The sequence below is a fragment of the Lolium rigidum genome, chromosome 2, assembly GCF_022539505.1.
Source record: "Lolium rigidum isolate FL_2022 chromosome 2, APGP_CSIRO_Lrig_0.1, whole genome shotgun sequence".
In the NCBI taxonomy this organism is placed as follows: Eukaryota; Viridiplantae; Streptophyta; class Magnoliopsida; order Poales; family Poaceae; genus Lolium; species Lolium rigidum.
In genome coordinates this window covers 154,282,225-154,354,313 of record NC_061509.1, presented here as the reverse complement: position 1 = coordinate 154,354,313, position 72,089 = coordinate 154,282,225, and the positions used below count along the sequence as shown (strand labels likewise).

The window sequence follows — 72,089 nt, the reverse complement described above, 5'->3', positions numbered from 1 at the left end:
TGCGTAGCATCTTTTGAGCAGAAAATTTCATGTCGATGCTCACAATCGTGGGCTTAGCATAGGGATCTTTCCGACGGTGCTGACGCTTTTTGGCGAACGCCAGTGCAGGCACTTTAAAAAACAAGAATAAGAAAAAGAGAAATTGGAAGTTGTTCTGGCATCACATCTGGAGATGCTCAAAATAATATAAATTGATGATTCAACCTCCTGGCTTCATCAAAATTTGACAATCATAAAAAATATTGATTATATTTATTTTCACTAAAAAGTTATGGGGGCTGCGCATTTAGGTTACATGTCTTGTTGTGGGTGAGGAAAAATACGATCAATTTTTTTTTAGTGAATTCAAATGTCATTATCAAAATATTCTTAACAAATCTTCCTCTTGTGTCTACATAATTGTGGTTAAAATGATATAGATTTACTTTGAAAACATATAAGGTGACCCAATCAAAAATAGGTTAGAAATATGACTTAAACAATCAATTGCATAACGTTATGGGTCCTATCGTAAGGGTATTTAAAATTATCAAAAAAGTACATGCTGTTGTGGATAAGGTAAAATTTAATAGATGGTAAACAAAAATAGAATACCAAAACTTCGTACATTGGGTTTCTTTGTACAAAAATTGAAGCAAATAAAAAATACTAATAATTTTCATGCATGCAAACAAAATTTACACATTTATCAATGGGAACATGCAGCTGCTTGTATTAGATTGTAAAGATCGAGTTCCGCAAATAAAATATATCAATATTATCATACGGCCAGATTTTTTTTTACAGATTTAATTTGCCAACACATATGGTGACCAAAAACACAAACAGGTTGGAAATATCACTGAGACCAGGATCTAAAAAAATGCACAGTCTAAGGTCACGTGTTTTCGAATCAAAGTAGCACGAAAGTGTAAATAATAGAAAGCAACGAAAAAATAGAACCACCATTGATGAAAAAAACTAAGATATTATACTGGTGAACAAAAGAAACCATGCACCGGAAAAATAGGGGTTAACTCATTTACTAATCGCAAACCCTAATTTTTATATAATGCAGTACTTATGTTATATATCAATCTATAAAACTTTGTACTTTGAAGAATATAAAAAATCCAAATCCCAGAAAATAAATTGTAGTAAAGTACTATTAATATTGCAACATTGTATGCTTCGGTCTGAAAAATATTTAGCAATATAGTTAGGAATAAATACAGGTCATCGCTGTCGGCGCTGGATCACCATAAAGACCAGCTATCGAACTTGTCGACCTCCTCCTGGAGGTAAATAATCCTCCTTTGGTGCAGGCAACTTAGATGATCCAGCACGGTCAACATAGTTGGCGCCGTGTTCCCTGGCAAAACAAACCCCGCCTGCCGCTTGCCGATAGTATTCGTCGACGCAACGAGCGAGGATGAAGTTCTGATCGGGGATCTCGTATGCATATAGATGAGTAGCTACCTACCAAAATATATTTGAAAAACATAAAAAAGGGGGGATTTTTTAAAAATTAAAATAGCTAAAAGTGAAGTGAGGACTACTGCCTATGTGCATGAAATTTGTACCGGAGAAAAACTTGATAAATCAGGAGTATCTTTTGTACTACCCTACACTGAGCTGATATGACGACATGCAGGTCGCCTGTTCTTGAGTTAGTAGACAGCGTAAATTCAAAGTTGAAAACTTGGTGCAACTCCGCAGGTTGGCAATTTATGGTCCTTCGGTCTTGTCTTGTCAACACTACTTTGCTTAGTCACATGGAAGTAGAATGCATGCACATGCTCAAGAAAGTAAGTCCAAGACTGAACGGAGGTCGGCTGCTGCGCGTCGGCTGCTGCCAGGCGAAGGAGTCATTGACCGTGGAAGAGTCTTAGAGCGGGCTAGGAAATAATTCTTTGCAGACCTTACGTTTAATTTAATTTTACAAAAAAGCTATACCTATAAGAGCACAAACAAATGGTATATAGCACAGCCAATAATAGTATATCGCACAAAATGGTATATTGCAGAAGAAGCTAAAAAAAATCACCAGCGGGGCCAACGATAGCGGTCGCGGGGTAGCATTTTGTGTGCCGGGAGTGAAAATGGGATCGATCCAGTGTGCCAACAAATGGCGCGAGCTATTTTTAGAGCCCAATAGAATCGCCTAAAAGGGCGCGAATGGAGCGCGCTAGTGCCTCGCGGAAACAACAAGGTTTCCGTGTAGAACATGAGGAGTAGTTTGCTCGCAGAACTTCATCCTCGGCCAGTAAGTGGGCAAAGAGTACCGGCACATGACAACGGACCCGCGGCAGGCGGCAATGCGATCCGGCAGGGATAATGGAACCAACTACGTCGACCTCGCGGGATCATCTAAGTTGTCAGCACCAAAGAAGGAGAAGGCTGATGAGGTGGAGGAAGACAAGTTCAACAGCTAGTGCCTTGCGTGATCCAAAGGCAGCGACGACAACCCGGACTTCACTATGTTCAACTCCCAACGCCAATATTTTTTTTAGTATTTTAGTTTGAAAACAAATAAAATTTGTACAAATCTCATTCGAACTTCGTATGAATATCGGGAACGCTGTTTTAGAGGAGCAGGTGTGGGAGGACCATCCCTAATAGATGATGACGTAAGGACGACACTCATATGCAAATGCAGCGGCTCTGCTGACCCCTATTTGGGGACACTGGTGGAAATGGTCTAAATCTGGTAAAAATATGATGAGTGGATTATTTACCTCCTTTAATTTAGCTTTCACAACCCTGTGGTGAGCTTAAATTATAAACTGAAAAAGTGGTACTACATTGTTGATTAAGTGTGTGATGTGGCTCAAAGAGTATGACATTAAAAACAATACATAATAATATAAAATTACATAAATTCAAACATAGAGGATAAAAAATATTAGATAGCCAGGTATTATAGATTTTCCTAATTTAGCATACGAATGACTCGCAGTGGCGTGATTGCAGATAACAGTATATATAAAACTATATATGAATAGTAGTGCTAAGTTTCGATAAAATTATGTTGTACTTTACCTAAGAAAAAACATATTTAAAGTTGTCTCCAAGGATACATTCAAGATAATTTTATGTGTGTCCAGATTTTACCTGTATTTTTTTAGAATCTAAGAAATTTGTTTTTAAAAAAACAAGTAACATTGGTGCAATTGTTGCAAATTAATTTTTTCAAAAAAAGGCAACCAACCGATGAGTATTTAAATCTTGGATAAAAATGAAATTGCTATCACTTAATTTGTTCCTTTCCTTGATCACATAGTTAAGAAGAGAATAATTAGTTATTAAAAATATTAAAAATGTGGTTACTCTCTTGTCATTTTTGCAGATAAAAAACTACATATATTATAAATAATTATGAATGTTGTTGACTTGTTTCATTATTTCTTGACGTCTCCATTTGTTTTAAATGGGGGTTCAGCCTAAACTGTGCGTCAGTTGTTGCACACAACCGTTTAACAAAGAACTTTAATATTCTTACTTTTTTGAAAACCATGGATCAAAGGAGGATTGATGCAACAAATAAACCACCAACAAAAGCAAGAAGCTTGCTAAGCAGTCTAAGCATCTTTCTAGTCTGTTAATAGGCCGCTAACTAGCCAGGTACGGAAAATCCTGGGTAACAATTAGAAGACGATTGCGCCAAGAGCGGGATATAGAGGACCATACTGTAAATGACCTACAAAAAATAGTAGAGTCCTTTAAAAAAATTATTTCTACAATTCCATATTAACCAAAACAAAAAAGCCGAAACACCGATTCGAATGGTAGAATTATCTTTTTCTGTTAATTCCACCGACGACGACAACCTGGACTTCACCGTCTTCAAGTATAGACGGAACAAAATTTTGTTCAAAATTCATATGAATATCATTTACGTAGTTTGAAAAATCAATTTCTAAATCCTATCGGGACGACCGGTTTGGAGAAGCCGGTGTGGCAGCAGCGTCCATAATACAAGGATGATGTACGGACAACCATCATATGCATTTCAGACGCCCCTGCAGACGCCTATTTGGTGCCGCGGGTGGAGATGGTCTAAAGATGGTCATAATATAACGAGTGGATTATTTACCTCATTTATTTTAGCTTTCAAAACCTTGTGATGAGCTAAAATTATAAACTGAAAAGTGGTACTACAGTGTTAATTAAGTGCGCGATGTAGCTCTAAGAGTATGATTTAAAAAACAATAAATAATAATAGAAAAGAACATAAATTCAAAAAATACTTGGGATTTAGCTGCTACATTTTGAGGCTAAACTGGAGGATAAAATATTAAATCGCAAGGTATTATTGATTGTCCTAATTTAGGATGCAAACAAGTCGCAGTGGCATAAAATGTAGGATAACATTATGTATATAAACTATATATGAATACTAGTGCTAAGTTTGGGTAAAAATTATGTTGTATTTTAGCTAAGAAAAGAAAAGAATTTTATAGTTGTCTATAAGGATACATTAAAGATATTTTTATTTGTGTCCAGATTTTACCTGTATTTTTTTATAATATAAGAAATTTGTTTTTAAAAAACAAGTAACATTGGTGCTCATCGGGCAAAATTCATTTTTTCAGGCCATATCCAACCAGTCGATGAGTATTTTAACCTTCAATAAAAATAAAAATGGTATCACTTAATTTGTTTTCTGCTTTGATAACATAGTTAAGAAGAGAATAATTTTTTCTTATATTATATTAAAATACCATTTCTTTTCGCTGCTTGGATCATATTGCTTGGATCATATATCCAACTCCCAACGCCAATTTTTTTTTTAGTATTTTAGTTTGAAAACGAATAAAATTTGTACAAATCTCATTCGAACTTCGTAAGAATATCATTAACATAATTCGAAATTCACTTTGTAAACCCTATCGAGAACGCCGATTTGGAGAAGCAGGTGTGGGAGGACCATCCCTAATAGAGGATGACGTAAGGAGGACACTCATATGCAAATGCGGCGGCCCTGCGGACCCCTATTTTGGGGACGCGGGTGGAAATGGTCTAAATCTGGTAAAAATATGACGAGTGGATTATTTACCTCCTTTAATTAAGCTTTCACAACCCTGTGGTGAGCTTAAATTATAAACTGAAAAGTGGTACTACATTGTTGATTATGGCTCAAAGAGTATGATTTTAAAAACAATACATAATAATATAAAATTACATAAATTCAAAAATGGAGGATAAAAATATTAGATAGCCAAGTATTATAGATTTTCCTAATTTAGCATACGAATGACTCGCAGTGCAGTGAATGCAGATAACAGTATATATAAAAATATATATGAATAGTAGTGCTAAGTTTCGAAAATATTATGTTGTACTTTAGCTAAGAAAAAACAAATTTAAAGTTGTCTCCAAGGATACATTCAAGATAGTTTTATGTGTGTCCAGATTTTACCTGTATTTTTTTAGAATCTAAGAAATTTGTTTTTTAAAAACAAGTAACATTGGTGCAATTGTTGCAAATTAATTTTTTCAGACCAAAGGCAACCTACCGATGAGTATTTAAATCTTGAATAACAATGAAATTGGTATCACTTAATTTGTTTCCTTCTTTGATCACATGGTTAGGAAGAGAATAATTAGTTATTAGAATATATTAAAAATGTGGTTACTCTAGTGTAATTTATGCAGATAAAAAACTACATATATTATAAATAATTATCAATGCTATTGACTTGTTTCATTATTTCTTCACATCTCCATTTGTTTTAAATGGGGTACCGCCTAAACCGTGCGTCGGTTGTTGCACACAACCGTTTAATAAAAGAACTTGAATATTCTTGGTTTTTTGAAAATCATGGATCAAAGGAGGATTGATGCAACAAATAAACCACCAAAAAAGCAAGAAGCTTGCTAAGCAGTCTAAGCATCTTTCTAGTATGTTAATAGGCCCCTAACTAGCCTAGTACGAAAAAACCTGGGTAACAATTAGAAGACGATTGCGCCAAGAGCGGGATCCAGTGAACCATACTGTGAATGACCTACAAAAAAATAGTAGAGACGCGGGTGGAAATGGTCTAAATCTGGTAAAAATATGACGAGTGGATTATTTACCTCCTTTAATTAAGCTTTCACAACCCTGTGGTGAGCTTAAATTATAAACTGAAAAGTGGTACTACATTGTTGATTATGGCTCAAAGAGTATGATTTTAAAAACAATACATAATAATATAAAATTACATAAATTCAAAAATGGAGGATAAAAATATTAGATAGCCAAGTATTATAGATTTTCTTAATTTAGCATACGAATGACTCGCAGTGCAGTGAATGCAGATAACAGTATATATAAAAATATATATGAATAGTAGTGCTAAGTTTCGAAAAAATTATGTTGTACTTTAGCTAAGAAAAAAAAAATTTTAAGTTTTCTCCAAGGATACATTCAAGATAATTTTATGTGTGTCCAGATTTTACCTGTATTTTTTTAGAATCTAAGAAATTTGTTTTTTAAAAACAAGTAACATTGTTGCAAATTAATTTTTTCAGACCAAAGGCAACCTACCGATGAGTATTTAAATCTTGAATAACAATGAAATTGGTATCACTTAATTTGTTTCCTTCTTTGATCACATGGTTAGGAAGAGAATAATTAGTTATTAAAATATATTAAAAATGTGGTTACTCTAGTGTAATTTATGCAGATAAAAAACTACATATATTATAAATAATTATCAATGCTGTTGACTTGTTTCATTATTTCTTCACGTCTCCATTTGTTTTAAATGGGGTACCGCCTAAACCGTGCGTCGGTTGTTGCACACAACCATTTAATAAAAGAACTTGAATATTCTTGGTTTTTTGAAAATCATGGATCAAAGGAGGATTGATGCAACAAATAAACCACCAAAAAAGCAAGAAGCTTGCTAAGCAGTCTAAGCATCTTTCTAGTATGTTAATAGGCCGCTAACTAGCCTGGTACGAAGAAACCTGGGTAACAATTAGAAGACGATTGCGCCAAGAGCGGGATCCAGTGAACCATACTGTGAATGACCTACAAAAAAATAGTAGAGACGCGGGTGGAAATGGTCTAAATCTGGTAAAAATATGACGAGTGGATTATTTACCTCCTATTAAGCTTTCACAACCCTGTGGTGAGCTTAAATTATAAACTGAAAAGTGGTACTACATTGTTGATTATGGCTCAAAGAGAATGATTTTAAAAACAATACATAATAATATAAAATTACATAAATTCAAAAATGGAGGATAAAAATATTAGATAGCCAGGTATTATAGATTTTCCTAATTTAGCATACGAATGACTCGCAGTGGCGTGAATGCAGATAACGGTATATATAAAACTATATATGAATAGTAGTGCTAAGTTTCGAAAAAATTATGTTGTACTTTAGCTAAGAAAAAACAAATTTAAAGTTGTCTCCAAGGATACATTCAAGATAATTTTATGTGTGTCCAGATTTTACCTGTATTTTTTTAGAATCTAAGAAATTTGTTTTTTAAAAACAAGTAACATTGTTGCAAATTAATTTTTTCAGACCAAAGGCAACCTACCGATGAGTATTTAAATCTTGAATAACAATGAAATTGGTATCACTTAATTTGTTTCCTTCTTTGATCACATGGTTAGGAAGAGAATAATTAGTTATTAAAATATATTAAAAATGTGGTTACTCTAGTGTAATTTATGCAGATAAAAAACTACATATATTATAAATAATTATCAATGATGTTGACTTGTTTCATTATTTCTTCACGTCTCCATTTGTTTTAAATGGGGTACCGCCTAAACCGTGCGTCGGTTGTTGCACACAACCGTTTAACAAAAGAACTTGAATATTCTTGGTTTTTTGAAAATCATGGATCAAAGGAGGATTGATGCAACAAATAAACCACCAAAAAAGCAAGAAGCTTGCTAAGCAGTCTAAGCATCTTTCTAGTATGTTAATAGGCCGCTAACTAGCCTGGTACGAAAAAACCTGGGTAACAATTAGAAGACGATTGCGCCAAGAGCGGGATCCAGTGAACCATACTGTGAATGACCTACAAAAAAATAGTAGAGTCCTTTTAAAAAAATTATTTCTACAATTCCATATTAACGAAAACAAAAAAGCAGAAACAGCGATTCGAAAGGGAGAGTTATCTTTTTCTGTTAAAATCCACCGACGATGACAAACTGGACTTCACCGTCTTCAAGTACAGATGGCACAAAATTTTGTTCAAAATTCGTATGAATATCATTTACGTAATTTGAAAATCAATTTCTAAATCCTATCGGGACGACCGGTTTGGAGGAGCAGGTGTGGCAGCAAGGTCCACAAGAAAGGAAGTTTCATATTTCCATTGCAAAATCCTCTTTGCTAAATTAACATGAGTGGAAAATGACTTTTTTTTAATAAGGAAACACGTAAAGAGATTTTAATTTTAAGTGGTATTTTTAGTTTCCATAGATATTGTGTGTCCATTTAACATATCAGCATACATATATTTGCCGGTAAATTAAAACTAAAATATGTTAGAACCCAAACGAACTTGTCTTGATCATCATTTAAGGATTAACTCCATTAACTTTGGACGTAAGTATAACACCGGTGGAATTTATCACACTGACCAATTTTTGATTTGAGAGCTCCGTTCTTGTATCTGGGAAACGATGCAGTTGAAAAAACAGAGATTGCACTGCCCTCTAACCCGCGACAACTCTTCATAAGTTTTGTACAGCCAAGGACAGGTGCATGGCGAGCAGCAATGAATCAAATCACAAGCAAAAGATATGTTGACTGACGAGTTCAAGAGAGTCCAAGCACAAGAAAACCCTCTCTCCAGCCATGCACGATGCAGGACATGCAGTGAAGGTGTGCCGCGTGTCATCCGCATCCTGAGTGAAATGGACTTTCTCGCGCCCGGACCACCTCTTCATAAGTTTCTCTGCTGTGTACAACTCATCTTTCCATACAAGAGAAACTTGCTAAAGAATCTGCTTAGACAAAACAGAGTGAGCTCAGTGAGACAGAAGAAACGACCGGAGAAGAACACTGCAAAGAAGAAGGCGAGTAGAGGGAGAGCGCTGAGAAGAAACAGAAAAGAGAGATTAGGAAGACGAGTTCACTGCATCTATCAGGTACATCTCTGTGCGCTGCTTGGATCATATTGCTTGTGAAAATAAATACATCTCGGCATGCGAATGATCCCCTTCTTTATGATGATAGGTTCTTCACAAAGGAACAGATGCAAGGTAGAAGAAGGAGTGTTGCTCCGGCTCGTTCCACGTCCTTGCGCCCTGCTAGAGTAGCAAGTTTGCTAGCTGGGGAGACGAGGATGCGGCGTGGGGCGGCGATAACCGACAGTATCAACATCAGTGGCGCTTTTGCACCCCATGTGTTGCCTGGAGCTATAGCTCGTTGGTCAGATAAACTCCGAGAGCTACCAGTCTCCCTAGGTTTTGCAGGATTAGCACACACGCGTCCCATTGGTAAGGTAGATAGACAGTTTTCAGTTTGGTTGATGAACAACCTAGATGCAGATAAAATGGAGTTTAGGCTAGCCAATGGGGTAGTTCATCTAGTCGGTGAGCTTGAAGTAGCAAAAATCCTTGGAATAAAAACAGGAGGAGTCAATATAAGATTAGAAAGACCTCAAAATGTCCAAGAACTGTTAATTCAAGTTAATAGAATATTAGGAAATGAAGAGAAGCCTCAACTAAAGATAAAGATTGAAGATCTAAGGAGAACTTTAGAGGAACCTGAGCCTGAGTTACTGATCAGATAGCTACATTGATAAGATTAGAGTAGCATACACATTGCTAGCCTTTTCCACATTCCTGGCACCTAGAGGTGTGAATCAAAAAGTATCAGATGAGCTATTGCCCTGCGTTGTAGAACCACGGAGAATATGTGAGTACAATTGGGCAGGGTACATTCTTGATGTGATCAAAGAAGGAGCCAGACAGCTACAATGGTCTTTGAAACATAAGACTGGTGCAGTTTTGCTCTGTGGTTGTTTACTGTTTCTCCAGGTGAGTTGATAAATTCTGCTATTTCCATCCTATTAGTGTGTTATCCATTATATACAAACACATATCTTTTTCCATGCACACAGATTTGTTACCTGCAAAGTCTAGAATTCCATGGTGAGGATGAAGTACATGCCAACGGAGAGCCGTCCATTGCAAATTACGGAGCATCCAGATTGTCAAAGCTAATAAGCATGGACACCTTTGAGACACCATATGGCAAAGATTACGGGAAAATGCAGGTATGAATATATGATAGTTATTCGTACATTTCATGAGTGTTCATTTCGTATGCTGATGTATGATAAACTTGCAGGTTGATGCAGAGGAAGATAAAATGCTTGATATAGAACAACCTACAACCCCATGTAGAGGGAGCTAGTAATTTAATGGTAACCACTATAGAAATCTTAGAAGTTATACTGTACATATAATTTATAGTGCATATGTATACAAAAATGACATTACAACTATTCGATTTATGCTGACATAAATTAAAAATTTATACTACAAGAATCATAATTGGCATGTAATATGCATGGGGAAAAACATGAAAACTTTAGTGAAAGATAATTAGTTGTTTTACCGGTTTCGTACCAGAAAGACATATTGATTCAATGCATTGGGATTTTTTGCAGTTTGACGAGCTGGCAAAGGGAATACTTGATGAGCTTGTTCAAGAATCAAGCAAGTGGGATTTGCATGATCTGGTGGAGGTCCATTCATTGCAGAAGGGTAAAAAGGATATCCGCAAGAGGAAGATAGAAGAATTACTGAAACAGAAAGAGAAAAGGCACGTAAAGCAGATGGTCGACTGTCTTACCAAGTATATTAGTACAGTTAAGTAGACAACCAACAGTGGTATTCAGAAAGAGACTGCGGACCAACGTGAAAAGCAAACCAAAACTAGAAATTTGGATTTCAGTGATCCAGCTTATCTGTCAGCAATGCAGGGTGAGTTGGGTTCTGAATTAGCTATATGTTTAAAACTATGTATTTCAGTGATCCATCGTATCTGTCAGCAATGCAAACATATGTAAACATGAATATAGAATTATAACGGGTAGCATATATTAAAAACACATAAAAAAGGGTAGCATGTATTAGATTCATTTGAATTGTCCACGATTCTAACTTGTTGAATGGATTGTAAAGTTGATATTGAGTTGGGTAAGCTTGATTATACGATACATGTTTTCGCTAATAGCAGAACAAAATGTACAAAAAATGCAGGCATTACAAGGCAAAACATGTTCTACCCAGGTACATCATTAGTGGACAATGCAGCGAATATTGGAATTGGGATGCATCCTAATTTAGAGGCTATGGCTATAGAAAATGAACGGATGAGAAGTGGTCGTGGTAAGATAAAATTACATCGCATGGTAGTAGTGAGAAAACTAAATTATATATATGTGTATTTAACACTGAACCATGTTCTCTACCAGGTATTCTTATACGTGAAAACACACTAGGGGATAATAGGACTCTGCGTATTGAGATGGATAAGAGCAAGGGGAAAAGTGTGGACATGACTGAAAATGTGAAGAACAGCAGCAAGAAAGGTTTGACATATAAAACTGTTGATAGAATATCAATTTAGAAAATAAATTAACATCTCGGATATGTATATTTGTTATCACCAGATTTTGGCTAAATCAGGAGGTGGGCCGCGATCAAGATGGGCTTGGAAGATTACATATGAAAAAACTATGAAGCGGCCTTGCACGGAGAATTTGGGCTGGTTAGCCCGTGTATCTTAGTATAATAGATTGTGTATCGATTTAGAAGTTAGAGTTTATATCGTGCACGGTTTAGTGCACGCCCTCATTAGAAAGTCCCCTGGACTATAAATATGTACCTAGGGTTTATGGAATAAACAACAACTCACGTTCAACCCCAAAAACAAACCAATCTCGGCGCATCGCCAACTCCTTCGTCTCGAGGGTTTCTATCGGGTAAGCGACATGCTGCCTAGATCGCATCTTGCGATCTAGGCAGCACAAGCCCCACGTTGTTCATGCGTTGCTCGTACTCGAAGCGTTTTTGATGGCGAGCAACGTAGTTATCATTAGATGTGTTAGGGTTAGCATTGTTCTTCGTTTAAGCATGCTTACGTAGTGCAACCCTTGCATATCTAGCCGCCCTCACGCCTATCTCAGGTGTGGGGCGGCACCCGCTTGATCATTATTTAGTAGATCTGATCCGTTACGATTGCTCCTTGTTCTACAAGGATTAGTTTAATATCTGCAATAGTTAGGCCTTACAAAGGGGGAGGATCCGAGTGGCACGTAGGGTGGCGTTCGCAAGTCCTAAACGGGATGTTCCTAGGATCAACTTCATGTTGGTTTTTTGGCCTTGTTTAGGATCGGCTTACGAGCACCGTGCGTGGCCGCAAGGCCCAACTCTGGAGTAGGATGATCCGATTATGCGGTGAAAACCCTAAATCGTCGTAGATCTCATTAGCTTCATCTTGATCAAGCAGGACCACCAAGTATTCGTGCACCCCGTACGGATCATGGGTGGATCGGCTCTTTGAGCCGATTCACGGGATAACCCGAGAGCCGATCGAGGCTCGTATTTAACGTTTACATGTATGCCCTGGCAGAAACTAAGCGAGGCATCTTCATCACCTTCCTGACCGGGTATAGGTCAGGTGGCACGCCCTTGCACTTCGCAACGCCGCGTGTGACCAGAAGAGCATTGCGGGCCGTTGCTCGGAGGGGTCTCAGCCAGCCGCAGCTCTAGGCTCTTCCCGGCTCTACAGTGTTGACAAGGCCGCTGCCCGCCGGTGGGTTTTGGCAGTCAACACATTCACGGCACGCTCGGTGGGACAATCGTCTACATCAACCACATCGCCATCTACATCCGAGATGGCGGACGGCACGCCAGTCACATGCGACGAGATCAAAGCCATCCTCGAAGCCGCACTCTTCGGCTCTTCCCACCGAACCCACTCCCATGGCGTCAGGGGGAGGGGTTCCACGCCCGAAGGCGCACTTGATGGGAGAGATCTCTCCACCCCGTTGGAGGAGCGCACCAGGTCTCTGAAGCATGGGGATCTGCCCAAGGAGCTCAGAAGGAAACATGACGGGATCAAGGCAACCCTTGGAACCGAACTCATCGGCTCCGCTGAGAAGACCCGGCCGCACGATATCGGGCCCGGTAGAAACCCACGTCCGGGTCCCGGTGTTGACACGGTGGATCTCAGCCACCCCATAGATCAGCCAAAGTTTTCCTTTGGTGTCAATATGGCAGGATCTGCAAGCCGCCATGACAAAGAGGAAACAGAAAGCAGCCACTCCCGTGGCAAGGATGAAGAGGGAGCCGATCCGCGCGACCAACCCCGAGGTGAGGACAGGCGGTACACGGCGGGAGAGGGAGTAAGAAGCATGCGGTATCAACGCCCACACTCCAAGCACCCTCTCGACAAATACGAGCAACCCCACGACCGACGTCGGCGCTATGACGCGGACGATGAAAGGAATTTCCGGTCTGATGCCGAGGTCGGAAGGTACCGCCAACATGGTAGAAGCAGCTACGGGTACGACCGTCGCGCCGAAGGAAGGCCAAGGGGGCAGAGTGACGTGGATAAGCACTGGGACTGCCCGTTCTTCAAACATTGCTGGGACTCAGGGATGAGCCGATTGCCAACAATCGAGGACCGCCGTGAATGCAAACCAAGGAAGAAGGGTGCCGCTAACGTGTCCGTGTTCGGCCGGCTAGGGCCTTTCCCGCATCGAAACAAGCATGCTCGAGTCCCCTCAGATGGAAGATCTCGAGGAGCTAGAGGACGGTGGTGAAGAATGCAAATATCATCATCCCAGATGGGGCCCTGATGGGCTCAGCCGTTCCCAGAAGCAAAGAGTCCAGCGTCTGCGAGGGTTGGAAGAAACTGAAAGATTATACTCGCGCACGCTAAGGAAGGCACGGCCTGATCCGGCCGCCAAAATTCTGCGAACCCCGGACGAGGAAGGTCAGCCACAAAGAAAAGAGTGGCGCCCCGAACGAGAGAAAAGCCGATGATGAAACATCGGCTGGCACAAATATGGTGTTTATCCTCCCTTCGGAGTTCAATGCCCCAGGATTAGACGAGACCTCCGTGGCACAACTTGACTGCGGCCCACGGCCGGTTATCTTTGAGAAGCCACGAGACAGGAGCTACAGGCATCTGAAGGCCCTGTACTTACGAGGGTATATTGATGGGAGGCCTGTAAACAGGATGCTGGTGGACACCGGAGCGGCAGTTAACATCATGCCATACTCTATGCTACGTCGGCTGGGACGCTCGAGTTCGGATTTAATCAAGACCAACGTAACGTTGAGCGATTTCAATGGCCAAGCGTCTGAGGCACAAGGAGTTCTGAACGTGGATCTGACCGTAGGAAGAAAAACCATCCCTACGGCGTTCTTTATCGTTGATAGCACGAGCGATTATGCTCGTTTTGCTGGGAAGAGATTGGATCCACGCCAACCGCTGCATTCCCTCCACGATGCACCAATGCATAATACGGTGGGATGGTGATGAGGTAGAGGTCGTCCAAGCCGACGACTCGGCTGAAGTCTCAACGGCCGGCATGAACGCATGGGAAGCAGCAGGCCAAGAACCCCTCTCAGGCATCAAATTGGACGACTGCGAGCGCATCGATGTGACAAAGGGAAGGGTTAAGCTAGTTTTATCCACTGGCCTGACCATGTAGTTGAAGCCAAGCGATGTGCAAGTCGGCGAGGCTGATCCTTGTGATCGGCCCCAAGGATCTGTGAAGGAGCATTACAAAACCTTCACTGAGCAAACAACGTGGAGGCCGATTCCGATGACCGGCCGTGAATATCCTCACCCACCATTCTGCCCGGGTTCAACATGTTATCCAACGTAGCCGATACCATCAATTCTCTTGACAGAATCGGCTCGGGGGGCACCCAGTGTAGATAAAATACGAGGATATGCAACGGAAGCATCTCATCTTCGTTGATGGGTATTGGAATATGGGGGCCGATACACAAGTCGGCCGAAAAATTCGAAAAATTTCAAGCTTAGCCGATGCACGTACATCGACTTAAGAATCCGGAGGGCGTCAGAAATGCGAAGACGTTCTCACCGGAAGTTGCTTTAGCCTGCCGAAGATGATGAGCTGATCTGATTAGCAAGGCGCAAGGTTTGGACTGAAGAAGCTCGGGGGAGGGCGGCTCGCCCAGAAATCCCCTCACTCTAAAGAGCCGATTTTTCTGAATCGGTTGATACGGCGTTGCAAGTTGGAAACCAAGGGTGATGGACGTGATCAGCTCGCCGCTATGCTCACCTTGAAGGCCCGGGGGGCAGCTCACCTTGAAGGTTCTCTGCTCCGGGGAGCCGATTTCGTTGGATCGGCCGAACTCTGCACCACAAGTTACTCGAAGAATGGGGCTTATGTTGCAAATTTATCATAGCCTCGTCGGATCGGCTTGTATGGTCCCTCGACGGAAGGGAGGTGATCGGCTGGTGGCCCTGCAGGATAGCTCTCTTGGACAAGGTTGAGCCCGCCCCGAAATCTCAATGATGATGATCCGTCCTTTATCTTCGCCTTGGCTGAGGCTCGGGGGGCAGCTCGCCCTCGAGGTTTAACCAACTCGTCGAAGTGGGCTCACTCTTCGTGACGGCTCGTTCAAAAGACAAGTGATTATTGTAGAAGGAAGCCGCCGGAGCGGAGCAAGCGGAATTCGGAGAGGATAAGGAGACCCGACATTTTTTCGGGAGTTCTGCCGCTAGGTTCAGCATGCCATCTTGAGAGATCTCGCGGATTTGCGCGAGTAGGGCTTGGCCTTGTTTGGCAAGGAGTTTGGGTCGGGGTGGATCTATCTCGAAATTTAGTGTGGGAGACCGATGCGATGCCATCGGCTTGTTGGGCATTGTCCAGTTTGGCAATCGGCAGAATCAGAAGGAAAGACAATCGGCTAAATTATCATAAAGAGAATCGGCAAAATCGAGTTGGGGAATTTCTTCATTGATAAGCCAGATTTCTTACATAGAAGAGCTGATTGCTCTCAAAAGGAAATACCATGGGGATACATTGCCCCGTCTGCTATCGCTAGCCCTATGCTAAGACCCTATCTAGGGGCCGCTGCTGCCCTCGTCGTCGTCGCCGCCGTCGTCGCCACCGCCGGCGCTGCTCCCTCGCCGGCTCGTCATCGCTGCTCCAGCCGGCCGCCGATGGGACCTTCGTCGTCTTCATCTTCTTCGTCGGCGTCGTCATCACCGTCGACGTCGCCGAGGTTCCCGGCCGAGGTGGCGGCGTTTGGCCGGCGGCTCGTCGGAGGAGCTCGTCTTCATCCTCCTCCTCCTCTCCTCCTCCTTCACCTCCTCGGAGGTGGTGAAGTCCGCCCAGAGAGGCGGTCGTCTTCGCTCTCCTCTACCGCTTCCTCGTCAGCAAGGAAGCGGAGGTCGCTCTCCCCGTCGGTTTGGGATTTGTCATCCTCGGACCAGACGTAGGAGTCGTGGTCCTCTTTGTCCCACTTTGTCGGGGCAAGGATGTCGTACGCCGCTTGCGTACCCCATGAGGGCGTCGACTCTCGGATGGGAGAGGACACGTGGGAAAGATCCGACGAAGAAGAAGAGGAAGAGGAAGAGGACATGGTTGCAGGGGAGGGTTTTTGGAGTGCTACTGCGGAAGGGGTAAAGAAGAGAACTGTTCGTTGCGGCTAAATAAAAGGAGGTGGGGGTTTTTAATTTCCGAGCAGTTCTCGAGGACATGGTGCCAAAACTGTCAAATCGTGCAGAGAAGTTGGGAAGGCAAGTCGTCATGATGAGACATGCTGCGACACTTCGCTCTCGCCGTGACACGACCCCTCTGAGGAAAAAACAGAGTGGTTTTGAAATTATCATTACCAAAACCAGGGGGGCATGTGTTATCACCAGATTTTGGCCAAATCAGGAGGTGGGCCGCGATCAAGATGGGCTTGGAAGATTACATATGAAAAAACTATGAAGCGGCCTTGCACGGAGAATTTGGGCTGGTTAGCCCGTGTATCTTAGTATAATAGATTGTGTATCGATTTAGACGTTAGAGTTTATATCGTGCACGGTTTAGTGCACGCCCTCATTAGAAAGTCCCCTGGACTATAAATATGTACCTAGGGTTTATGGAATAAACAACAACTCACGTTCAACCCCAAAAACAAACCAATCTCGGTGCATCGCCAACTCCTTCGTCTCGAGGGTTTCTATCAGGTAAGCGACATGCTGCCTAGATCGCATCTTGCGATCTAGGCAGCACAAGCCCCACGTTGTTCATGCGTTGCTCGTCATCGAAGCGTTTTTGATGGCGAGCAACGTAGTTATCATTAGATGTGTTAGGGTTAGCATTGTTCTTCGTTTAAGCATGCTTACGTAGTGCAACCCTTGCATATCTAGCCGCCCTCACGCCTATCTCAGGTGTGGGGGCGGCACCCCGCTTGATCATTATTTAGTAGATCTGATCCGTTACGATTGCTCCTTGTTCTACAAGGATTAGTTTAATATCTCGCAATAGTTAGGCCTTACAAAGGGGGGAGGATCCGAGTGGCACGTAGGGTGGCGTTCGCAAGTCCTAAACGGGATGTTCCTAGGATCAACTTCATGTTGGTTTTTTGGCCTTGTTTAGGATCGGCTTACGAGCACCGTGCGTGGCCGCAAGGCCCAACCTGGAGTAGGATGATCCGATTATGCGGTGAAAACCCTAAATCGTCGTAGATCTCATTAGCTTCATCTTGATCAAGCAGGACCACCAAGTATTCGTGCACCCCGTACGGATCATGGGTGGATCGGCTCTTTGAGCCGATTCACGAGATAACTCGAGAGCCGATCGAGGCTCGTATTTAACGTTTACATGTATGCCCCGCAGGAAACTAAGCGAGGCATCTTCATCACCTTCCTGACCAGGTATAGGTCAGGTGGCACGCCCTTGCACTTCGCAACGCCGCGTGTGACCAGAAGAGCATTGCGGGCCGTTGCTCGGAGGGGTCTCAGCCAGCCGCAGCTCTAGGCTCTTCCCGGCTCTACGGTGTTGACAAGGCCGCTGCCCGCCGGTGGGTTTTGGCAGTCAACAATATTTAAAATGAATGTGAAAATGAGATGTGTTTCATCCTTGTAGTTCTCTTCAAGGATACGCCGATGCAAGGACCCCTAGTAGAGATGATGAATTGGCAGTGTGGTGCTGGGTCAAGCAGCGGCAGAAGCAGGTTTGAAAACTTTTTATTCTGAAAACTATATGAGAGAAGTATGTACAAATAAAAAATGATAAATTTGTAACAAAAATCTTAGGTTCAAATGATGAAGGAGATGACGACGTAACTGTATTGGGATCCACCTACCCTTATATGGTTGCACCCATGGATGAAAATAGTAGGACATGTATGCGTAGGTTGTTCAATACAATGGCAATATGAAGAAAATTGTGTGATGGTTACAATAGATGAAAATTATGACTATACATTTACAAATCCTATTTTTGTGGGCAGGTGGCATTGAATCAGAAAATAGAGAGGATGTACCGATAAATATTGTGGCGTCGGAGACACCTATTAATTCACCTATCGATGCGACAAAATTTGACATCAATGCAACAAGTGGTGCTATCGGTACCAATGAACATGAAATTGAAGTAAATGAAGGTATGATGATGCTTACAAGGTTTGTTTATACACAAATTATATGCAGAAGGAAAAAACTAGCATTTAGACGAACACAAATTATTTGCTATTTTGCGTGAATAAAATCCGGTTTATTATCTGCGTGTAACAATGAAAAAGAAATTATTTACAGCATATATACCATTCTTATTGACAATGATGATGGGTAAATTTGTTCTACACGACTGAATTTACAACCATTTTGCTACTTTTCTTAGCTTACATTGAATGTGTGAGCTATGTGTGATGTTAAGCATATCTCATTCAACAATGTAAATATGGATTTTATTTGTGACATTGGTAAATAGAAAGTATAAAGTGTATCTTATTAATTGGACAGGTGCGGTTACTTCCGACAAGACAATACAGCCACAGTTAAATCCTGCCATGGAGGAAACCAACATTACATCGGGTATTAGTGCAACCAAGAGTCGCATCAATGTTGGTCATGGTGTGAACACTGAGAATGAACCTATGGTCCCTTTAGATGGAGGTATGCTGGCATGATTTATTAAGAAAAAACTATTGTGCATGGATGCACTTAAACAAAGATATGATATAGTTCTCAGTAAAGGTGTCCGGACAAAAAAAATAAGAACAGAAATGATATAAGGTACAAGAATTCATTGTTACATCGGATCTGAAGAAGACATCGGAGAAACACATGATTACAGTTAAATTCATTGTTACATGTCTACAGATGGATCTGAGTTAGAGCAAACAACACACACAACATCTACTGTTGTACCTACAGAAGCAACTACAGTTTCTGAGAGTAGAGAGAGGATGAATGAAAATGAAATTGTTGCTGACGAAGCTGAAGAAGAGCGTACTGGTAAGATTTCATACATTTAATAATTTATTGGTGCAGTCATTCTACATGGGCATATTCAACTCACTGGGGCTTAAAAACCCTGTTGATTCTGAAATATGGTTATGAACTCTATTTTGCTGATATTACTGTAGTGATAATTTGTTTATGAAAATATTATTATAGTTCAAAACTAAGAATGCTTGTCGGTTATCTAATTAACTATGATAATTATTATCTTAAGAAAATGAAGTGCGGTTGGCATCCTAATTTAACTAACAATTAATGATATAGGGAAAAAAAATGTAAGTGCAGGTTTGGATCGAAATAAAAACACAAATCATATACAGTAGAAGAAAATGTATGTGCATATGATTGATCATATACATGTCTAATAGATGAAAACCTTATAGATAGATCCGATACAAGTCTTTCCCCAGGTCGTCCCGGGAAGAACTTCTTTAATTATTTGCAAAAATGAACTTTAATTTACTCTGCTCTTCAGCAGGCAAACCAGAAATTCATTACAACCTGACAATTTTATTAGTGAAAGAAATAATCGAATAAAAATGCATACTACCAGAGAAAACCCTAAAAGTGAAGAGCACGTCGGAGAACACATAATTACAGTTAACTACACTACTACATGTCACAGATGGATCTGTGTTAGAGCAAACAACACATACAACCCCTCGTGCTGTAACTACAGAAGCAACTAGAGTTCCTGAGAATAGAGAGAGGATCAATGAAAATGAAATTGTTCCTGGAGAAGGTGAAGAAAAGCGTACTGGTACGATTTCATACATTTAATAACTTATTGGTGCAGTTATTCTACATGGGAATATTCATCTCAGTTGGACTTAAAACCTGTTGATTCTGAAATATGGTTTTGAACTCTATTTTGCTGATATTGTTGTAGTGATACTTTGTTCTATGATAATATTGGTATAGTTCAAAAGTAAGAATGCTTGACTTGTTATTTAATTAAACATGATAATTATTATCTTAAACAAATTAAGTGTGTATGGCATCCTAAATTAAACTAAGAAAAATAATATACGGTAAAATAAAATGGAAGTACAGGTTTCGATCCAAATAATAACACAAATCATATAGAGTAGATAAAATGTAGGTACATGTGATTGATCATGTAAATGTCTAAAAAGATGAAAACACTATATAGATAGATCCGGTACAAGTCTCTCCCCACGTCATCCCGGAAAGAACTTCTTTAATTATTTGCAAATTCGAACTTTAATTTACTCTGCTCTTCAGCAGGCAAACCAAAACTTGCATACTACCTGACAAATCTATAAGGGAAAAATAAATCGAAGAACACTTAATTACAGTTAACTTCATTGTTGCATGTGTACAGATGGATCTGAGTTAGAGGAAACAACACACACAAACCCTCCTGCTGTAATTGCAGAAGCAACTACAGTTTCTGAGAATAGAGATAGGATCAATGAAAATGAAATTCTTGGTGAGGCAGCTGCAGAAGAGCTTATAGTACAAGTTCATACATTTAATAACTTATTGTTGCAGTAATTCTCCATGGGCATATTCATCTAAAGGGGGTTTTAAACCCTGTTGATTCTGAAAAAATGATTTTGGAATATATTTTGCTAGTATTACTGTAGTGATACTTTGTTCTCTGATAATAATATTATACTTGAAAACTAAGATTGCTTGCCTGTTATTCAATTAAAATATCATAACTATTATTCTAAACAAATGAAGTGTCGTTCGCATCCTAATTTAGACTGACAAAAACAAGTTTCGCACATTGCAGGGATTCAAAATTATACTTTGGACTCGATAAATGATTATGAGATATTCAAAGCACAACAGTACTATGGTGCAGAAGGTGAGTATAGATGACATAACAAATATTTTAGTACCGTACATGTATGATAAACAGTAAAAATATTATACAGTATAAATTCTAATAATGAATATGTTTGTACAAAGCTGGAATTCTTACATATATTGAAATTTCATCATGCAGGAGACTCAGGATCTCATGAAGTGAATCATGATTCACTTAATAATGATAATGATAACAACATAAGTACTCCATCAGGACATGTCACACCAAACATAAACACACCTGGAAGCAGTTCACAAGCAAAATTACTCATCAGGTTGTCTGGGTCATCACGGAGGATTGCAGCCACACGCATTGGTAAGATTAGGACTTGATTTATCATGACTATGATATTCATAAACAAAAAGACAAAAGAAATAGAACATAACTTATGTATAATGCTAGAACAATTTACGTGCTAATAAATGTATAGCTTTAAGATTAATAATCTGTGTTCAACGGGTGTTTGCTTATAGTTCTCTAGCAACTTATATAAATTTCTACTCTTGTAACAGAATCAAGCCAAGTGAGAACAACACCTGTACCGCCAGTACCTTTGTATGGAAGGTCACCATGTGACCTAGGCCTCAGACACCGCCTACCAGCCAGAGAAGTTAGAGATGAATTCTACGAACAAGTTATGTACTGCCAGGGGTCAGAGCTTAAAAAGTAAGCTTATGAATTTTTGTATTTAGTGGTTCATAGACTTAGAAACAGGTAACACTAAAAATCTTTTTTCCTTACTGGAATTGGTACAAAAGTTTGGAACCATATTTGTTGATGCTTACTGGAAGGAAACTGAAATATCAATTTGGTTTGATCCGTGAGTTCGAATACAACACAATGAATGCTGGTGTGAGGACATTGACAAAAAAAGATCTTAGGATGATGGAAGGGACTGGAGAGTTACACTGGAGGTTCATTGGTTCGCCAGACATATCGGTAAAGACAAACAATCAAAACTTTCAAACATTTGCTTTGGCTATAATTTAAATTTGACATTTCACTGATGTATTGTCATGGCAACTAACAGCTGCATTTCCTAGTGGATCCATTCTGTATTGATATGGATTCAATAAGTGACCTGCTGAACAAAGAAATGCTAGGATACAGCGTAAACAAATGCCGCATGGTAAATATCTATATTATTTGGGAAAAATCTCGTAATGTTAGAATGATTAGATGACTAATGAATTTTTTTATGATATCTGACAGATAGAGCTACCTGTAATGGTACGAAATGGATGGTGTGTGTACGCATTTGATATGTTGTCCAAAAGGCTGACAGTTTTGGATCCTACATACACAATGTGCTCTGAAGAGAAGTACAAGGACAAGCATGAATGTACAGCGAAGTACATGCTTATAGGGCTGCGGACATGCGGTCATGCACTGGATGAAGGGTGGGATATGAATTGGGAAGAATGGAGAGTAGTTTACAACAAGGGCATGCACGAACCTTGCATCATGTAAGCTTGAGTAAGTTAGTTGTAACCATAAAAAAGGCGTTCCATATTTTACTGAAGAGAAATATTAAAATTGCTGCAGGGAGGATTCTGGAGTTTACGCCCTTCATTATCTAAGGGAGTTTGATGGTGTAGAACTTCAGACAGCACTGCCAGCGGTAAGAAAATTTGTTTTGTAAATAAATCATGTACATTAAATAAAAATAAACAGATGAAAAAAGTTGACAAATCATTTCGGAAATAAATGCAGGTACGTGTACCAGTCCTTAGGAAACTGTTTCTGTATGAGATTGTTTCAATGGAAGGTAATATTGGGGATAAGCCAGGATTTATGCTCAATGAAATAGAGTGAAGACACAATGTCCCTCAGACTGAGCTGCTGCACTACCAACTGTTTTGAGAGCTTCATTTCCAAAAAGGGCAGCATGTTGGGATGTTGGGTAACAGAAAGTGAATTCTAAAATGGCTGATTTCATACCATGCCGTTCATGAACTTGCTCTTCTACCTTTTAATTTGCAGCATAATTTATGTAAGACTTATTTGTGCTAAGATGTAAGTTAACATTATGTTAATGTGTGAGACTAAACCAGAGTGTAATAGGTTTGTGACAGACAATGAATTTGTGTTTTACGTATTCATAGCCTCGTCTATAACATTTATATCAACTCGTATGATGCTAATTGGCGATGCAGGCCTAGATTCTGGAAAAAATTATGAAATAGTGTTAACTGTTGCAAGGTAAAGAATCTGGACAAATATATTTCTCCTGGAAAAATAATATGTACTTGCTTACATTCGTGTGGTCTTTGCTACCTGGTCTTCCAAGGGGTGAAGAAATAAGGAGAGGGGTACATCATCCTGGCAAAGATAAGAAACATGGGTTCATAGAGTCAAGCTTTGAGCGCAATTAATTGAATAATAATGCAATACGACAATCGTACTGGATTATCACAACAGTCAGTTGAAGAAAAGCAAGAAGTAAGAAATGATTGAATGCAAGATAATGATCAATTCGTAAACAAAAAGTAGCATAGGATTGAGGAGTTGTGCAGCAGTCTTCCCAAAAACAACTGTGTGCACAATCTATAATCATAACCTGAGTTGAGGGGTAAGAATTAATAGGGTCATATTTTAATTTGAACAAAAATGAACTCCAAATAGGTGGTCGTGAAGTCAGCTGTTCTTGCAAAAAGGAAACAACTAAATTACACATAAATTCATTTTGTGGTTTGGATACTAACCATGGTGTTACTTATGTCACAAATAATTTAATGGTTCATTAACATCAAAGTGAGGCAAAACAAGCAGCAAGTAATAAAAACGGTTCGTATATTGTAGGATGTGGAGAATTGGGAAGTCAAATAGTAATAGAATGTCTTGATCTACTGAACCAATTGTGGACGGGTGCAGAGCAAAATCTAGGTCGATCATCATTGCGTGGAATGTAAATCGATGATTGTGCCGCATTCCAATAAAAAGAGAATAACTCAAGTAGGACTTTGTGTTGAAAATATAAAAAAATTATTGAAGTTGTGACCATAAAAAGAAAATATGATGCGAAAAAAGAACATATGAAATTGTCTTGATCTACTGTATTAAAAATATGACAATAAAACAATTATATAAAAAATGATGACAAATTGTACGAATTACAAAATATAACTACATAAGTCTCCGATAAAAAATAGCGAATGCTAACATATGTAGGTACAATAGTGTCCAGATTGCATGAAAAAACCAGCAGATGATTGGAATATGTTTAAAATTTATGATGACGACAGAAAGGATGTTTCAATCATCTCTAGAGCAGAGGAAGTAAAGCTTGATAAATTCCCTTCAATCTTCAGCAACTCGTAAATCATGTGGACATTGTGACTCTTGAAATGGTCCTGATAGAAAAACAATGCTACAGTTTAATAATTGAATAAATAACATATATCTTTTTGGCCCATGGATACATACCTTGTCAAGAGGTTGGCGTAGCTTCTCGCCATCATAATGCTTAGCAAACAAAGTGACACAAAGCCCGGATTGTTCACTGAAAAAAGGAATGAGTAGAAGTTAACGTATAAACAACGGAGAAAAACTAAATCCGGATAAATAAATAGAGAAATTTTAGATACAAACCTTACAACTTTGTCTGTCATAATTACTGGAAATTTGAGTGACCACCCAGTGTTGGAACAATGCCATGAAGAATAGAATTTGTTTATGCATCTAAAAAGTGCCTTATGAAGCTTTAGGGTAACCACATCATGCAGTAGGACGCGTGAATTGTTGAAACCATATGGTCCAGCCAGAGGATCAAGCACGTGAATGGACTTATGAAGCATGTCCCACATATAGAGACAGCACCCGTCAGGCAAGAAGACCGGCACAGAGAACTGTCGAGGAATTTACTGGTTAGCATGGAATTTCAATTGGAGAAACTATAACTATTGAAAACAACTTAAAAAATAGCATGTAGCTGTGCTTACCATTCTACATGTTGCAATATTGTAACCGAGTGACTTAGAGTCAAATTGATTCATTATCGATTCAATGGTACTATACGCATCACCTGCGAGAACGTGTGCCTGTGGAAACAAAAGATTGTTAATGATTAATTAACAGCGGATAACAAATAGTGCAACTTAATTACATAAAAATATAAAAGAGATAATTAACATACCGCAAAATCAGGCTCAAATAGTTTATTCCATCGCATGTATGATGCATCATTGTTAGCGGGAGAAATAATTTGAGATAGACGACGAAACAAAATAGACAATAGCTCATGGTCCATTGCATAAGATCCAATCATACACTGCCTAATTTGTTTCCCCCGTACATGCACGACACGAGGTTATCATGCACAATCCAAGAACTGCATAACACGGAAGAAAAAATATGGGGCCACTGTCAGTTTTTTATAAGTATAGTAGTACAATCCATGAGAGAGGTATAAAAATGTATGCAGTTTGTTCATGTGAGAAACATACCGGTCGATCATGTCAGTAGGTGCTCTTGCAATCCATTCCTTCGCATGCAATGCCTCATCATATGGGGCATCAACATAAACTGAACCAGTTGTGGACGGATGCAGTGCAAAACTAGGTAGATCATCATTGCATGGAATGGAATGGATGATTGTGGTCTTACCGAAAAAAGTAGAGTCATCGGGAATAGGAATATTCTCATAATATGATTTTATGGTAGAGCAAATGCTAATAGCATGTTTGTAAATGTTTTCAGCGAGCTGTACACGTTTAGCTATCTTATCAGTTGTGTCGTTAACTTCAGGTGATAGTAGTGGCCGGTTTGCATTAGAAGAAAACGGGTCAACGGTGTGAGATGTGTTCTAATTTGGCGATGGCAAAGAAAGGCCTTTCCGTTTCCGACCTTGAAATAGACATACAAAGAAATTCAGGGGAAAAACAATGAAAAGGAGGCATAAATGTGTATGAGTACTGGTCAAAACGTGAGTACCAATTGGTGTAGTTTCATCCGAGCTAGTCTTGGAAAGTGTTTTGAACGTAACAGTGTTCTGCTTGCTGTTTCCAGTGGAGCTTTCTTGACCTATAACAAACAGCAAACAGAGAGATGCAGTTGCTTGAATTTCGTTGCACACTTATGTGGAATATCAAAAGAAATAAAATAATACATTAGACCGACATTCATTTTCAGATTGATCAACGCAGCGTCGAATGATTTTAGAGCTACTTGGAGAATCATATATGCCATCTGCAATACACATATAGGGAAAAAGGTTTAAAAAGGGAAATGCTGAATAACAGTTTCAGCAGATAATACTAATTGTAATAACCAGTTCAGCAGATACAGCAAGGATTAAAAAATATATAGCAGTTGTACTGACCATTGCTATAGTTCTCTGAAACATCGTTCATGAAGTTCGATCGTAAAGATGAAAAGCAGTTGCATCTTTTAGATATGTGATACGTCCAATTTGCATCACTATTTTATATCATAATTTGCTGTTATTCATTGATATATTTCATATTGGGACACAATACTTATGTTATTTCATCTATTTTGCATGTTTCATGATTATTTGGAGATCGCGCACCGGAGCCGGGATTCTCGCTGGAAAAAGCACCGTCAGGATGCAATATTTCGGAAGATCAACTGTGGAAGGAAATTTTACCAAAAATCCTATTTTTTCAGATGACGAAGGAAGCCAGAAGGGGGAGCCAGCTGGACCCAAGGTGGGCCCACACCATAGGGCGGCGCGGCCCATGGCCTGGCCGCGCCACCATGTGGTGTGGGGCCCCCTCGGCCCCTTTCGCCTCCTTTTCTTCGCGAAACCCTTCGTCCCGAAGACCTAAGCCACAGAGGAATCCTCACGAAGGGTTGCAGCCGCCTCTGCGGGGCGGAGAACACCAGAGAGAAAAGAGCTCTCCGGCGGGCAGGAATCCGCCGTGGAAATTCCCTCCCGGAGGGGGAAATCGACGCCATCGTCACCGTCATCGAGCTGGACATCATCTCCATCACCATCATCATCATCTCCACCATCATCACCGCCATCTCCACCGCTGGACATCGTCACCGCTGTAGCAATTTGGGTTTGATCTTGATTGTTTGATAGGGGAAACTCTCCCGGTATCGATTTCTACTTGTTATTGATGCTATTGAGTGAAACCATTGAACCAAGGTTTATGTTCAGATTGTTATTCATCATCATATCACCTCTGATCATGTTCCATATGATGTCTCGTGAGTAGTTCGTTTAGTTCTTGAGGACATGGGTGAAGTCTAAATGTTAGTAGTGAATTATGGTTGAGTAATATTCAATGTTATGATATTTAAGTTGTGGTGTTATTCTTCTAGTGGTGTCGTGTGAACGTCGACTACACGACACTTCACCATTTATGGGCCTAGGGGAATGCATCTTGTACTCGTTTGCCAATTGCGGGGTTGCCGGAGTGACGAAACCTAAACCCCCGTTGGTATATCGATGCAGGAGGGATCGCAGGATCTCGAGTTTAAGGCTGTGGTTAGATTTATCTTAATTACTTTCTTGTAGTTGCCGATACTTGCAAGGGGTATAATCACAAGTATGTATTAGTCCTAGGAAGGGCGGTACATTAGCATAGGTTCACCCACACAACACTTATCAAAACAATGAAGATTAATCAGCTGTATGTAGCGAAAGCACTAGACTAAAATCCCGTGTGTCCTCGAGAACGTTTGGTCATTATAAGTAAACAAACCGGCTTGTCCTTTGTGCTAAAAAGGATTGGTCCACTCGCTGCAATTATTTCTCTCGCACTTTACTTACTTGTACTTATTTCATCTGCTATATCAAAACCCCCTGAATACTTGTCTGTGAGCATTTACAGTGAATCCTTCATCGAAACTACTTGTCAACACCTTCTGCTCCTCGTTGGGATCGACATTCTTACTTATCGAAGATACTACGATACACCCCCTATACTTGTGGGTCATCAAGACTATTTTCTGGCGCCGTTGCCGGGGAGTGAAGCGCTATTGGTAAGTGGAATTGGTAAGGGAAACCTTTACTATTTGTGCTGATTTTATTTCTTCCTGCTGCTATAAGTCATTATGGAGAGATCTTCTCTTCAATTTCTATTTCGGAAATCTACTACTACTGCAATGGTAGTGGATGAGGCGCCAGGTGAGGAAGTAATACCATATAAAATACCTATGAAAATTATTGAACATGTTATGGATAACCGCTATGAAGGGGATGGAATTGTCCATCCTGGTGATCATTTACTGTTTTTGCATGAATTATGCGGGTTATTCAAATGTGCAGGTATTGCTATGAATGAAGTTAGAAAGAAACTATTCTCTATATCGCTGTCTGGTAAAGCGGCGCATTGGTATAAATTGCTAAAGAATGGTGATTCTCTTGATTGGGAGGACATTGTGCCTTTATTTTATTCCAAATTTTATCCTCCAAGTGAAATTCACAAAGATCGGAACCGCATATATAATTTCTGGCCTCATGATGGAGAGAGTATTGCCCAAGCTTGGGGAGATTGAAGTCTTTAATGCTCAAATGCCCCATTCATGAGCTTCCTGGTAATGTTATTATTGATAATTTCTATGCAAGACTTTCTTTTCAAGACAAGACCTTGCTGGATACTTCTTGTTCTAGATCATTTACACGCAACAAAGAAGAGTTTAAAAGAGACCTTCTTGATCGGATCCAAGAAAATACTGAAGGTTGGGAGAACGACAAGGATAGAGAATCAGGTATAATTTATGATTATAAATGCATTGAAGCTTTTATGGATACTGATGAATTTCGTAATATGAGTGCTACATATGGTCTTGATTCTCAAGTTGCTGCAAATCTTTATAAAGCTTTTGCCTCTCATTATGAATTGCCTAAGAAGAATTTTGACAAGTATCATGAACCATATAAAGATAAAATTGATTCATCTATTAATAAATGTGTTGTAGTTGAAACTGCTGATCATGTTATTCCTGAAGCTTATATTGAAAAAACTCCTTTTCCTGCTAAAATGAAGGAGTACTCTGTTATAAATAGTGCGGTTCATAAAAGTGAAAAGAAACCTATAGAACCCGAAGAACAAATAAAAGTTGAACCTGCTCGTTGCAATAGTTAAAGATCTTGTGACTCGAAAATGTGGAGGATGGTCATATTATTTTCTCGTGAAGATGCTTCTAATATTGTTTCACATCCTAATAAACCCAAACAAGCTAGTGTTCCTATGCTATCTCGTTAGAATTGGTGATCATTGCTATTATGGTTTATGTGATATTGGTGCAAGTGTTAGTGCTATACCTTATGAGCTTTACACGGAGATTATGCACGAAATTGATTCTTGTGAACTTGAAGATATTGATGTGGTTATTCAGCTGGCTAATAGAGAAACTATTTCTCCAATTGGTATTGTTCGAGATGTGGAAGTTCTATGTGGTAAGATTAAATATCCTGCTGACTTTTTGGTACTTGGTTCTGCTGCTAGTGATTATTGTCCTATCATTTTTGGTAGACCTTTTCTAAATACTTGTGGAGCTATTATAGATTGCAAGAAAGAGAAAATTTTGACTAAATTTGTCTGGTGAATCTTATGAGTTTAACTTCTCTAAATTTACCAAAACTCCTTATAAAGCTGATTTGCCTAGTAATGATTTTAAAATGGAGCAGTGTGCATCTATTGTTCTTGTTCCTAATAATCCTTTGCAGCAACATTTGGAGAATAGCGAGAGTGAAGTTTTTAGGAAAGAAAGAGATGAACTTGAGGAGATTTTTCTTCGCCAACCTATTCTCAAGCATGATTTACCGGTGGAAGATTTGGGTACAACACCGCCACCAAAGGAAGATCCTGTTTTTGATTTAAAGCCTTTGCCTGATAATCTTAAATATGCTCATATTGATGATAAGAAAATATATCATGTTATTATTAGTTCTAAGCTTACATAGTTTGAAGAAGAAAGATTATTGCAAATATTGAAGAAACACCGAGGTGCTATTGGCTATACTCTTGATGACTTGAAGGGGATTTCTCCCTCTATTTGCCAACATGCCATTAATATGGAAGATGATGCGAAGCTAGTTGTTGAACCTCAGCGTCGTCTAATTCCTAAGATGAAGGATGTGGTAAGAAATGAGGTATTACGACTTCTTGAAGCTGGTATTATATATCCTATTGCCGATAGTAGATGGGTTAGTCCCGTGCATTGCGTTCCTAAGAAAGGAGGAATGACTCGTTGTGCCTAATGATAATGATGAGCTCATACCTCAAAGAGTAGTTGTAGGGTATAGAATGTGCATTGATTATCGAAAAGTTAATAAAGTTACTAAGAAAGATCATTACCCTTTACCATTTATTGATCAAATGCTAGAAAGGTTATCTAAAAATACTCATTTTTGCTTTCTTGATGGTTATTCTGGGTTTTCGCAAATAACTGTTAAAACTAAAGATCAAGAGAAAACCACCTTTACTTGTCCCTATGGAACTTATGCTTATAGGAGTATGCCTTTTGGTTTATGTAATGCTCCTGCTACTTTTCAAAGATGCATGTCTGCTATTTTTCATGGCTTTTGTGAGAGTATTGTGGAAGTATTCATGGATGATTTTTCCGTCTATGGGAATTCTTTTGATAGTTGCTTGCGAAACCTTGATAAAGTTTTGCAGAGATGTGAAGAAACTAACCTTGTTCTTAATTGGGAGAAATGCCACTTTATGGTTAATGAAGGAACTCGTATTGGGACATAAAATTTCGAGAGAGGTATTGAAGTTGATAGAGCTAAAGTTGAAGCTATTGAGAAGATGCCCTATCCGAGGGATGTTAAAGGTATTCGTAGTGTTCTTGGTCATGTTGGGTTTTATAGGAGATTTATTAAAGATTTCTCCAAGATTTCAAAGCCTCTTACTAATCTTCTTCAAAAAGATGTACCTTTTGTTTTTGATGATGATTGTAAGGAAGCTTTTGAAACTCTAAAGAAAGCCTTAACAACTGCTCCTATAGTTGAACCTCCCGATTGGAATTTACCTTTTGAAATTATGTGTGATGCTAGTGATTTCGCTGTAGGCGCTGTTCTTGGACAGCGAGTAGATAAAAAATTAAATGTTATTCATTATGCTAGTAAAACTCTTGATGCTGCTCAAAGAAATTATGCTACTACTGAAAAAGAAAATTGTTAGCTCTAGTCTTTGCTTGTGATAAATTTAGATCTTATATTGTTGATTCAAAAGTTACGATTCATACTGATCATGCTGCAATTAGATACCTTATGACAAAGAAAGATGCTAAGCCGAGGCTTATTAGATGGGTACTTCTTTTGCAAGAATTTGATTTACATATTGTAGATAGGAAAGGTGCTGATAATCCTGTTGCTGATAATTTGTCTAGATTGGAAAATATTGCTTATAATCATGTTCTTGTTAATGATAGTTTTCCAAATGAATAATTGGCTGTAATAAAGGTGAGTTCGCGAGACAGTCCTTGGTATGTTGATTATGCTAACTTTATTGTTTCCAAGTACTTGCCTCCAACCTTTTCAGCTCAGCAGAGGAGGAAATTCTTTTATGACTTGAGGCATTATTTCTGGGATGACCCACACTTATATAAAGAAGGAGTGGATGGTATTCTGCGAAGGTGTGTTCCCGAATATGAACAACAAGAGATATTGAGTAAATGTCATGGTAGTGCTTATGGAGGACATCACGCCGGAGATAGAACCGCGCAAAAGGTTCTACAATCAGGTTTTTATTGGCCAACTCTCTTCAAAGATGCAAGGAAGTTTATTTTATCTTGTGATGAATGTCAAAGGGTTGGTAATATCTCCGGACGCAATGAAATGCCTATGAATTATACTCTTGTTATTGAACCGTTTGATTGTTGGGGATTTGACTTCATGGGACCTTTTCCCTCTTCGAAGGTAACACTCATATACTTGTTGCTGTTGATTATGTTACTAAATGGGTGGAAGCCATACCTACAAAAAGTGCTCGACGGTGAGACCTCTTTAAAAATGCTTTTAGATATTATTTTTCCTAGATTTGGAGTACCTAGATATATTATGACTGATGGAGGTTCTCATTTTATTCATGGAGGTTTTAGAAAAACTCTTGCTAGGTATGGTATTAATCATAGAATTGCTTCCGCTTATCACCCTCAAACTAGTGGTCAAGTAGAATTATCAAATAGAGAGATTAAATCTATTTTGGGAAAGACCGTTAATAAATCTAGAAAGAATTGGGCTAGTAAATTGAAAGAAGCACTATGGGCTTATAGAACTGCTTATAAAAATCCCATGGGAATGTCACCTTATAAGATGGTTTACGGAAAAGCTTGTCATTTACCTTTAGAACTAGAACACAAAGCTTATTGGGTCGTTAGAGAATTAAATAAAGATCCTAAACTTGCCGGTAATAAGAGGTTGCTACAATTAAGTTCTTTAGATGAATGGAGAAGTGAAGCTTATGAAAATGCTAAACTCTTTAAAGAAAAAGTTAAGAAATGGCATGATAGAAGGATCATCAAAAGAGAGTTTAATATTGGGGATAAAGTCCTATTGTATCGGTCTCGTCTCAGATTCTTTGCAGGGAAATTACTCTCGAAATGGGAAGGACCATATGTTGTTGAGGAGGTGTATCGTTCAGGAGCAATTAAAATTAGCTCTCTCCAAGGCAATGCTACGCAAGTGGTGAATGGACAAAGACTCAAGCATTATATCTCAGGTGATTCCTATAATGTTGATGTTGATATTATTCAAGTGGAAACACCGGAGGCTTTCATCAAAGGACAAATTGACAGTCCGCCAGAACTCGACTTTGAATAGGTAACAAGATCGGTAATGAAAAGTTCGCAATTTACTTTCCGAACAATATTTTTGCTATTTTTGGAAAATATAAAAAATTACGAGATCGAAACGGAGTGGAAAAGACGCACGAGGGCGTGCCACCACGGCCGGCGCGGCCCGGCCCGGGCCCGCGCCGCCCTATGGTGGCACCGCCTCGTCGCCCCTTTCCGACTCGGTTCGACCCGGTACTTTCCGTTTGTTCTGAATTTTTTATTATATAATCCCCCGGACCCCTAGAGGTCCGTATATCGTTTTCTCGACGTGTTTTGTTTCAAGCTGTTTCTGCCAGGATTTGTTTCGGATCTAGAGCCATCATGTCTTCGTCGGGAACTCCGAAGGACAGCTCCTGCAAGGATGTTGGCAACTTGTACATAGAGGAGCTGAAGATGCACCCAAAGGAGTTGATGCTCGTCGAGGGAAAACTGCAGATCAAAGATGTTCAGGGTCCCAAAGGAGAAGGAAGCTTGGAAGACAGGATGGAGAAGCTAGAACAAGAGGTCTTCAATTACAAGAAGATGGCCGAGCGTGAAGTGGATATCTTTCACAAGATTGTGTCCGAACTCATTGCTGAACACGAGAAGGAAACTGCAAAGCTATGGGGCGACATCCTCTCACTTCACGACACCACCAACAAACTCCAGGCTCAACTCTATGACATTCATAATCAGAAATGTGAGTATGAAAATAGGTTTAAACATATAAGCCGTGCTGCTAGTTTCAGGATTCCCGAGACCAAGATGTCATTTGTTGATGGAGAGCCTCTATCTTGGAAGTCTGAAGACGGGAATTCATCACCACCATCACCAAAGGATTGATTCATCATCGGTATTGGCATCCCCTTGGTTTGTTCCAAGCTTGGGGGAGTGCCGCGGTATCATATTATCACTACCTTTTACTTTTTACTATCAAGTAGTGTCATATCATGAGTAGGGAAGTTATCGTATAAGATGGGTTGCAGTGTGGAAGTATCTCTCCTTTAGTTTGTCTATGTATCCCTTGGTGTGAGTTATCGTTATGGAATATTAATGAGAAGTCTTATCATTTACATATTGCACACCTTATTTTAGTTTGCAATTTCTACTATATGATTGATCTTGATTTTAGTATTGGTACCACTTTGGGAGCATTAAGTAAATCTATTTGGTTTTGGCAAACTTAGCAATGGTCAATAGCAACAACACTTTGAGTTCAAGAAGAATAGAGGAAATACGTGTAGAAGATATTATTATCTTCCTTATCAGTTCTTAGCTTAGTATTCTAGAGTTAAAACTGTTTGTGCTTACAAGTAAGATGCATGATTGTTTCTATCACATGTATATTTGTTTGTTTCCCTCAACTCCTATGCTTGCTAATTAACCTTGCTAGCCAAAGACCTGTACTGAGAGGGAATACTTCTCGTGCATCCAAACCTGAGCCCAAACCTATGCCATTTGTGTCCACCATATCTACCTACTGCATGGTATTTTCTGCCACTCCAAGTAAATACTTCATGTGCTACCTTTAAACAATTCAAAACTTATTACTCCTTATTTGTGTCAATGTTTTATAGCTCATGAGGAAGTATGTGGTGTTTTATCTTTCAGTCTTGTTGGGCAGCCTCCACTAATGGACTAGTGGCTTCATCCACTTATCCTATAATTTTGCAATAAGAGCTGGCAACGGGGTTCCCAGCCCCAATTAATCAACTTTCATTAATAATTCTCTTCACGTGTTTTGCTCGATTCATCGGTAAGCAACTTAATTTTGCAATAGACACTCCTCCATGGTATGAGATTGTTGGAAGGCACCCGAGGATTCGGTTAGCCATGGCTTGTGTAAGCAAAGGTTGGGGGGAGTGTCATCCTTAAATAAACTAAAATACATGTGTAAACAAAAGAGAAGAGGGATGATCTACCTTGCTGGTAGAGATAACGTCCTTCATGGGAGCCGCTCTTTGGAGGTCTGTTTGGCAAGGGGGTTAGAGTACCCGCTACCAGTCGTTGACAACGACAAACACCTCTCAAAGGAATCCTCACGAAGGGTTACAGCTGCCTCTGCGGGGCGGAGAACACCAGAGAGAAAAGAGCTCTCCGGCGGGCAGGAATCCGCCGGGGAAATTCCCTCCCGGAGGGGGAAATCGACGCCATCGTCACCGCCATCGAGCTGGACATCATCTCCATCACCATCATCATCATCTCCACCATCATCACCGCCATCTCCACCGCTGGACATCGTCACCGCTGTAGCAATTTGGGTTTGATCTTGATTGTTTGATAGGGGAAACTCTCCCGATACTGATTTCTACTTGTTGTTGATGCTATTGAGTGAAACCATTGAACCAAGGTTTATGTTCAGATTGTTATTCATCATCATATCACCTCTGATCATGTTCCATATGATGTCTCGTGAGTAGTTCGTTTAGTTCTTGAGGACATGGGTGAAGTCTAAATGTTAGTAGTGAACTATGGTTGAGTAATATTCAATGTTATGATATTTAAGTTGTGGTGTTATTCTTCTAGTGGTGTCGTGTGAACGTCGACTACACGACACTTCACCATTTATGGGCCTAGGGGAATGCATCTTGTACTCGTTTGCCAATTGCGGGGTTGCCGGAGTGACGGAAACGTAAACCCCGTTGGTATATCGATGCGAGGAGGGATCACGGGATCTCGGAGTTTAAGGCTGTGGTTAGATTTATCTTAATTACTTTCTTGTAGTTGCGGATGCTTGCAAGGGGTATAATCACAAGTATGTATTAGTCCTAGGAAGGGCGGTACATTAGCATAGGTTCACCCACACAACACTTATCAAAACAATGAAGATTAATCAGTTGTATGTAGCGAAAGCACTAGACTAAAATCCCGTGTGTCCTCGAGAACGTTTGGTCATTATAAGTAAACAAACCGGCTTGTCCTTTGTGCTAAAAAGGATTGGGCCACTCGCTGCAATTATTTCTCTCGCACTTTACTTATTTGTACTTATTTCATCTGCTATATCAAAACCCCCTGAATACTTGTCTGTGAGCATTTACAGTGAATCCTTCATCGAAACTACTTGTCAACACCTTCTGCTCCTCGTTGGGATCGACATTCTTACTTACCGAAGATACTACGATACACCCCCTATACTTGTGGGTCATCAATATGGAAGCAAGAATTTTGTCAGCAAATTTCATCATATCTAGCTCAAAGTTGTTACGGAGTGCAGACATGCTTAGGATAGCGCGACAGTTGTGTTCTTTCAGAAGCATGGTAAGTTCATCAGCAACCTGATTATAACAAAAAAAGAGGTGGAAAAAGGATTTTTCAAAAAGCCAAGAGAGGATTAGAACCGAGAAATAATACAAGAATGATATACATACGTTAGAAACGAACATACCAAATGAGGATAGTTTGCACGTAGATGGTTCGCAAAATCAGTTGGTCCTAATGTCCTGGTCACACTCTGTTGGGCACTGATTTGGAAACCTTGGTTTACATTAATATTGGTAGATTTCTTTGTAACTTTATTGCTATTTGTCTCAGCATTTGATGAAAACTGAGCTTTGCAATTAACTTTTTCATTTAACCCACCACGGGGGTAGCAAACATACTTGCTGCTGCGCAACTGTTAAAAACAAATTCAATTAGATGACCAACAAACATATATAATAAAAGGAAGAACTTACAACAAAGGATATATAGTCCAAAAAATGTAGTGACTAAAATGAAATACTTACAGTCCCCATAACAAAGTCATCAGGCTCTGACTGTGATGTAAGCCGAAGGATAAGTGTTTTGATTCTGTTTTGATCAAAATCCGCAATGCGAGGTAGTATAGTATGCAAAGTAGAGAATTTGCCAGCGTATATGTTGTCAAGATAAAAAATCTACAAAACAGTAGGTAGATTAATAATCAAAGAAGCTTAGTGAAATTTACAGAGACAAAAATATGAGCGGAGAAATTTTATTGTTACAGACCTGAAGGAATAGTTGACAACCTACTAAATGGATAACAGGGTTGGATTGAGCTGAATCAGACTGGTACGTGCGAACCCCTTGAAGAACTGATTGCAACACATATTCACACCAATCAAATTCAGATATGCGTTCAGCATCTTTGATAGCAGACCAGAAATCCAAGGTTGTGTACTCATGTTTTGTAGACGGATCAAGCAGATGACCCATTACAAAAATAACATATGCAATTTGGAAACAAGATTTCTCAATGGAACTAGATTTGTCATTCAACTCTCTAAGCAGATATTTCTCAACTGCCTTAAGGCTGTGTCTGCCACCTTCACTCATACCAATTGAATTTCTAATGAATTTAATGGTTTCAGCACAAATGTATGATGGGTTACGACTTATCGAAATGCCACCAGTAGGTAGACCAAAGACTTTTTGAACATCTGATGAACTGAAGAAAAGTTTCTCATTGTTTGCAGCAGGGATAGATGTAGCCTCTGCATCAACAAGACCCATCAGCCAAGCACTGAATTTAAGATTCAGGTTGCCACAATTTCCAATTTTGAGTGTACCGCCGAATCCAGATTGGTTGATTAAGCTTTTCTTGAAATCATCAAATACAGCAATAACACTTAAACATTTATTAATGGAAATCCTAGATGTCACAGTTTACCTGATAACTTCATCACCCTCAACAGAACCAGCAAAAGGATGCTCTCCAGTGACAGAGGCACGTACTGAACTTTCGGGTCTAGATTCAACCTCAACTACTGCAAAAACCAGATATTGATTAAGAAGGATAGAACTGGCATTAGCTTGTGACGGGTGTGGAAATGGATAAGAAACTTACAAGATCTGCAACGCGACTTCGCCGGTGTTGTAAATCAAACTGAATGCCTGAATGCAAGGCTTCCTTGTAGATCTAAAGGGAGACGCAAGAGTGAATGGGAGGATCTGGATGGAGAGAGATTCACTGCGAAGCAATGGTGTGTGGTAGATATGGAGGGTGCAGATTGTGGGGTGCAGCTAATGTACAGGGAGAAGAGTAAATGTAGGGTTGACTGGTCAAAACACAACAAAAGGACACACTGCTGTCGGCGAGCGATAACAGAGTGCAGGAAGAGAGATCAAAGCTGTGGAGGACACACTGAAAATTTAACTGCAACATCACGAAAACAAAGTGCTTACACACAAAGTGCTTACAACTGCAAAATTAAGATAATAATAAAATACATGACTGATACTCAACATGACACAGACACTAGACACACATACCCTAACAGCACTAGTAAGCTTCATTTGAGATAACTAGGAGGACCGACGTGCTTCATTCCCTTAACCGCTGCTTGCAATCTTGCCTGCAACTTGCTTCAGTTCATGTTGATGAGGATCAGCAGGGTGGCAATCAAGTTAATGCCGCACATGATTGCCATGATCGTCAGCAAACCCTGGTCAGATCCAAAGTGAGATGGAGAGGGAGCAGATGGAATGAGTGGTGCTGCAGAACGAACGACATAGCCTTCACATACCACTCCTCTCTGAAATTGCATGCGGTTGAGGAGGATAGCGTACTGCTCGTGCCACTCCCAGAAGTTGCAACCGCCAACGCCCTGACAAAAATAATTGAAGAAAAAAAAGGATAAGACTACTGACACGATGCGCACGGAAGGTTCAAGATAACTGAAGAACAAATGGAAACTAACCGAATTGGGGCACTTGTAGAAACGACGACCCTGATTCTCCCCAGCTCGACGAACTACATATGTGCGAACCACAGCTCGTCCGTGGACCGGGCAACGGATCAGAGGGAGAGCGGGCGTGACTGCTTGCATATAGGAAGACGATGCATCAGACATACTGCACGACCAGGAGGATGATCCTTGTATGAGAAGGCAATGGCTAATCGAGAGGAGGAAGAGAAACAGTGAGATGGGATAGGAGCGGACCCAGACGACGCGTGTTGGGGTAAATATAGCAGGGCTCACTTCACTGTGCAACGGCACAGAAGACAGTAACCGTTGAAATTTGGACACAGCTCATGGATTGGTGTCGGCACAGTTGCGTTGCACGTGGAAGCCAATAAATGCGACGGCAGTGAATACAAAATCAGGACGAATATACAACACCATATACGGTAAGCAAACAGGATGAATACGTCTGAAGGTACGCACACGTGGATGGCCAGAGTACCGAAACGAACGACTGCGAGCGTGTCCACCTGGCGGGATCACTGAAGCTCGAGTGCCATTCACACTTTTCGAGGGATGAGGATTCCGTGAACACGAGCGCCAGCTGTTCGCGTGCGATTGGTGAGTTCAGGCCTTGGACTCCGTGCCATGGAATTTCTGCAACGAATACACACAGTCGGAAATGGCCGAATACAGGTTGTGCGTATTGGACAACGATGTATCAGGGCAGTTGGTAGGTACTTGTTGCGGTGACTTTAATTCAACTGTGCCAGATATTTTTTCCCTCGATCCCAGTAAATATGAGTGGTGGGACCAAATTTTACAACGCACGTGTGCGACTTGGTCAACTGTTGCCAGCTCGTAGAACAGACCTTTGGCCGCAGGAAGGAAGGAGGAGCACATGAAGTTCTTGTACAGCCTAGATCCAATCTTACAGATCCTTTTGATGGAGAACGTCGATTGCAATCTGGAACATCAGTAAGCTTATCTAATTCCTATAATCTAATCCTGGACTGTCTAACCTTGTAAAAGTTCTCACAGTATATTCTTCTCTGAAAAATACAGGATCTATGGCGATGTAGCGGTAGATGAAATATTGGATATTAACGGAGAAACAGATGCAGATTCCTTGGTTCCGTATGAGGTACCACCTCTCAGATCCAGCTCCACATACCCGGCTGGACTCTTTGACCCAGGCGACACCGCAGACCTGTTCAAGCGTAAGAGGGGGATAGGGGACGATGGAAGCTTGGAACACGAAGACGGATATGATCTTGATGGGGATCAATCGGATGCTGAGAGGCCTCTAGACGGGATAAGAAACAAACCTGACTCACCTTCTTGGCAGAAGAGGTATGAACAAAAATGAACTCTGAATGTTGAGGCCTCTGAGTTATAGGAATAAATGTTGGATTTATGCTGCTTGCTCAATTACATGGAATCTGTAAGTACTGTATTGAACTAGAAAGGCATGTCTTCGAAATATAAGGAAACATGTAGTGCAGGCTGATTTGGAATGAATGTGTTTGTAAAATTATAACATATAGATCTGGAAGTAACATAGATAATAATTATATCTTGATTAGTACATTGATTACCGAAAAACAAAACTAATGACATGAATTTGCATTGTTTCAATAAAACAGACTCAATGGATACTTAGTGACGATCGATGTTCGTATTATAATCATGATGCTATATAGTACTCATGTTTGCTACGGTGTCTTGAAGGGAGCTGGTGCGAGGGTAATAGATGAGATTTACTTTCTGAACTAAGACCATGACAATTATTGAATAAGCATTGTGGTATTCCCCTTACCACACTTGTCTGAAAAAAGAAATGAAGAATTTAACATTGGTGTAACAAGGCATACTGCATGAAAATTACTGAAAAATTAGCATTGGTGCAACAAGGAATACTGCATAGTAAAATTTGAAAATGAAATATAACTCAAGTAAAATGCCTATTCTGTAGTCACTCTATTCGCAGATGCACATATGCATATAGCACAAAATCTTATAAAACTTTAGTGCAAGTTAATCCCATGAGAACCTACACCATTGTCAGTTGCACGATAGATAGAAAAATGTTAACAAGATAGCTGTGTGTGGGAGAAAAATACTTCATGTATCTGTTCAATATATGGGGGTTGTGTTGTATGGATAAAAATACTTCATGTATGCACCAACAGACATAGAAAAAGATTCCTACTTGCTGATTGGCATGTTAAAAATACATAGATCTTATTAAATAAGTAATGGAAACATAGTAAATAAACTGTGTTCTGTATTCTTACATTTCATATTAGTATAAAATATGTATATGCATGAAAACAGTATAATTCGAAAAAATATATTTTTATCATACCCATTTATCGAATGTGCACTCACTGAAAAATGCTTGGACTTAATTAGAGATTTATTACTTAATGTGAAGTGTGTTTATTTGGATAACAAAATTTTTGTTCTTTCTATTTTAGGGTTCGCATTGGAAATGCACCAGCAGCAAAAGTAACTGGACCAGGACATCTTTCTGCATTAGAAATTTCAATAAAAGGTTTTGCAAAAAAACCAAAAGAACTTGTGATTAATCCAGAGATTGGCACAACATTTGATTCAATAACAGAAACATATGATTTCTACAACTTGTATTCCTGGGAAGTAGGTTTTGGAATTCGTTACGGCAAAAGTAGATTGAATATTGAGAGGGAAAAGTGCATGCAAGAGTTTATTTGTGGATGCGCGGTAAGTACATTTACTGTAATAGACAGTTGGAAAAATTATAGTTTATTAACTTGTTTATACACAACATAAACTAATTGTTATGTTTCCTCCTGTAGGGTAAGCCAATTAAGATGAACAGCCGCTCATTTAGATGTGAATGCCCTGCTATGTTAAGGATTTTGCGCAGCAACGACAATGGATGGTACGTGGCTGAGCATAGAGTTGATCATAACCATGTATTGTCCACGACATGTGGTGAAAAGTTGCACTGGCAGTCACATCGTCACATGGATAAATACACTAAAGATCTTGTTAAACAGCTACGCGATAATAATGTCAATGTTAGTAAAGTTTACGAGTATAGTTAGCAGTTTCTTTGGAAGTGTGGACAGAGTGCCTTTTACTAAGAGATCACTGAAGACATTGTGTGGCAAACTTAGTAGAGAGCAGTCCGATGATGACATCAGGAAAACAGTGGAGGTTTTCAAAGAAATTCAAGTGAATGATCCAGGATTTACATATGCAGTTCAGGTGGACAGTGAAAGCAGGGTAAAATCACTCATGTGGACAACTGTACGAAGCATAGAGCAGTACCAGTACTTCGGAGATGCACTGACATTTGATACAACTTACGGAACAAATTTATATGATATGCCATTTGGTTTTTTTTTTGGTGTGAACAACCATTTTCAGAGCATAATATTGGGTGGTGTTTTCATGAGAATTGAGACAACAGACAGTTTCAAGTGGGTATTACAAGAATTCGTTAGGATGATGGGTGGAAAACCGCCACAGACAATACTGACAGGTATGTTGTTTTTTACACAAACAAGCGATAGTATCGTCATTGAAAAAAATATTTGTACATGACAAGAAAATTTATATTAATCCATTTATACTTGCATATAGATCAAGCACGTGCAATGGAGATTGCGTTGGCGGAAGTGCTGCCAGGTACAAGCCATAGGTGGTGTAAGTGGCATGTTATAAAAAAAGCAAAGGAAGGACTTGGACGTCTGTATGGCAAAAAGAATGATTTTAGAGATGAATTTCATAAATTAGTTCACCATATGCTCACCGAGGAGGAATTTGAGGATGGTTGGGAACATTTGGTTTGTAAATACGGCTTACAGAAAAATCCGTATCTTACACAGGTATACGAGGTTAGGAAAAAATGGGCAAAGCCTTATTTCAAAGGGAAATTTTGCGCTAAGATGACTAGCACTCAAAGGAGTGAAAGTGCTAACCATATGCTGAAAATATATGTGCCGCCTTCATGCACAATGCACCTTTTTGTGAGGCAGTATGGGAAACTTCAGCATGATAGGGAGTCAGAAGAGAGTTATCAGGAGAAGAGAATAGCTCCGGTGAGTACTTCAGCTTATATGTTTCTCTCACATAGTCACATAAACTAGGGTCAAAAATAAAAATCCATATAATAATAATTATTATTGTTGCAGGGTGGTGTTGTGCTCAAAGTTAATGTTCCAATTGAAAGACATGCTAGCAAGATATATACTAGATCAATGTTTGAGCAGTTCGGCATAAATCTATTTCAGTCTGGCTACTACAGAGTTGAAGAAGTTGAACAAGGTAGAAGGTTTCTGACAAGGCATGTTAATAGTGAAACTCGAGAAAAGTGGTCGAAGGTTGTTTTTGAGGTTAAAGTTGATGAACACCGCGAATATTTTTCATGTGTTTGTGGTAACTTTGAGCATACTGGAATGATGTGTTGCCATTGCCTAAAGGTACTCTAATGTCATGAAGAATGTTCAATATTTACATTTTAAAGATAAAGTGACTTTACATAGATGATAGAAACTAAAATTTTATTTTGAAACAGGTTATGGTACACCTTGATATTCAAATGATCCCTGAGGCCAAGCATATTGTGAAACGCTGGACAAAGGATGCGCATGATGTCTTGCCGAGCACTTTGATTCACTACCAGAAAGATAAAGCTTCAGCTAAATCAGTGTCAATGAGACACTCGCGTCTATATTTGAAAGCACTTGAGCTTGTCAAGATGGAAGATTCAAATGTTCAAGCATACAACATAGTTATGGATTTGCTGGTTGATGCTATAGCACGAGTATCTCCTGTCAGTTTGTTGAAAGATGGATTAGGACTCGCGGAAAAAGAGCAGGCAGCCAAAACACAGATGGGATGTATAGAGGCTGTAGATGAGTCTGGTGAAATTGTAGACGGTGCTTTCAACATGGTGACAATGTCTGCTCCTACTCGTCCAAAGTTATCTGGAAGACCAAATGCTAGCCGGGAGAAGGCACCATATGAAGATTCTGTAAAAAGATCAAGGTTCTGTTCAATCTGTAGGGAGCCTGGCCACAAGAGCACAACTTGTCCTCAGAGAGGAGATCGTCCCAAAAAGGAAAGAAAAGTAGCACAATGCTCAAATTGTGGTCTTACTGGACACAGGAAGAACACCTGTGGAACTCCCATGATGATTTCATAAAGAAAATGCAGCCAGTAGTCATGGCAGCTAGGATTAGGGAATTCATAGTACCTGCTGTATAACATATTTTATGTAATAACTAAATCAGTGTCTGTTTGGTAATGTTTACATTTGTAAAAGATTGTAAACTTGGCACCCCTGTAAACTACCTCTGTGGATTCGAAAAAACTGTTCGTTCTCAAAATAATGCTCTTAAATGCTGTGAAACTGATATGTGTGAACACACTGAATAGACAACTCTGCACAGCTGTCTTCAGTTTTGAGTTGACAACTGTCCCTATTTCAAATTTTGAATATTGAGTCTGGGCGGGAGGGTGGTGGGGGAAACTTGAGCGTCACTTCTGCCCTCACACTATATATGTCTCCACTGGTAGAACTGATGATGGAAAAAATACATAGAGAAACCTGATCCTACACCTCAGACTACCAACAAATCATCATGGCACCAATTCTGTTTGTCAGTACGAAGAGCTCCAAGAAGGGTTTGCTGCTTCCAGCTTCAATACCCTGGAAGGTGGAAACTTAAAATAGAATTACTATATTTCTTGTCATCAGATTTAGTTGTATGAAAGTGTATTGTTCTGCAGGTAGCCAGGTTTCCTGTTGGAAGGAGACTTGGATCAAGAATACGGCTGAATCAACGGAAATCAAAGAATACAAGAAAACTGAAGATTGTTGTAGCTGTTGTTTCCCCTTGCATGGCTAAGGATGCAGATGAGGTAAATCCCGAAAATTATAGATATCCAAATTCATTTATGTTCATGTAAGGGAAACCAGTAATCGGAAACAAAAAAAATAACCATGGTACAAACCAAAAAAATGAAACTGCAGATTTCAGTAATTGGTCAGTGGATGTCACACGAAAAGATGAGCTTGCAAACTGAGACAACAAGCAATGAGGTCAGTTTCTTTTCATAATGTGCACAACAGATTTTATGATGATTCTATTATTAACTTGATCACTTCTGTTACACAGATTGAAGGGATGAGGACAGATGGATGTATCATGGAGGGTTTTGGAGAACACATACCAGGCACAAATCAAGTAGTACACCTACTGAAGGTGGAACTTGAAGGAAATGATGCATGCTCTGGCATTTGGGTTAATCAAGTTGATGCATACGACTCTGAAATCGAGAGTTGAGACTACAGAGGATGAAGCTGATTGGATTAAAATGATTTTCTGGGAAAACAAGCTACTGTGAAGATCTTTGAGACCTATACTACTATGATTAGTTTATGATATTTTTACTTGTGAACCATGTTATTCCAAGAAATGTAGTAAAACTATTTCAGTACGGGCATCTGTGTTGTTGTTAGCAAGTTGTTAGTTTATTTACTGTTAAGTGTGTTGTGTTTGTAATAGATATGGGCTAAAATGAACTTTACTCTATTAGCAGATTTGACCATTTACACTGAACTTTTTGTAGAAAATTTGAATATGTACTACATCACGTCCAGGAAAATAATTGCACCTATATCTGTTAAAATGTTCATCTAGCTGAAAAATATATCTTGCCTCCTGAGTGACATGTTATTTGAATGCAAATTGCTTGGTCAGTGTGCTTTCATTTTCGAAGCATCAAGGTTGGTCTGGGGTGTTATCAATATATTATATAGAAATCAAACAAGGTTTTGACCTAGCACCCGTGTTCACAAATGTGGAGCCTTGATTGTTAAATGCAAAGAAAAGTGCAGTCTGATCAAATGTGTACCGTTGATGTAGATACGAAGGGTTTAACAAACAGTGATACATACACAAATTTAGTTCGAATAGTAGGCAGCAGCATAGCATGGTACATTGACTGCTAGAAGTAAATGCATATAATAACTAACAGTAAGCCGAATTGTTGAACATGTCATCGGCGCCAGGAGCGAGCACAGCCCACATAGCATCATTTGCAAGCGTGGAGTTGTTCTGTTGAATCTTAAGCACCTCATGTAAAGTATCCCTCTTTGTCTTGTATAAGTTGAACTGTCGCAATACAAAACATAGTGAGAAAGTATAGCCAAGGGGAAAAAAATAAGATTTTTCTACGAAAGTAAACAATCACCTTGGTGGGAGGCAATTTTAGACGACGTCCATCATAATGCCTTGCGAAATGGATAATGGCTAGACCAGACTCATCCCTTTGGAAAATAAAAAATAGAGTCCAGAAGTCATGGTCAGGTAAAATCATACATAATTAACTGCACAAGAACTCTGCGGAAATACCCACTTGCTAAAGCTTGTGTCAGATACATGGGGGATTATTGTGTCCCATGGATCCTTTTGTGTGGCCAGCCAGCATAGAATTCATTCAAACATGCAAAAAGTGCATCATGGAGCTTGGAAGCAATGAATTCAAGTTGGCATTTCTTTTGTTGACTCTGATCAGATTTTCCTGACAAGGGATCCAGCACATGTATTTCCCTGGATTTCATATCCCACATCACAAGTATCCAGCCATCCTCAAGCGGAACGGAAGTAAAAAAAACTGGTGAAAAAGAACATAATTTGTAAATGAAAAAAAGTTGTTATTGGTGGGAAAAATATAAATATGTGAACATTCGTATGGATAAAGTAATCAACCATTTGGCAGTGTGTGACATCGTATGGGATATGATCGCCAACGAATTGGTTCTGGATGGATATTGTGTGCAAAAAGTCGGCATCGGCTAGAACAAGAGTATGCACATGTGTGATTAAAAAAATGTTGTTCATGAGTGTGAAGTTGGTGAACCCACTACTCAAGTTGTTAGTATAAGTGTGTACTAACCGCAAATTCTGGTTCTAATTCATGCTTCCAACTCAAGTAAGGAAGCTCCTTGTTTGCAATATGGTCTGCCTGAGCTATCGCCTTGACACAATAGTTAACATTTCATGGTCCATTGCATGATTTCCAACTAATTGGCATTGAAGTGTGAGGCCAGTAACTCTAGCTATCCGAGGGATATGGTGAACTATGTACACCGTGTGTATACAACATAAAAAAGAACATATCATGAACCAAAAGACATTGGTGAGCAAAATAGAGAATTTAGGTTTAGCGGAGAAAATAAATTTTAGCGGTATACTGTGATGACAAACCTTGCCAAATCTTCTGGAGAAGCATCTGAAAAATGCTTTTGAAGCTGTTCACCAACAGAAATTGAAGGAGGATATGGAACAGCTCCCGTAGTCCATGGATTGGTAGCAAATCCAGTGTGGAACACATACTGACGCTTCGGCAGTGTTGTGGTGGTTTGTACGAAAACGATTAAATCTCCAATGTCTGGCAAGTGTGAATACATCTCACTTGTTTTTGCAACTACCTTTTTTGCCCAGTGGTAAATGGTGTATAATAAAGGTGAGTTCGGATCCATAGTGGCCTTCTGTTTCTTGCGGTTTACGCTGGTAGTGTCTGCTGCCACAGGCCTTTTCCCAGACGATCCGTCACCAACAGCGGAGTTGTCAGCTGCTTAATAGAATATGGTAAAGCAGTATAATTAGTATTACAAAAAAACAAAGCAAGTTGACATGATTTTCTGTAAAAAAAATACCTTCAGATTCAAACAGCTCTAGACGCTGGCCTCTAATCTTCGACGCAACAGGGGTGCAGAATGTATCAGCCAGTGTACCTGTGAAAAGTTTATGGGTGTGAGCTGAAGAAAACAAAATGATCAGAATGCAACGAGAAAGGTGCAAAAGATAAAACCTTTTGGTTCTTGGGATTTCTGCAATGGGCATTCAGTGTACCCACGAGCAGGGCAGCAAATACATCGTGTGCTAAGTGAATGAATAATGCGATCACAATACTTAAGCATATCATGCATAATATTTTGCTTTGCATGGTTGATGTGCATAATGGACCTTGCATTTTGTTCTTTCATAATCATTGTAAGTTCATCAGCAACCTAAGAAAAAGTATGGAGTGGTTAAATTAGATTGATTAATGCTAAAATTTGCATTGTAGAAATAAATAAATCCTTACCAATTGTGGGTAATGCTGTCTTAGGTGATTCGCAAAGTCCATTGCTCCAATTGGTCCTGATGTTGGTGGCATCAATTGTGATGGGTTTGTTGCAGCTGCTTGCCGTGGAAGATTAAGAATAGGAGTAACCACAGGTGGTTCCGGTACAAGGTTGTGTGTCCCATACAACATCTGGTCTATAGGAGGCTCCTCTAATTGTAGTTTCAGGTGATCATCGGGGATGTAGGATCGCGTGTAGCACACTGACGAAGCATCCCTTATCTACAAATGATACTTGTGTTACAAAATATGGAATATGAATACGATGCCATGCTATTTGATTCTGAATTAAAAATCTTACAAGCGCACTTGTATATGTGGATGGGCCAGGAGCAACATCAGACGCCATTGTAGTCATTCTCCGTAATGAATCCTGATCGAATACACTGATCCTAGGCAGGACATTGTGTTGCTTGTTGAATATACCAAGATCAAGGTTGTCCAGTAAAAAAACATGCAATGGAAGAAGAAAAAAATTCATAAATTGACGGGGCTAGTAAAGAAACTGGTCTACCATGTGTACATAAAACATGAATTAACCTGAAGAAATAGATGACATCCGAACAAATCGGTGTTAGCACAATTTGAAGCCGTATCCTTCTTCACATTCCTGACAGCATCCATAAGTTCTTGCAGAACATGCTCACACCAATTGTACTGTGGGATGATCTCTGTATTGCCAAGTGTTCCCCAAAAATCGATGGCCGCGTGGTCATATTTGCCGGTGGGCGCTAAAAGATGGCCCATTACAAAAATGACAAAGGCAATCTGGAAACAGTCTTTCTCAAGCTTGCTTGACTCATCGGTGACATCTCTCCTCAAGAAAGCCTCTGCAGCGTGTAGCATATGAACACCAGATTGATGCATACCAAGAGTCTGCTTGATGAAGTCTATTGCTTCAGCAGTTATGCATGCATCTCGACCGTTGACGTCACGATTACCGCAAGGAATGCCAAATACCTTGTGCACATCTGCTGCCCTGAACTTTATTGCTTTGTTCTTGGCCAAAATTATTGCCCGATTGCTAGTGTCAACCTTGCTCATGATCCAGGAACTGAACTTCAGGTTTAGCTTCTGAATGTCTGGCAGGCAGAGCATGCCATCGAAGCCAATCTGACGCACTAGCCACTGCTTAAACTCACCGAAAGTTTGCACGACATCAAACACATGCTTCAAAGAGCAGCGAGATGTTTGAGCCGAGGGTTTGGGGTCAGAGCTGCTGCGGGAATTGCTGCCACGATGAGGAAGGGGGCGACCTGAACGCGATGCATCAGATCTGCCATCGTCATCATTCGACTCAAATCCGCAACTGCCGGCGTGGGACATGTTACCTGTATACGGTAGCAGAATACATATCAAACATGGCGCCTAATGCTTGCAGCTCAGTACGCATAGATCTATAAAATTAAACGGTGAATTGCCACAACGGGGCTATGCCATGACTGCTCTCCCAGCCGAAGCTGCAACAGAAGAAAGTGTTGTATTCAGGGAGAAAGAAAGGGTGAATCGAAATTACCTGTAGATTGTGCCAATGGCGGCGGCGGGGATGGGAGGATGGTGAGGTGCAGCAACTCCTCCTTTCTGGTGGAGGTGCTCCACCAGTTTCTCTGTGCAGGGAAGCAATGCAGTGGAGTGAAGTCCTGAAGCAGAAGATGGTTTCCACGTGAACAGGTCGGGATGTGAACGGCAGGTGTCGAAGGGCTTTAGACATTTAATTGCTATGGAGCAATTGAGGACTTCTCTCTTCTCTCCTCGGTAGCACAATTTTTTTTAGTTCCGTACAACATAGAGATATACTCGATGGAAAACAAGCAAGGCTTATGCCTTTCAAGATAATTAGCTAGAAAAAGACACTAAAAAATAAAATCAAGGAAAAAAACATTTAATGTACTGTAAGAAAAAGTTGGCCAATGAAATGACCCACGTTGATGCCATGTCGCAGTATAATAGCTTAACATATTTACATATGCAAGAAAAATTAAGAACTATTTTTCGGCCCATTAACTATGGCTAGAGTACTCTATAAGAAAAATGTAGGTACTGTTGTTGAACTTTGAAAAACAAAAAACTAGTTCCATTAAAAAATCTAGTAGTTGTAGCTGACATAAGGTAGCCACTGTTCATGTTTGCTGATAACAAAAATTCGCAATTCAATTATATAGGCTCAAAGGATTTCAAATTCAATGTACAACTTATAAAAAAAACCACTGTCCCTTTTTTGGCAGGGTAAAGAAATTATAATCAGAAAATCAAGCACCCTTGACGGGTTATGTTTAGGGTTTAGGGTTAGGGTTAGGGTTAGAGCTTAGGTTTATGGTTACGTTATTCATTAGGGTTAGGGATATTGTTAACGTTAGGATTAGGGTTATCGGTAGGATCTACAGTTGGGTTTAGGGTTTAAGGTTTGGGTTTAGAGTTTAAGGTTTGGGTTTAGATTTAGCTTTAGCGGTACGGATAGTTTAGGGTAGGGTTAGGGTTAGGGTGCAAAGTTTATAGTTTAGCATTTAATATAGAAAACAACATATATATCTCATCTCAAAAAGAACATTAGTTTGTATGAATTGAATGAAAACCATGGGAACTAAAAAAATAGATATAATGAAACAAGAAGACGGTGCGTTATGATGGTCTAGGTCCTTCGATAGAATACTGGCAAATTTGTAAAGAACGTAACACATATGCCTTCATCATGGCCAAAACATATGTTTTGGCAAAACAATAATCACCGCCTGTGTCTTAGGGAAAGGAGATCCAAATCGACGCTTTTACCTAGTAGAGAAGCACAGCCCACGCCCCAAAGAAAAGTGCCTACGAGTATGAAGCACACCATGAAGATGCAACAAACCTCTCTCTGTTCTAGCCTTGAAAAGTACAAAATTGAACTAGCTGCATGAAAATAGATAAAAGTAATGTTATTAGTAGTGTTAATACAGGGTTAGGGTTAGGGTTAGGGTTGGGGTTAAGGTTTAGGGTTTAGGGTCAGGGTTATGGTTAGAGTTTGGTGTTAGTGTTAGGGTTATGGTTTAGGGTTAAGTTTTATGGTTAGGGTTTAGGGTTTAGGGTTAATGGTTAGAGTTAGGGTTAGTTTTAGGGTTTAGGGTTAGGGTTTAGAGTTATGGTTTAGGGTTAGAGTTATATTTAGGGTTAGGGTTTAGTGTTACGTTTATAGTTAGGGCTTACGATTTAGTGTTAGGGTTAGGGTTATGATTACAGGTACAGTTAGGGTTTGGGTTAGACTATGGGGATTCCTAATTTCGTGCCCTCAGGTACTTAGTTGTTTAGGGTTTATAGATAATAGGATCCCTCCATACATAATAAGTTGCATACATCCGCCAACATAGTAACAAGTTCCATGTTCTTCACAACACCATCATACTAAAACAACATACCAACGAGGGATCCCCCCAGCTAACAACAAAAATAGAGGAGGCAACAACAGCACGCGTACAGAACTCCACCTACGTCATCTGTCTCTGCCTCCACTTGTTGGTCCCTTGGACACCTTGGGCTTGAGATGAGGAATACGCCCAGCGGCGATCTCCACCCACTGCAAGTCGGGATGCACCCTCAATCCCGTCCCCTCGTTCGATCACTCACATATATACCACAGATACCGCCGAAGCCAATACCGAACGTACAAGCTGATGCTAATGCCGAACATGCATGAACGCTGCTGTGGGCACGGACACGCTGCCCCCCGCTATGATGGACGCCACAGACCATGGCGAGGTGTTTCCCTTCGCCAGCACACTCTGCTAGCGCCCATCTATGCACGCCAAAAAAGGAGATATATTAGTTTTCTCAGCATTGCTGGCATTCGTGTCCGTCATGGTCAGTTGAAGTTTTGAGTTATTTGTTTATGTCCGCTACCATTCTCAATAAGAACGATATAAACCAATGAATAACAAAAAGACTTTGCCTATTTAAGCACTTGAGATAACCACGGTATTTGACTTGATACAAGAGTCTTATGAATGGTGAGGGAATGAAACGGAGACAATGAAACAAGAAGACGGAAGTTGCAAAAAAATAACGTATACGCCTTCATCGTGACCAAAACATCAGTTTTGGCGACAACACCCCATATACACTAGAGTTTTATAGTACCCCCTCGAAAAGGAATAATCACCGCCTTGCGTCTTAGAGTAAGGAGATCCACATCGAAACTTTGACCTACTAGAGAACCACAGTCAACGAAAACAACAAAAAGTGCCTCCGAGTATGAGGCACAACGTGAACATGACACAAACTTCTCTACTTCTAACTTGTTAAGTACATAATTCGACTAGAAGGATGAGAATACATAAAAGTAATATTATAATTAGTGTTAAAGTTAGGGTGAGCGGTTAGTGTTAGGATTAGGGTTGGTGTTAGGGTTAGTGATAGGGTTAGGGTTTAGGGTTAGTGTTTAGGGTTTAGGGTATAGGGTTTAGGGTTGTGTTTAAGGTTTGGGTTTAGAGTTTAGCTTTAGTGGTAGGGGATAGTTTAGGGTAGGGTTACGGTTAGGGTGTAAAGTTTATAGTATAGCATTTAGTATAGAAAACAACATGTATATCTCATATCAAAAAGAACATTAGTTTGTATGAATTGAATGAAAACCATTGGAACTAAAGAAAATAGATACAATGAAACAAGAAGACGGTGCGTTATGATGGTGTAGGTCCTTCAATAGAATATTGGGAAATTTGCAAAGAACGTAACACATATGCCTTCATCATGGCCAAAAACATATATTTTGGCAAAACAATAATCACCACCCGTGTCTTAGGGAAAGGAGATCCAAATCGACGCTTTTACCTACTAGAGAAGCACAGCCCACGCCCCAAAGAAAAGTGCCTACGAGTATGCAGCACACCGTGAAGATGCCACAAACCTCTCTCTGATCTAGCCTTGAAAAGTACAAAATTGAACTAGCAGCGTGAAAATAGATAAAAGTAATGTTATTACTAGTGTTAATATAGGGTTAGGGTTAGGGTTAGGGTTGGGGTTAGGGTTTAGGGTTTAGGGTCATGGTTATGGTTAGAGTTTAGTGTTAGTGTTAGGGTTATGGTTTAGGGTTAAGTTTTATGGTTAGCGTTTAGGTTTAGGGTTAATGGTTAGAGTTAGGGTTAGTTTTAGGGTTTAGGGTTAGGGTTTAGAGTTATGGTTTAGGGTTAGGGTTATATTTAGGGTTAGGGTTTAGGGTTACGGTTATATTTAGGACTTACGATTTAGTGTTAGGGTTAGGGTTAGGGTTACGGGTACAGTTAGGGTTTGGGTTAGACTACGGGGATACCTAATTTCGTGCCCTCAGGTACTTAGTTGTACTCAGTTTTTCAACCGTTTTCTGCAGGCCCTTGCTTGAAACCCGCAGAGGAGCTCAGGCGACAAGATTCCTGTTTTGTTGACCATTCCGTGCTGACGTGTGGGGTCCCGGCGTGCGAGGCCGCGTCGCATGGGGCTGGTAGAATTGGACCACGTGGGACAGGACAAGGAACGTGTTTGGTTGCACGTGAGCAGGAAATGAATTCTGTCTCTCTCCGCCCATTTTGGCATTTTTAAGAATACCTTACCCCTTCTTTCTCTCTATCTATTTTCATCTAATTAGTATGAAATCTAGAGAATCTTGCATTTCTGTTTTTCTTCATTATTTGTGCCTTTTGGCCATCGTTGTTTGCACAATAAGGCAGCAAACCAAGTACTCCCTATGGTTCATATATATGTAGTTAAATGTAGAAGCAAATCTCTAGGAGTAAAGTACGGGAGTGGTGTTTTGGAACATGGGAGCATATGCTCCCTATATTTTGAAATGCATCTTACACATATTTTAAATTTCAAAAAACTTGAAACAAAAAATTCGCACGTACATCTTCACGTGATACGCGCTCACAAAGTTGTTTCATAAAAAATGAACTTATCATGTGACGTGTGTAAAAAAGACAAAATTCAGTGCTGAAAACAATGCTTTTCACAGGATAAGTTTTCTCTTTTTTACATAGGCCACAAAAAATATTATTTTTTCGTGAAACTTGACGCATACACATATATTATGGAGATGTACATGTAGAATTTTTTGTCAAAATTTTTCCACACTTCGTAATATGTTTTATTGGTAGAGGGAGCATACGCACCCAGGAGCCGAATTGAATTTCCGGTAAAGTACGATAAAGTCACACAGTCATATAGTTCAATATGGATAGATAATAGGGATCCCTCCATACATAATAAGTTGCATACATCATCCAACATAGTAACAAAGTTCCATGTTCTTCACAACACCATCATACTAAAACAACATACCAACGAGGGACCCCCCAGCTAACAACAAAAATATAGGAAGCAACAGCAGCACACGTACAGAACTCCGCCTAAGTCATCTGTCTCTGCCTCCACTTGTTGCTCCCTTGGACACCTTGGGCTTGAGATGAGGAATCCGCTCGGCGGCGATCTCCACCCACTGCAAGTCGGGATGCACCCTCAATCCCGTCCCCTCGTTCGATCACTCACATACCACAGATACCGCCGAAGCCAATACCGAACGTACAAGCTGATGCTAATGCCGAACATGCATGAACACCGCTGTGGGCACGGACACGCCGGCCCCGCTATGATGGACGCCATAGACCATGGCGAGGTATTTCCCTGCGCCAGCACACTCTGCTAGCGCCCATCTATGCACGCCACAAAAGGAGATATATTAGTTTTCTCAACATTGCTCGCATTCGTGTCCATCACGGTCAGTTGAAGTTTTGAGTTATTCGTTTATGTCCGCTACGATTCTCAATATCAACGATATAAACCAATGAATAACAAAAAGACTTTGCCTATTTAAGCACTTGAGATAACCACGGTACTTGACTTGATACAAGAGTCTTATGAATGGTGAGGGCATGAAACAAAGACAATGAAACAAGAAGACGGAAGTTGCAAAAAAATAACGGATACGCCTTCATCGTGACCAAAACATCAGTTTTGGCGACAACACCCCATATACAGTAGAGTTTTATAGTACCCCCCTCGAAAAAGAAGAATCACCGCCTTGCGTCTTAGAGGAAGGAGATCCACATCGACACTTTTACCTACTATAGAACCACAGTCAACGAAAACAACAAAAAGTTCCTCGGAGTATGAGGCACAACGTGAACATCACACAAAGTTCTCTAGTTCTAACTTGTTAAGTACATAACTGGACTAGCAGGATGAAAATAGATAAAAGTAATATTATAATTAGTGTTAAAGTTAGGGTGAGAGGTTAGTGTTAGGGTTAGGGTTGGTGTTAGGGTTAGTGATATGGTTAAGGTTTAGGGTTAGTGTTTAAGGTTTAGGGTATAGGGTTTAGGGTTAGGATTAGAATTAGGGTTTAGGGTTAGGCTTATGGTTAGGGTTCGGTGTATAGGGTTAGGGTTAGGGTTAGGGTTAGGGTTAGGTTTAATATTGGGATTTAAGGGTTAGGGTTATGGTTACGATTATGGTTAGGATTCGTTAGACTTTATGATTAGGGTTAGGGTTAATATTAGGATTTATGGGTTAGGTTTATGGTTACGATTAAGGTTAGGATTTGGTTAAACTATATGCTTAGGGTTAGGGTTGGGTTAGGGTTAGGAATATGTTTAGCTATGTGATTAAGGTTAGTATTATGATTATGTGTTAACGTTAAAGTTAACGTTAGAGTTAGGGGATAGGGTTAAGGGTATGGTTAAAGGTTAGGGATTGGTGTTAGGGTTACGATTAAGATTAGGGTATAGGGTTTAGGGTTTAGGCCTTATGGGTTTAGGCTTTATGGGTTAGGGTTATGGTTAGGGTTTATGCTTGGGGTTGCGGTTAGGATTACGATTCGGGTTTAGACTTAAGGGTTAGGGATATGTTAGGGTTAGTATTTATAGTTTGCGATTTGGGATTTACTATGGAAAACAACATATATAAATCATCTAAAAAATATTAGTTTGTATGAAAATGAATGGGTTGACCACTAGTAATGAACTTTACACCATTCTAAATATCACAGATAGAAAAGCAATGAATAACAAAAAAGACTTCGGCTATTTAAGCACTTGAGATATGGTATTGCCTTGATCCAAGACTGTTATAAATGGTGAGGGAATGAAACGGAGACAATGAAACAGGAAGACCGTGCGTTCTGATGGGCTAGGCCTTGGATACAATATTCAGAAAGTTGGAAAAAAAATAACACGTACGGCTTCATCGTGAGGAAAACATCATGTTTGGCAAAAACACCCCATATACGCTAGAATTTTATAATACAACCTCAAAAAAAGAATCACCGCCTTTCGTCTTAGAGAAAGGAGAGACACATAGATGCTTTTACGTATTGGAGAACCACAACCCACAAACCCAAAAAAAAAAGTGCCTCCAATTATGATGCACAACTTGAACATGAGACAAACACTTCTCCAGTTCTAGATTTTCAAGTACATAATTGGACTAGCAGGCTAAAAAATATATAAAGGGTAGTGTTATAAGAAGAATTTATAAACATGATACAATTCACATTATGTACATCGTAAAAATGAAGGGACAAAACACACAAAAGTTTTAGTTAACTTAATGTAAGAAACAATAACTTCTTGTTAGGTGAACCAAGGCGTCGTCCTATAACGTATTTACTAAATAACATCAGTTCGCCAACTCATCCGTAAAAAAACCATGACGGTTTGAAATTGAGAGTACAATGGAGCAAAAAATCTAAATGTCTAAAAGTTGAAGCACAGTGAAAAAACGCCAAAGACTAAACTAATTGGAAAACAACTTTTGGATGAGCTGACAAACCTTTTATAAAATGAATTTAACGATAAAAATGTCCAACAACATGTACCCTTCTTGGCATTACCAAACAGATTTTTCGGTTCTCACCCTTCGATTGGAGTTCCAAATTTGCTTTCCACAGTGACAATTCGTATACTAATTTTATATGTGGCCTAGGCTAAAAAGAGGTTTTTTAATTATAAGCTATAACTATCGTAATAAAATGTAAATCGTAAGCTTTATACTTTAAGTATGCGAACATGGTTCGATAAACAACCCTCCATCCTATGACTTTGGAAACTGCCAATCAACGAATACTTGGATAAAAAACAAAGAAAAAAATACATCTATAGATCAGTGCTTCTTTTAATGCCATTAGTTGTCTGTTGAACCCACTAAGACATAGCAATAAAAAAGAAATACACCTTATGCCAATCATTTCTATGCACGAAAAGTGAAAAAATAGTAAAAATGTTAACGATGGAGAGACAAATGAAAATGTGCCAAGCCGGTACGTTCCGATGAGCTAGGTTTTTGGTGCATATGGTGTCGTTTACCGAACCATGTCTTAATTTTAGACTTATGATGTACGGTCGTATGTTTTATTATGTACTAATATTTTTACTATATAACCTTGTCGTGGTCATGGCCAAATTAAAATGCCCAATGCATTATATCACTGTATTTTTGGACGAAGGGTCTACAGAGGTCTTACAGGCGGAAGAATTGCTGTTCTACTATATGAAAATTTAAAATATTTAAAAAATTGTAGTTTTTCTTCTACAAAATTTCATTTCAATTAAACTGATTATTGGTTAGCATTACATATATTTAATATTGAGAAGTAAAAAGTAATTTTTTGAGGCATGAAACAAAACAAAAATATATATACGCAGTAATGTTATCTTGCATCTCGTAAAATAGTCAATAATCCTATTTTGATTTCACACTTGGAACCGCATAGAGTGGAGCAACAAGTAAATTGACTGACTCTTGCAGGGGCATCTCACATCTCACTTCCCATCACCACTGTCTCAAGCCAATAAAGTCCGTCCCTGGGCTCTGAGGAGAGCAAGACACGCATATGCATCATCATTTTCCTTTCTTCCTCAGCTGCTTCTCCTTCCCCTACCTGCAACCTAGCGCTTAGCACTACCATGGCCGCGCACCAAGCCAACTACCAGGCCAACTTCCATGTAGGCGGTAGGATCTATGCTGCTCAGGCGAGAGTGGTTCGAATCTTCGGAACCATCTCAGACGAGCATCTTCTCCGGTGGGCGGACAGTCTGCTGAGGTTCGTGTACGGTGGGGCTCGCCCCTTTTCCCTTATCTGGGGGGCAGGGCGACCATTGTACGCAATCCTCGACACCTACCAGGACGCGGATTTCCTTCACGGTCGCGTCTTCCTCGTCGACAACGACGGAGCCGCTGGAATCATCGCGCAGTACCCGAGCTACGAGCAGGAGGCTCACGCTCTGCCGCCGCACATCCACCTCCCATAAGTCAAGCTTCCGTCGATCCAAGAGCAATAGCAGGTGTTCGAAAGTTAGATTGGTTGCTGTGTTTGCTCTGTGTTTAGCACAAATAAAATCTATTATAGGTTTCTCCTCTGTTTCTGTGTTGTTAGAGTCGAAGCTGCTTCCTTCTGATTAGCTATCAGATATGTAGAACAGCTGGTTTTCCATTTACGTGGTGTTGTTGTGTTTCCTTGTAATGCTGTGTGCTACTTGTCTTGAAATCTACTTCTACTTTGTTGTTCACTTGTGTGGTAAACAGCTCACCGCAAACATAACCCTTGAATAAGTGTTGTAATACTAACAGATAGACCATACACTGCTGACAGAATGTATACTGAAATTATAGTTCAAATACAAGAAAACATAACATCTTAGCTTGGGAACTGGTGCTAAAAGAATTATTAGTAGAAGTAGGAATACTACTATTATTGTATGTAATACTCCAGGAACAAAATAGTTGGTAAAAAGGATATTTGTCAGCTTAATTGTGAGGAAAATTATACTAACAGTCCATGTAACGGCACGGATGATGCATTCAGCTCTCCCCGGCGGCTTTGATAGAATGGTCAACTTGAATGTCATATTTTTAGCTTAATAGAGAACATCGAATGCTAGAGTACGTAGGGTTACGTGCTAGGTGGGATAGCTAGGGTTGTAGGGTTATCAAGTGGTGCATGTAGAAACGACAGGTTGATGGAACAAAGGTAACAGTGCATGAAATCCTGCTACATATCTTTGGAATAAATCGACCGATCGATGTCAGTGCTCCAATTACCAGCGTCGTGATTCATGGAGGCAGATCAGCTGCTGCATGTATCCAATCTTTGATTTTTCAAGTAGTACATTGGGAACATAAAGGATACGGCAAGCAGAGGAATAATTGAAAGGGTGAAAAAACTTGATGAACTAGGTGATACCCCGCGCGTTGCGGCGGGAACTTTTAGAGAATATACATGTGTAGGACAAAGCATTCTAGGCCTAAGGAATTGACAGAAAAATATATTACTTAGATATATTCAATACTACATGACTTTTCTATTAATTTCATGATATTATGATCCAAAAAAAATTGCAGGTATTATGACCCAAGTTTTGATCTGAGTAAGAAATTATTGTCCCCATGTTATAAACTACTACGACCAATTTAGTGAAATTATGCAAGAAAAATATGGGTACTATAAGGATGAGAAGCCGGTATAGCATATAGATAGGCCTTGGAAGCTTAGTAAACGTTTGACGCACTTCTTTGGAAAAAAAATACTCGCATTATTACAAATGTCAAAAATTGAGTTAGTTAGGTAAGTAGGAGAATACCCAAAAGGCTTGCGAGCAGCTTGTGACTTTTATAATGTAACTTGTTCATCTGTACATTATATATTTTTTATGACATTGTATTCTTATGATGGAACTATGTTTCTTTGATTATCTCTTGATTCCAGCCGCGAGACCTCTGAAGTCTCAGATTATAGTGAAGGACGGTCAGAAATCCAACGAAAATGCAGACCACATATAGGGATGTAAAATACCAAACATATAGGATGCGGATATAAAAACTGGCTGTCACTGGTTTCCGATATGCAGCAGAGAAACACCAATATGAACGATATATGTGGACTGGAATCGGCTGACACCCTACTTGTGGCCGCAATACATCAGTCCCTAACTCAAACACTCAAACGGCTCTAAAAGGAAGATTATGGCTTTGCTTATTATGATACCTGCAAATAGATCATCGATCATATAGTAGATGATTAGAAAAACTATCAGATTTTGATATAAAAGAAAACCAAGCAAGTATTCATGTTCAGAAATGAGTAAACTGAATTCAACGAATCGCTAAATGGTTTAGTTAAAAAATTCATGGAAATGCACGTGTGATCTTGACAACCCTGAAAAAAGTACATGGCAGCTGTCACCGGACAATACTTTATAAGTAAGACAGATCATTCCCTGTATAGCTGCAATCAGCAAACTGCTTTGCCTTTCTAGGTTGGGGATTATCCGAAGAAACGAGAGAGAATAACCATTGCCACAAAGAGAGAACCAGCCACTCGTTATCATGACGCCCATATTGTAGTCCGGTTTTGTCAATCATCATCATATATATGAACCTCGTAGGCCTAGAAATGGTACTGCTACCCTTTGATCTTACTGGCATATCAACAGACAGAGTCAGCCACACGATATATACAAAGAGCAAGCAACAGATAGGAGGAGAAAGTACAGAGCTTCTCGGATGAAAGGAGGTTATGACTTACGACACCAGCCGGCGTGTCGGCGAAGAAGCAAGGACATCGGCACTGAGGCCAAGAGGAGGCACTTATACGGCGCCATGGCGGAAACCTCCACTCTTCATGCTCTCCTCCTCTCATTCATCTCGCCTTGGCCGGCGGTGTCTCCGATCTTGTAGCTGGCCTGGTGAAGATTTCACAGAGAGAAAGAGCGTTGCCACATTCATATGACAAAGTAGAGGAATAGGAAGAGGTGATATTTAAAGAGGACGAAAGTTGTGGCAGACGATGAGTCACAATGCTAAATGGCAATTGATTTTTGAGGTCGGAAGCAAGTAGTCGGACAGACTCCATGAAGCGCTTCAGTTTCGCAAGCATGAATCAAAAAGGCATGTAAGAAGTAACGTACACGCATAGCTTTATTGGAAGGAGGATACGCCGGCTAGACTAACTGAGATGATGACGTAAACGTGTGTGGGATCACGTTGAAGATTGGATGCCGTGGAAGCTATTGAAAACGACTCCCTGACCATTGATTTCAAATCCAACGTATATAAATAATTAAGATGATGTGGATGCACCAAATTTCAGCTTGCAAACATTAAATGCATCTTAGTGGGGATGAACTTTATAGATATTATAGATAAGTTGTTAAGCAGAATTTGCAATAATGAAAAAACAGAATAAAATCACATTCAAGTAGTAATAAAAATTTATTTTAACTCTTTTTCGTGATGGTGACGGGCCCAGCAACCAAACGGTTGTATGCACACAATGGTACACATGGGCGCCTGCATGAAATAATCGGACACCGGCGGGCAAAGTGTCTGTGGCGACGCGATCCGTTCGTAGTACCTGGTTAGGTGGGGATGGTGATGGCCACCGGCGGCGCAATGTGACATCGGCGAGGGTCCAGGTTGGGTACTAACCATAGATCGTTTCAACGCTTGTCCTTATAACGGTGTTGGTTGTCAACGATGGAGTGTTGACTGCTGGCTGTAGGGCGCTGCTGGCGAGGGCTTTTCGCCTAGTATCTCCGTGTTTGCCTTCAATGTATGAGAATGGTCAGCAACGTTGCGGTCTGATCTAAAATAGAGATGGCGGTAATAGATTTCTTATAAAACTAAGTTGAAGATTTGGGTGGTACTTACAAAATTAATTGTGTGAAATAATGCCTGGATATTGTTGGATTCAGTGGTTTCGGCCGTGGGTAACCATTTTTTTTATCTGTCTGTTTGGTATCAGAGGGAGCGATTTTGAAGCTATGATGGCTATTAATATCATGGAGATGTTTTCTTCCATGGTTCAAGAACAGAAGGTCATGAAGCAGAGATAGATTGATGAATAATGATTGTCTGATCTTTGGTGTGATGTAGAATTGGCTAGGTGCTTCGTGGCTTGATAACGCAACTGGTATGTGGTAGGGACTACACATGAGAAGTTCAGAGTCTTATCTTTCAGTGCAAAAATCCAAGGTCTGGCCTTAATTGGTTGTGCATGCAAGTGTTCTTGTTAAAGAAATTGTTTTGAGAGTAAGGACTTTTCTAATATTTCGTTGTTGGATGCAACTCTTATGCAAAAGCTGACGTTCCGATGTTGTGTTGGTGGTGTCAGTGTTGTTGTTTCATGTTGTGGATCTATGTAGTGGGACTTTTCTCGTTTTTGTAATCCTTTCATTTTTTTGGCTCTCTACATCCTTTATGACATTACGGCATGATGTTTTTATCAACGTCTACTTTGGATTTATTGAGAGTTCAATTCGATTCCCTATATCAATATTTAATATATATCTCTGGCCTTTTGGTTTATACATTGATTTTATCCGTGGCAGTGATAAATTGGATTTTTCCGGCGGGCTTGATAGTAAAGCCAAAGAAAGACGCCCCAAGACAAGGTACAACTGTTGGGAAGGGGACATGATCAATAGAACCTGGCTGGATCCGGGCTGGGATAGTGGCGCCCATTCCTAACCTGTTCTGAAAAGGTTCGCTCATGCTGGAGGTACTAACCACTTAGTGATCGGTCCGCTAGTTCACGCAAATCCCATTTCTCTGAAGATGAAATTTACAACATAAAACTCCCGAACCTTCATAATGATTATCAACTAAACATGACATCCAAAACTTATAATTCTCATTTCGATTACAAGCTTTGGGATGGAAAAGTATTTGTACGAATTTGATTTGCTATCTTCGGCACTAGACGGAGTTCTGCTAGACAGGAAGCTCCAAGACAGGGGACGTCAAGGGGATTACTATCATCATCGTTTCAACTGGTGTATGTGAAAGAGAATCCAGTACCCATTGGTAAAAAAACAGAATAGGACACGCAACAACTGAAGAACAAGAGCAAGACTTGAGGAGTAGAGGGTCACCAGGGTGAACAAACATACCAATCCGTGATTCTAGTAGCCATACAAACCGACAAAGGGTAGGGTCAACAATTTGAAAATCAACTATTTATCTCAGTTGGTACAACGAAAAGGGAGAAACAAGCAGGGAAAGACTTGTACAAGACAAATCCATTATGTGAGACCATCGGATCAGCTAACAAAATTCATTTCTACAAATTTGCAAAAAAAACTTAAGCTTCTATACAACATACCTAAGGGTTGTGTCTAAAACTCTAACAAAGATTCAGCCCAAAAATCCATCAATATACAGAGAAATAAAATGATAAACTCTACTATGAATAGTGCCAGCTCTAGGTGAACAGGATTTCACACTATTTCACACCTAAGATTTGTCTTTTTTTTGTATAAGTGCAGGTCGAATTTAAAGCTGCGATTTTTAGGGGTTGCAAGTCTAGGAAATATGTTTCTTAACGATTATTTGAAAAATATTTGAACATGGTTTGTCCATTTAAAAAATTTGATCTCACATATCCTATGCAAACACAGATCCTATCGAAGTTGCCCCCCAAACAAGCATTTCGAAAAAATTCGGGCTCTCGCACGAGAAGTGATAACAAAGTTGACCTTAGCATGTTCTTTGTGTGTTAGGAAGAGGGAAGCGCGCTAGACCAGCTGAATCCAGTGAGTGAGAGCTTTTAGGAAGACGAGTACCTCTAGAGTAAGTTTCTGTTTCAACCACTCCAAAATTTGCACGTTTTCACCGTGCTGCAAGAATTGTAAAAGTTAAATCGAACAAAAAATATGTACAACTATACCAAAATAATTGATGGATCGGCAAATGCTAACACCTAGGAAGGAGCGTTTGTAAGCTAGAAAATACTATTCTTTATTACTAGCAACATTATATCTTCATTTCAAAGGTGTACATGACTAAGAGACCAAGTTTGGCAGGTACTGATTTTTCATTAAAAATAAACATGTATTCACATAAAACAAAAAATCTAACTTGTGGTGAATTGCATTCAATGATCACATACTTTACAAGATAAGTACAATTAATGAAGTTGTAGAATCTGTTTGCTAGCTAAAGTACATGTATTGATTAGGGAATGGTTATGTTTTAGAAAGTACAATAGTAGCACAACTTACTAGTGGGTGGGACGAACTACAGTACATACCATTTGTTCCCCTCCCCTGTACACAACATCGAAAGAGCTTAAGTTTCAATGTATACCACAGGATCTAAACCGTGTTGCTGGCACAAAGAAGGGGACCGTTGGATTCGTGGTGGGCCATTCAATCCGCGAGAGAAGGGAGCGGATGCCCTAGCAGAAAGGTCGTATCTACCCCGCATCGTTCTCTATTTAAACCGGCCATGGTCGAGGAGGAGAAGCACCTCAACAGCAAAGCAAGTAGTACTAGTTCGTCTTCTCCATTGCGCAGCCACAAACCACACATAGTCCTCCCCTCCGAGCTCAAAGAAAGCTTCCTACTCCCACCCATGGCCAGCCAAGAACAGCCTGGCTACCAGCAGCAGTACCTCCACATCCCAAACCGCATCTCAGCCCGTGATACCAGGGTAGTCCGCATCATCGGCACAAAGGAGTCCCGCGTCCTCTTCCAGAAGGCACATGACTTCCTTAGGGCTGGCTATGGAGGGCGCCACATGTTCACCCTGCTCTTGGGGCCTGGACGTGCCCTCTATGCCGTCCTCAACACCACCCGAGACGCCGCGATGCTGGACCGCCGCATCTACCTCGTCGACGGCGCGGTGATGGGGTTCGTGGCGGTGGAAGTCCATGAACCGCTGCAGCCTCCTACCGTCCCTTGCTACATCCGCCTCTACTAGGCGGCTCAGGAAGATTCTCAAAGGAGAAGTTGTGCCCAAGGAAGCTGTGAGTTGAGGGCAGTAGGTGTCTGAAGAAGAGATTATCTAGCTAAGCGTGTTTGTGTTTGTGTTCGTGTTCATGTTCTTGCCCTCCGTTTGGCACACGGAGAAAGAACTAGTACTAGGTTTAAGATTTGTGTTTTGTGGTAAGGTCTTGTGAGTTGTCGAAGTGTGTTTGTGTGATGTCCAATCTCTGTATCTGGTGACAACAAATATGGAGATGAATTAATATATGTGTTTCTTTGTGGTAAGGAAAGATTTGTTTAAGAAATATCTACAAAAGGATTGAGAATTAATATTATTAAAATAATGTGCTTGTGGATGTTGTATTTAACTACTGCAGTATTTATAATTGGTGTGCTTGTGTGCTATTAACTTTTTATTCATGTAAACAACATGGTTTTTATGATTATCGTCTGTATAAAAACAGAGTTTGTAAAATGGGTTTTAATGTGGCACGAAAATGTAAAAAGGGTTTTATTTGAATGGAAGGAGTTAAACTAGTAAGAAAAGAAATATTAAGAAGGCTTGTCTAGTACTATACATATAAAGCATAAAAATATAATTTATTATCCAAAAGAAAAAGCAATGGATGAGGATTCCGTGAACACGAGCGCCAGTGCTCCCGCCAGCTGTTCGCGTGCGATTGGTGAGTTCAGGCCTTGGACTCTGTGCCATGGAATTTCTGCAACGAATACACACAGTCGGAAATGGCCGAATACAGGTTGTGCGTATTGGACAACAGTGTCTGGGGCAGTTGGTAGGTACTTGTTGCGGTGACTTTAATTCAACTGTGCCAGATATTTTTTCCGTCGATCCCAGTAAATATGAGTGGTGGGACCAAATTTTACAACGCACGTGTGCTACTTGGTCAACTGTTGCAAGCTCGTAGAACAGACCTTTGGCCGCAGGAAGGAAGGAGGAGCACACGAAGTTCTTGTACAGCCTAGATCCAATCTTACAGATCCTTTTGATGGAGAACGGCAATTGCAATCTGGAACATCAGTAAGCTTATCTAATTCCTCTAATCTAATCCTGGACTGTCTAATCTTGTAAAAGTTCTCACAGTATATTCTTCTCTGAAAAATACAGGATCTATGGCGATGTAGCGGTAGATGAAATCTTGGATATTAACGGAGAAACAGATGCAGATTCCTTGGTTCCGTATGAGGTACCACCTCTCGGATCCGGCTCCACATACCCGGCTGGACTCTTTGACCCGAGCGACACCGCAGACCTGTTCAAGCGTAAGAGGGGGATAGGGGACGATGGAAGCTTGGAACACGAAGACGGATATGATCTTGATGGGATCAATCGGATGCTGAGAGGCCTCTAGACGGGATAAGAAACAAACCTAACTCACCTTCTTGGCAGAAGAGGTATGAACAAAAATGAACTCTGAATGTTGAGGCCTCTGAGTTTTAGGAATAAATGTTGGATTTATGTTGCTTGCTCAATTACATGGAATCTGTAAGTACTGTATTGAACTAGAAGGGCATGTCTTCGAAATATAAGGAAACATGTAGTGCAGGCTGATTTGGAATGAATGTGTTTGTAAAATTATAACATATAGATCTCGAAGTAACATAGATAATAATTATATCTTGATTAGTACACTGATTACCGAAAAACAAAACTAATGACATGAATTTGCATTGTTTCAATAAAACAGACTCAATGGATACTTAGTGACAGTCGATGTTCGTATTATAATCATGATGCTATATAGTACTCATGTTTGCTACGGGTGCTGAAGGGAGCTGGTGCGAGGGTAATAGATGAGATTTACTTTCTGAACTAAGACCATGACAATTATTGAATAAGCATTGTGGTATTCCCCTTACTGCACTTGTCTGAAAAAAGAAATGAAGAATTTAACATTGGTGTAACAAGGCATACTGCATGGAAATTACTGAAAAATTAGCATTGGTGCAACAAGGAATATTGCATAGTAATTACTGAAAATTTGAAAATGAAATATAACTCAAGTAAAATGCCTATTCTGTAGTCACTCTATTCGCAGATGCACATATGCATATAGCACAAAATCTTATAAAACTTTAGTGCAAGTTAATCCCATGAGAACCTACACCATTGTCAGTGGCACGATAGATAGAAAAATGTTAACAAGATAGCTGTGTGTGGGAGAAAAATACTTCATGTATCTGTTCAATATATGGGGGTTGTGTTGTATGGATAAAAATACTTCATTTATGCACCAACAGACATAGAAAAAGATTCCTACTTGCTGATTGGTATGTAAAAATACATAGATCTTATTAAATAAGTAATGGAAACATAGTAAATAAATTGTGTTCTGTATTCTTACATTTCATATTAGTATAAAATATGTATATGCATGAAAACAGTATAATTCTAAAAAATATATTTTTATCATACCCATTTATCGAATGTGCACTCACTGAAAAAATGCTTGGACTTAATTAGAGATTTATTACTTAATGTGAAGTGTGTTTATTTGGATAACAAAAATTTTGTTCTTTCTATTTTAGGGTTCGCATTCGAAATGCACCAGCAGCAAAAGTAACTGGACCAGGACATCTTTCTGCATTAGAAATTTCAATAAAAGGTTTTGCAAAAAAACCAAAAGAACTTGTGATTAATCCAGAGATTGGCACAACATTTGATTCAATAACAGAAGCATATGATTTCTACAACTTGTATTCCTGGGAAGTAGGTTTTGGAATTCGTTACAGCAAAAGTAGATTGAATATTGAGAGGGAAAAGTGCATGCAAGAGTTTATTTGTGGATGCGCGGTAAGTACATTTACTGTAATAGACAGTTGGAAAAATTATACTTTATTAACTTGTTTATACACAACATAAACTAATTGTTATGTTTCCTCCTGTAGGGTAAGCCAATTAAGATGAACAGCCGCTCATTTAGATGTGAATGCCCTGCTATGTTAAGGATTTTGCGCAGCAACGACAATGGATGGTACGTGGCTGAGCATAGAGTTGATCATAACCATGTATTGTCCACGACATGTGGTGAAAAGTTGCACTGGCAGTCACATCGTCACATGGATAAATACACTAAAGATCTTGTTAAACAGCTACGCGATAATAATGTCAATGTTAGTAAAGTTTACAGTATAGTTAGCAGTTTCTTTGGAAGTGTGGACAGAGTGCCTTTTACTAAGAGATCACTGAAGACATTGTGTGGCAAACTTAGTAGAGAGCAGTCCGATGATGACATCAGGAAAACAGTGGAGGTTTTCAAAGAAATTCAAGTGAATGATCCAGGATTTACATATGCAGTTCAGGTGGACAGTGAAAGCAGGGTAAAATCACTCATGTGGACTACTGTACGAAGCATAGAGCAGTACCAGTACTTCGGAGATGCACTGACATTTGATACAACTTACAGAACAAATTTATATGATATGCCATTTGGTATTTTTGTTGGTGTGAACAACCATTTTCAGAGCATAATATTGGGTGGTGTTTTCATGAGAGATGAGACAACAGACAGTTTCAAGTGGGTATTCCAAGAATTCGTTAGGATGATGGGTGGAAAACCGCCACAGACAATACTGACAGGTATGTTGTTTTTTACACAAACAAGCGATAGTATCGTCATTGAAAAAATATATTTGTACATGACAAGAAAATTTATATTTATCCATTTATACTTGCATATAGATCAAGCACGTGCAATGGAGATTGCGTTGGCGGAAGTGCTGCCAGGTACAACCCATAGGTGGTGTAAGTGGCATGTTCTAAAGAAAGCAAAGGAATGACTTGGACGTCTGTATGGCAAAAAGAATGATTTTAGAGATGAATTTCATAAATTAGTTCACCATATGCTCACCGAGGAGGAATTTGAGGATGGTTGGGAACATTTGGTTTGTAAATACGGCTTACAGAAAAATCCGTATCTTACACAGATATACGAGGTTAGAAAAAATGGGCAAAGCCTTATTTCAAAGGGAAATTTTGCGCTAAGATGACTAGCACTCAAAGGAGTGAAAGTGCTAACCATATGCTGAAAATATATGTGCCGCCTTCATGCACAATGCACCTTTTTGTGAGGCAGTATGGGAAACTTCAGCATGATAGGGAGTCAGAAGAGAGTTATCAGGAGAAGAGAACAGCTCTGGTGAGTACTTCAGCTTATATGTTTCTCTCACATAGTCACATAAACTAGGGTCAAAAATAAAAATCCATATAATAATAATTATTATTGTTGCAGGGTGGTGCTGTGCTCAAAGTTAATGTTCCAATTGAAAGACATGCTAGCAAGATATATACTAGATCAATGTTTGAGCAGTTCGGCATAAATCTATTTCAGTCTGGCTACTACAGAGTTGAAGAAGTTGAACAAGGTAGAAGGTTTCTGACAAGGCATGTTAATAGTGAAACTCGAGAAAAGTGGTCGAAGGTTGTTTTTGAGGTTACAGTTGATGAACACCGCGAATATTTTTCATGTGTTTGTGATAACTTTGAGCATACTGGAATGCTGTGTTTCCATTGCCTAAAGGTACTCTAATGTCATGAAGAATGTTCAATATTTACATTTTAAAGATAAAGTGACTTTCCATAGATGATAGAAACTTAAATTTTATTTTGAAACAGGTTATGGTACACCTTGATATTCAAATGATCCCTGCCAAGCATATTGTGAAACGCTGGACAAAGGATGCGCGTGATGTCTTGCCGAGCACTTTGATTCACTACCAGAAAGATAAAGCTTCAGCTAAATCAGTGTCAATGAGACACTCGTGTCTATATTTGAAAGCACTTGAGCTTGTCAAGATGGAAGATTCAAATGTTCAAGCATACAACATAGTTATGGATTTGCTGGTTGATGCTATAGCACGAGTATCTCCTGTAAGTTTGTTGAAAGATGGATTAGGACTCGCGGAAAAAGAGCAGGCAGCCAAAACACATATGGGATGTATAGAGGTTGTAGATGAGTCTGGTGAAATTATAGACGGTGCATTCAACATGGTGACAATGTCTGCTCCTACTCGTCCAAAGTTATCTGAAAGACCAAATGCTAGCCGGGAGAAGGCACCATATGAAGATTCTGTAAAAAGATCAAGGTTCTGTTCAATCTGTAGGGAGCCTGGCCACAAGAGCACAACTTGTCCTCAGAGAGGAGATCGTCCCAAAAAGGAAAGAAAAGTAGCACAATGCTCAAATTGTGGTCTTACTGGACACAGGAAGAACACATGTGGAACTCCCATGATGATTTCATAAAGAAAATGCAGCCAGTAGTCATGGCAGCTAGGATTAGGGAATTCATAGTACCTGCTGTATAACATATTTTATGTAATAACTAAATCAGTGTCTGTTTGGTACTGTTTACATTTGTAAAAGGTTGTAAACGTGGCACCCCTGTAAACTACCTCTATGGATTCGAATAACTGTTCGTTCTCAAAATAATGCTCTTAAATGCTGTGAAACTGATATGTGTGAACACACTGAATAGACAACTCTGCACAGCTGCCTTCAGTTTTGAGTTGACAGCTGTCCCTATTTCAAATTTTGAATATTGAGTCTAGGCGGGAGGGGTGGTGGGGGAAACTTGAGCGTCACTTCTGCCCTCACACTATATATGTCTCCACTGGTAGAACTGCTGATGGAAAAAATACATAGAGAAACCTGAACCTACACCTCAGACTACCAACAAATCATCATGGCACCAATTCTGTTTGTCAGTACGAAGAGCTCCAAGAAGGGTTTGCTGCTTCCAGCTTCAATACCCTGGAAGGTGGAAACTAAAAATAGAATTACTATATTTCTTGTCATCAGATTTAGTTGTATGAAAGTGTATTATTCTGCAGGTAGCCAGGTTTCCTGTTGGAAGGAGACTTGGATCAAGAATACGGCTGAATCGACGGAAATCAAAGAATACAAGAAAACTGAAGATTTCTATAGCTGCTGTTTCCCCTTGCATGGCTAAGGATGCAGATGAGGTAAATCCCGAAAATTATAGATGTCCAAATTCATTTATGTTCATGTAAGGGAAACCAGTAATCGGAAACAAAAAAATAACCATGGTACAAACCAAAAAAAATGAAACTGCAGATTTCAGTAATTGGTCAGTGGATGTCACACGAAAAGATGAGCTTGCAAACTGAGACATCAAGCAATGAGGTCAGTTTCTTTTCATAATGTGCACAACAGATTTTATGATGACTCTATTATTAACTTGATCACTTCTGTTACACAGATTGAAGGGATGAGGACAGATGGATGTATCATGGAGGGTTTTGGAGAACACATACCAGGCACAAATCAAGCAGTACACCTACTGAAGGTGGAACTTGAAGGAAATGATGCATGCTCTGGCATTTGGGTTAATCAAGTTGATGCATACGACTCTGAAATCGAGAGTTGAGACTACAGAGGATGAAGCTGATTGGATTAAAATGATTTTCTGGGAAAACAAGCTACTGTGAAGATCTTTGAGATCTATACTACTATGATTAGTTTATGATATTTTTACTTGTGAACCATGTTATTCCAAGAAATGTAGTAAAACTATTTCAGTACGGGCATCTGTGTTGTTGTTAGCAAGTTGTTAGTTTATTTACTGTTAAGTGTGTTGTGTTTGTAATAGATATGGGCTAAAATGAACTTTACTCTATTAGCAGATTTGACCATTTACACTGAACTTTTTGTAGAAATTTGAATATGTACTACATCACGTGCAGGAAAATAATTGCACCTATATCTGCTAAAATGTTCATCTAGCTGAAAAATATATCTTGCCTCCTAGTGACATGTTATTTGAATGCAAATTGTTTGGTCAGTGTGCTTTCATTTTCGAAGCATCAAGGTTGGTCTGGGGTGTTATCAATATATTATATAGAAATCAAACAAGGTTTTTGACCTGGCACCCGTGTTCACAAATGTGGAGCCTTGATTGTTAAATGCAAAGAAAAGTGCAGTCTGATCAAATGTGTACCGTTGATGTAGATACGAAGGGTTTAACAAACAATGATACATACACAAATTTAGTTTGAATAGTAGGCAGCAGCATAGCATGGTACATTGACTGCTAGAAGTAAATGCATATAATAACTAACAGTAAGCCGAATTGTAGAACATGTCATCGGCGCCAGGAGCGAGCACAGCCCACAAAGCATCATTTGCAAGCGTGGAGTTGTTCTGTTGAATCTTAAGCACCTCATGTAAAGTATCCCTCTTGGTCTTGTATAAGTTGAACTGTCGCAATACAAAACATAGTGAGAAAGTATAGCCAAGGGGAAAAAAATAAGATTTTTCTATGAACGTAAACAATCACCTTGGTGGGAGGCAATTTTAGACGACGTCCATCATAATGCATTGCGAAATGGATAATGGCTAGACCAGACTCATCCCTTTGGAAAATAAAAAATAGAGTCCAGAAGTCATGGTCCGGTAAAATCATACATAATTAACTGCACAAGAACTCTGCGGAAATACCCACTTGCTAAAGCTTGTGTCAGATACATGGGGGATTATTGTGTC

At 39.7% G+C, this 72,089-nt stretch overlaps 2 pseudogenes; both read left to right on the top strand.

The window, feature by feature from the left end:
- The first annotated feature begins 39,366 nt into the window (after positions 1-39,366).
- LOC124690237 lies at positions 39,367-45,025 on the top strand (annotated as a pseudogene).
- Positions 45,026-65,314: 20,289 nt separating this feature from the next.
- On the top strand, positions 65,315-70,974 carry LOC124690236 (annotated as a pseudogene).
- Positions 70,975-72,089: the final 1,115 nt, after the last annotated feature.